The sequence below is a fragment of the Saccostrea echinata genome, unplaced genomic scaffold, assembly GCF_033153115.1.
Source record: "Saccostrea echinata isolate AGI-Se365-2 ecotype Australia unplaced genomic scaffold, CSIRO_AGI_Sech_v1 ptg000054l, whole genome shotgun sequence".
Taxonomy (NCBI): domain Eukaryota; kingdom Metazoa; phylum Mollusca; class Bivalvia; order Ostreida; family Ostreidae; genus Saccostrea; species Saccostrea echinata.
Genome location: NW_026889803.1, coordinates 8,689,811 through 8,761,899, shown reverse-complemented (window position 1 = coordinate 8,761,899; position 72,089 = coordinate 8,689,811). Strand labels below are relative to the sequence as shown.

Here is a 72,089-nt window from a genome sequence, read left to right as displayed (position 1 = left end):
CCCCCCCAGAATAACAGATACTCGCACTGGATATTAACAAGTATTCCATGAATTTATTTTTGTCAATTCAATTTTTCTGTTAGGCTTTGAATTTCAGGTACAGAAAACTGCATCTAGATATTAAGTGGAAGTTTCTTATCAATTGATTTTCATTTTTCAGGTTTCCACAATAAGAAGAACTCCTTCTCCAGCTCACATCCAAGTCGGGAGAATATCCCCAGTACTTTCCTCTGGCCAGCAAAGATCTCCCGGGCCATCGGCAGACAGGACAACACAGCCTGTGAATTTATCTGTGTCTGAGATCAGGGACACGCTGGCCACAGCAAGGGTGACCAAGAGTCAGGCAGGAACATTATACCCAGGGCCTGTACACAGAGTTACCAGCTCAGAGGAGGAAAGTACTTCTGTAAGCTTGTTTCAAATGATGAGTACTACTCATGTTTTACTACCTCATTTAGTTGTATTTTGTACAAAAAAATTCTTGGTTTTGATGGCATAACATTGTTTTTTGAATCTCACAATATCACAGTAGCATATCCACTGTAAACTTCAGCCCACCGAGATTGAAATAAAAATCATCCATTTGTAGGGCAAAGATATGATGATATTTGCTCAAACCCAGGGTGATTTGCTGAAGCATGCACTGATGACAGGTGCCCTGCCTCCTCATGTCCAGGGCAGTAATCTTTTCCAGAAGTCTCCCCACAGAGTAAGATGATAGCTGAATTGTAAAAATATCCTATTAATACTGAAAACTTTAAATATATGCACATTTTTTACTGAAGTCATCTCAATATACATGTATATGCCTATAATGTGTCCACTTTAAGATTTTGAAAACACTGTGCATTCATGGACTGTGATGACAATTGTTTGCCACTTTTGGTTTTATGTGTAGAGTGTGCATCTACCAGCTAAGTTTGAATTTCATGGCATTTTGTTAATAACTGTATGACAGTGGGTACAGTTTTGCAAAGTGAAAAAAAATTGAGATTGCAAGTATCACATATGTATTTTAAGGAGAGACATAATGGTGCATAAAACTGTAGATTGGCAAATAGTCATGATGCTTTTAATTTCACTATGTTCGCGATTCATCATTTTTCGGTGAAATTAAACCCATCATGAATGCTATCATTAGTTTTTGAAAATGTTTAAATGCTTATACAAAATTTAAATTAATTTCTTGCAGCTTGAAATTAAACCAATCGTGATTGGTACTTTTTGAGAAATTGTGAAATTTTAACACATGCAGAGGAATTGAAACAACTTACAGTATTTTACGTCTATTTACCAGTACTTATCTTTCCAAAGTTTTGTATACCTTAATTTATTGTGCAAGCGTTCAAGGTTTGGCTTGATCATATGAAGGCATTTTAGTCACAGTCACTTGACTTTACATATTTTTCTTATTAGAAAAAAAAATATTATTAGGTATGGGGTTTTATATTTTTAAATAAGAAAAATATGTAACGTCAAGTGCCTGTGATTTTAGTCATAGAATGTTTTAATATGTATTGAATGTACTATATGTGTTTGTCACAAAGCATACCCAATATCAGCAAAGCTTTTTATCCGGTACATGTTTATAAATCAAAGGATTCATCCAACCTTTATGAGTCTTGATGTACTCAATTCAATGTTGCAGGAGCAGTCAGTGAGTCCCCATCATAAAGACACAGTTGGGAGTCACATTTCCAGGAGAACCCCCAGTCCAAATCACCCTAGTCGTGTTGATATGGGTCGTGTATCTCCTCATCAACAAAGACATCCATCCCCTCAACAGAGACAGATCCCCCCTCATGACAGGTACACATCCCCCCAGCACACATCCCCCCAGCAAGGCCTGTCCTCACCCCCACAAAGACAAATTTCACCAAACCCCAGACAGATATCCCCCCACCAGAATCCCCAACAAAGATACCCCAGTCCCTCTCATTCACCAGGACAAATCAGAGTGGTAACTGGTGGCCCAGGAGGGAGGGATTCTGTCAGCCCAGGGAGTACTGGTGGGATCAGTATTCCAAGAAGGACACCCTCACCAAAACCTCAACACAGGCACAAAGAATCTATGGCAGCCCTAACAAATCCAAGGCCTCAGGTTCCCCCTTCTACAGTGAACGTTGGAAACACCTCTGTTCCTATTCGTCAGCCTTTTGTAAACTTGGTACGCTTGCAAGAGGTTCCAGGTAGTGGTATCTCTGTGAGTTCACATTCTGTGACACAAGTTTCAGCAAGACCTCCGGATGTATCTGGGACACAAAGACAGAATCCTGTGCTTCAGACTCAGCTGTCTCAAGGATATGAACCACATATATCCCCTGACAACAAGCAGAAAGAACAAGTACCAATACCTACTCAAATGCAACCTCGACAGGTGTGTTTTATTGTGTTTATTTGAAGTAAAAATAATTGACGAGAATAGGTTTAATAAAAAGCTAGGAAATGATCAAAAGAAAATGCTAGGAAATGATCAAAAGAAATTTTGTACATTATAACTGTAATGTATGTATATGACAAATGTGATGTTATCTAGATTTCTTCTTCACCCAAAATTGCAGAGAAACCCCTTTACATTTCCTCCACAAATGCCAACATCATTTTCTCAAGTGAATCCCCATGCCTTCTCCCAGTACAAGGACACTGTAGCCAAACACCTGCCCCAGCTTGATCAGGAACGGAGGAGTTTACCCCCAGTCAGAAGTGAAGTGAAAAGGAGGAGTCCTGATGAAATGCCTAGGTTGACCCCTATTGACCCAATTAATTCTGAATATCAGGACCCCAATGCAGAGATGGTGGAAATGGTTAGTGTTGTCCCTAGTGGTATCCAATGTGGATTTAATGTGAAAAATTCTTGTTTTGTGATTTACCTAAAGAGTTTTAACTAGTACATGTAAATGTACATAGGCATCAATCAGCATAGACCATATTGAAATCACTCCTGTACATGAACTTTGTAGCACTATGATTTTTTAAGTAATTTAATTTATTTTCTCCCATTTCAGGAAGCTCCATTCAGTAAAAGATTACAGAACATAGCTAATCTCCCTACGAGTTCCATCAACAGATCAACATACCGAGCTCACAGTGTAGCTGTTCACAGGGCAAAGTAAGCTGACTAAGGATTGTATACATGTCTGTAGGTAAAAGTAAAATCTGTGAGTACTAAGTACTTATATTTATTGAATATTTTAGGGCTGGGCTCATTACAAGCACTGCAAAATCTCTGGACATCTTAAGACAAAACTTACAGAAATTCATCAACAAAGAAATTGATGTCATCATTCAAGATTACATGGAGGTCAGAGATTATCTGTTAAAAGATCAATGAAAAAATTCCAGTTCCAATCATACATGATACACTGTACATGTATGTATCCTTTTTTAGGTCACCTGAGTCACTCAGGTGGCATATTGTGATTGGTCTTCATCTGTCAATGTGTTTTGTCCTTTGTCCATTAACAATTGAATATGTTTGACTTCTTCTGGAACACTATTTGTCCAATTGTCTTCAGATTTGATGTGAAGCATGTTAGATATAAGATGAACTTAAATTGTGATTTTTGAAATCATTGTACCACTGGGACCCAGGGGCTGGGCAAAAAATGCTAAAAATAGTCAAATATTGAAAAATCTTTTTCTCTACTGCTGCACATTTTGAAGACAAGCATGACAAGAGGAAGAGAATAAGACCCTCTACCAAAATTTTCCCATCCCCCAGGGCAGGAGTTCTGCCTCCAAGACGGGACCAAAATAGCTATATAGTGAAAATGTACTTAATCTTTAAAAAAAATATCTCTACTCCTGCACTTCTTGAAGATAAACTGAATGCATGGTGAGGAAGAGCATGAGCCTTCTACCAAAATTATGTTTTTCATGACCCCCCCCCCCCCCAACCCCCAACCCCCCAGGGCAGAGGTTCTAATTTCAGGTTTGGGCTAAAATGGTCTTATAATAAAAATGTTCTTAGTCTTAGAAAATCCTATACACTACTCCCACGCACTGTGAATATAAACTGACTGTATGTTGAGGAAGAAGTTTAGGCCCTCTACAAAAATTAAGTTTTTCATGACCCCCAAGGCAGAAATTCTACCTCCCTTGTGGAGCCAAAATAGGCATATAGTGAAAATCTTCTTAATCTTTGAAAATCCTTTCTAGTCCTGCACATCTTGAAGATAAACTGAATGCATGGATAGGAAGAGCAAGTGGCCCTCTTCCAAAATTATGTAAGTCATGGCTTGGTTCAGAGTTGAGGCCTTAGGGTGGGAATTAGTTGGAAATACAGTTGAACTTCAGTATATCGAACTCCGATATCTTGAATACCATGGATATGTCAAAATAAATTCAGGGCTGCTGTGTCCAGTGTTCTAGCCCCTGGATGGGTTTAAGTTATAATAATTACATTTTTCGAAGTCTTCTTCTTTACATATGGACATCTATTTTCATGATTATTATAAACACTTACCATTCTACCAAAATTGTGAAATTGGTTTAAGGGAAGGGTTTAGATGGTCATGTATTGAGATAACATTACACATTTGAAAATCCTCATTTACTCACGGACACCCAGTGAGCAAAATGTTTACATGATTGAAGTAAGCAGCTAGTACTCTACAAAAATTAAAATTCATATCCTCATGGTTTAGGAGTCAGATGGGGCCAGAGTGAAACTCATGATACTCAGGTGACCGTCAAGGCCCATGGGCATTTAGTTTTACACATGTCCTATCTTTTTAGAAATTTTTCAACCCAGGGATAAGAAATATAAAGCTTAACAATGGAGAGAATTCTGTCAATGAGGAGCATGTACAGGCTGTTTGTAGACAAATCTTAGAGGAGGTAGGTATATCAAGATGTTTTTGTGTTTGCTCATGCTCATGTTATCAGGTGAACTACGGTAGTTTATTAGGGTTAAATTCTCTAGGAATTTTTTTTAATAAATATAAAATGTGAGAAGTAGTTTGCTTCTAATTTCAGGCCAAGAAAATGTACTGTACAGATCAAAGTTTTACTCCCACCAGACCAGAAATATCGGACACGGTCTCAGAAACAGGCAGCACAGGAAGTAGAAGGGTGTGTCATTCTCTCAATACTACAGCTGTATTTGATTAATGGGAAACCTATTTTTTCACAGATTAAGCATTCACAATCCAGGTCACAGGATCATGAAACATTAAGTCAAAGTCTGTATGTTATATAATATGATGTTGAAGTCAAACAGTCCAAAACATAAATATTATTCAATATTGCATTATCAAAGAACTGTTATTTGAAAATTTAGAGTTTTAAGTTGACAATAAACATCTTTCAGTCATTGAAAATTTGACTTAAGTCTGTTTCATGGTAAACATGGTAAATTATTTCCCACTTTGTTGGTCAATATGGTAAATGATGAATATGATTTTCTTGTTGTTTCAGCTTGTCCCTCGGAAAAGACGAGGATCTGATACGGATTCAGAGAAGAGTGTCCTCCCCGTTCCAAGAAAGGCAAGGGCTGCTTTACATAGTTAAAGATCAAGAAAATATTTGTACAGTGCTTTAGATACAGAGTGCTTAATCAAAGGCAAAGCCAGTCTAAGTAAAAAAAAAATCCAAGAATTTAAGAAAATGTTTTCCACCAATGAATTACTAGTTTTGATAATTTTCTATTACAGAAGAAAGGCCGACCTCCATTATATGTTTCAGGGTAAGTTCTAACAAATAAACAACAATATGGAATATATTGATTCCATTGTTATTAAGTAAAGGAGTGATTTAAGTAATGAAGCCGTGTTTTCAGACCCTGAAAACATTTTATTCAGAAAAATAAAATAAATCCCAGGATTAATCCAATGATCTTAAATTTTAAGTGTAATTGGCACTAACTCTGTGGTTTTATCTTCAACAGAAGGAGTACTCCATCTAAAACTGTGAAGACAAATGATCCTATTAAGCGAGAAGGACCAAAGGTGAACATTCCTCAAATTTACATTGTACATGTAGAGATAAAGGCCACCTGAATATTCAAATCAATTTGTGATAATGAATATGTTTAATGGATCATTTTGAAATCATTACTTACTTGAAATAATTGTTGGAACTAGAAATAAAATATGTTAGGAATTCTTCATTTACAGGTGTAATACTTAGATATATTTTTTTTTCAGTGGGATTGTGACAGGCTAACTACTGAAACTCTCTTTGTAATGGGTGCCAAGGCAAATAAGTGAGAATTTTTAAAAGATATCTTTAATTTAATGTTTAACTACCTGTACAAATGTACCCAGTAATTCCTTAAGAACCAGCCACAGGCGAAATTAAACACCTCAATTAATAACAATGCTGGTTACCAATATCAAAGATTTAAAAAAAATATTTTTGTAACATCCATAGATATTTACAATAAAAACCCTTCAAAATATTACTTTTTAGGGCACTTGGTTTGGGGGCAACAAGAGGAAGAATTTACATCAAACATCCTGAGACCTTCAAGGTACAGATTGATTTTTTTTTCAAGTACACGTTTTTTTTTAGCTTAGTGTCTGTTTTAAAGGTGTTAAAAATGCCAGAAATGGTTTGCATCAATCTTACTAGAAAATTTCTTTTCCATTGCTGAAATCAAAAGTTTAATTGGATTTTTTCCAAAGATAGTGGCTTTTGTACAAAAAGAAAATGTATGATGTTGTTTTTTGAATAATAATAAAAAAATGGATGATGTTGAAGGTTGTTGAATTTTCAGTACTCTGGTGACCAGGATGATAAGGTGTGGTTGTATGAGAATCAACACATGCCTGCCACTGGAGGGAAGACTTACATGTTGATATTGGAGGACATCCGAGACCTGGCTCTAGAAGACGATTATAAGTATGGACTGATCTTGATTACATGTACTTGACATTACCATTTTTGTTGGAATTTTTGGCAATAGAATTTTTGCAGTAGAAAAAAATTACATGCTAAACTAGTAAAAATGTCTAATTTGCACCAATCAAATATATAGACTATTTACCAGTATGTATTATGAATTACTTTACATTTTACCTACAAACACTTAAAACCCAATGTCCTACATTCTGCAGATACTTTTATCCCCAAATTTGTAGAAAGTTGAGTGACAGATGAGGAATTGCTTAGAAACAAAATACTGTACAAGGACTTTTCCCTGCTTCTTTTATTAATAAAAAAATACATTTCGTAGAAATTATACCCATGTATAGAATCCATATGTAGTATTGGAATAGTTTGATGATGAAATTCTGTTCTTTTTTTTTTTTTGAATTTCTCAGGATATGTAAAATTTTGGCAGAAATGGCATACTGTGGAATCATTTATATTCGTGGGGGTCAATGTTCGTGGTGAAGCAAAATTTTGTTGGTTCGTGGGGATGTAATTTCGTGGGTAACTCGTATACAAAGTAGATTCAATGAATAAATATGTTGACAAAATAATTGTTCGTGGGGATGTAAATTCGTTGATAAGGGTGACCCACGAAATCCACGAACAATGGTCCCCCACGAACATTGATGATTCCACAGTATTATGGGCACCTGTGCTTTTTCTAATGGTATTGTGTAAGTTGATGTTGATGGTCTTTTTTAAATGATGGATTTTGTACTACAGAGACAATCCTAGTGTACATGTGAACAGTCTGAAAGGCTTCTCTGTCCCACAGTGGATGATAGACAAAATCAAAATTCAAATGGCTGCTCTAAGAACAGACACAAATAAACCCAAAAGTCGCAGCAGGTCTAACACACCCAGCGACATTAGGACATCAGGACAGGTGGGTGTGGAATGAAATTGTCTTTGTCTGTTTAATTCTAATTACAGTCAAGGTGTGTCACTCCATGTGTTTATCTTTACAAATATTCAAAATCAAATAGTCACATATTTGGGTTTTATACAGAGAAAAGGCACATTTTCTCGTGATATTTTTTTCTGTTTTGCTATTTAGGCTTGTAATTTTAGCAAATTTTGTATCAAACTTTTAAATATGGACAACATAGATTTGAAAGTGTGTTAAATGTTGAAGAAAGTTAAAAATAAGCTGTGTATTTCAGGAGGAAGAAGATGAGGACAATGCACAGAAGATTCCTTTCTCCTCGTTTGTTAGTCCTAAGACTGAGGACCAGGATCCTGATAAAGATGAGGTAGTTTTTCTCTCTGGAAAATAAGATTATGGGCAAGATGAAGGAGCATTGTATGCCCTGTCACAGGCATGCCCAGGGTTTAAAATCTTTCCTTCAGTCTCATGATAGCTTGTGAACACATTTTAATAAGGGTATATTTTACAATTGTATATGTAACAAACTTGAATTAAGGCTATGTGCATGAAAAAGAAATTATTTAAATTCAAGATAACTATACACTGTTATCTTTTAACAGACATATAACACAGCTAAACACAACATGCTCATAAAATTAAGTGAGAAAAACCAACTCCAATTTTACACATATACATAGTTTTCTAGCATTGATGCAGATTGCACCTTAAAGGTCTCAACAAAACACTTTAACAACTTTGCAGAATTGGAAAGTAAATGAAAAAGTCACAAGACTTATAAAAATCTCCCATGTTTTAACTAGTTTGTATAGCACAGTAAACTTATAAAACCACTTGATTTTCTGCTTCAGAAGTCCTCTTCAGCGGACACAGAGACTGAGTTCTTCTCTGGAAATGATAATGACAACACAAGTAACATGTCTCCTTTCAACATGACGGGGGGATTTGATGATGGCCCCTCCCCTAACTCAGAGCTAGAAAACATGGAGGATGAAGATGGAACCCTCAGCTGAGACTTTTAATCTGTTGTTACTGATAGCTAATTAAACTGGTTCCTTTATTGATAGCTGATTAAACTGGTTCCTTCACTGATGGCTGATTAAACTGGTTCCTTTATTGGACAACGATAGTCAGAGCATATTCTGGAATCGTTTAATGTGGATGTCTACATAGAACATGGGCCCTTTGGTTCTAAGCTTATGTTCAGAGATGCTAGGATAAAAGCTGATAAGCAGGAAATATTATTTATGATCTGTTTTTGGGTCAACACTATTCAATCTTGATTTATGAAATATAGTTTTATATTTTATCAAATCAGTGGTATCTTCACTTTAGATCTATTTATGAAAAAGGCACTGTGCTAGCCTAGAAATGGAAGAATCTGAAAAATATTTTTCTGTATTAATGAACAGAAGTCTATTGTATTTTGAAAGATGTTGACACCTATATGTACAGGATATACCTGGCAACCTAGTGGGTATTCTTTCATTGTCTTTATATGCTTACAAGATATCTAAACATTGAGATATATAGTGCAGGATTTTATAGTGCAATTTGTATATCTTAAAGGACAGACAGTACATTCTTCAGTACATGTAATATATAATTTTTTTTTAAGAATTAATGATTCAAGTATTGCTTGTTTAACAAATTTTCTCATAAAAAGTTGAGGTATGTTACCAGGCATTTGTGCAAGATATCAGAGAAGAGTATTAGCTATATAATTATACTGGAAATCTCTTAAGTTGCTGACATAATAATTTTTTGTTTATATACATGTATGTTTTAGGCATTATGAAAACAGTTAAGAAATCAGAAGATAATAATAAATATCAATATTTCTGGTATATTATGAAGTGATACATGAATATTCAATTATTGTATCATCAGACCTTAATTGTTGACAAAGTTTTAGATAGACTGAAATACATCCAGGTTTCATATATACATGTACATTTTCACTGTAATAAGTTGACTGCTTATTTTTAGATCAATTATCAAGTAAATACATGTAACAATTGATGCTTTGAAAAACGTATTATCCATTTTTTGCACTCGACATTTAGTGCATATAGATACTTCTATTTGGTTTGAATATATACTTATTTAATTGTATACAGTTTTATCTTGGAGAAATATTTATTTATCAATTGTAGAAAAACTAGAAGATGTTACGTTTAATGTCACTGTATATAGGTAATTTTTTATGACACGTTTCATTTTCTCTTTTGACAGTATTTGACAAAAATTCAGCAGCACATTTATTATGTATCGAAATAACATGTAAATATTAAAGATATTCTTTGTTAGTTGAAATAAATCCTGTAAATGTGATTGTGATGAATGGCTCATAGTATGTTGTTATTTTTTTCATTTCACAAACATTAATACACCTGCTCATAACAAACAATGGCATATATATGTAAGTCTTGTTTTTGAAATGTCCTTCAATATTAAATTGACTTCAAATATTTTTACGAGAGATTTGAATGTTTTATTATAAAATTGTACTTTTAGTGTATAGATGGGTTCTTGCTCTGGCAAAGACCCACTTGTAAAGAAAAATGTTGTTATGTAATTAAATGTTGTCAGTTTTGCCACTTTGGAATTTGAATGGTATTTTGTAGATAAATATCTTATGAGTCATTTCTAAAGAGATTGTAAAGATTTTACAGCAAGTATATGTTGATGTTAAGTTCTTTTGTTACAGATCATGGCAAAAAAAGAAAAGATTCAAAAATTTGTTTTTGCATTGGGAACATTGCAATGAAAATATTATACAGATAATAAGTATCGTAAACAACATGATGTTTGTGGTATTTATGAATTTGCTGATATGAATAAAACAGAATGTATATCCATCATGTTAAAATGTGTTCCATTCTTCATTATCTTATTTGTCCAGCCGTGGTTATATTTTAGAGGTTTATTTACTAATGTTCTTGAAGACATGTTTAATCTGGATTACAGACACTTGTAGGATATGAATTAAAGCAACAAAGATTTACTGAATTTGTTTTATAAACAAAGTATTGTAAGCTCCCCATGAATGGCCAAGCTTAAATTGGGGACGCTACAAAATAATAACTGGCAGTACTCCTGTACTAAAATCCTTGGTCCCTTGGTAATAGGGAAAACATAAGATTCATCTTGGTTTCAATAACATTTATTAATCATGCATAATATAGTTTTCATCTGAATAGGTACAATTCATATTGGTGGCGTCTACCGTACAGGCCACTATTATAAAAAAAAGGGGGGTGTACAATGGCTTTAGTAGGATGATCTCCAGAGTTAATTACAATAAAATAGGTGTCCAGTGTGTTGGGAGATAATTGTCGAACATTTTCTCACCTGGAATCACAATAGTATGGCTATGGTGAAAATATGGGCGGATCTTGGATCTCCACTTTGAATTTACGCGCCTGACAACTCGGCAAATTATCTGATGACATAATGCGATCGCCCCTTATATATAACCTTCGGAAAAGGGTCACATGACAAGTTTCAACCAATACAAATGCTGTACGGCGACGTTCCACCAATCACGACAATGTACGACATCGTACAAAATAAAAATCGTGTCCTACTGTCAAACAAAGTTGTCGTACAATATGGATTATAAACAAACCCAGGAATTAAGTTGTGAAAAGACAAAATAATCAATAAATATGGATGACAAAAGATGTGTCTATAATAAGTAAGTAAACAATTTATCTCTGAAACTTGTAAATTTCACAGAAGTAAACTTGCTGAGTATGCAGACGATATCGCGGATGGATAAAAATATAGTACAAGCTTTAGACACATGTAATCGGGAATAACAATTACTAAAATGAATATTAGAAATCACAATGATAATTAACATAATTAATAGCAAGTAATTATGCCTGTAATGTAACATGAATAACATGAGGTTAAATACGAAACTAACTGATCTACTTAACATGCACCGATAAAGATGGCAGACAGGATGTAAACAAGTTGCATGGCAGCAGATGATTTAAAGTGTTGCAGCTAATCTACACATGTAGAATTAATAAGATAATGACAGTTGACTCAAGAAATACATGCAGATTTAAGATGAAAGGTAACTAATTCATGGTATGAAAAAATAAATGCAAACTTTAACATTCCTGACCAATTCTGGCACAACGTTTTGACACACATGAAATAATATTACAAGTAAAGTCCACCCGCCCTACTATGATTACACAGTAAACCATAGTAAAATTTTAGACATCTGACAGGTCCTTACATTTCCCCCTCCCTAGTTACTTAATTCTCCTGAATTAATTAAGAGATTTAGAATTCATTACATAGGTTAATAACAATATGTACAGCAATATTTGTATACATCATCAGTTCATAATAATGTCATTTCGCTACATGTATCACTCTGTAAGACGGAGAGGAATCCTGGCTTCATCAATCATGAAGATGACCTTGTCCCACAGGTTGTCCCGTTTAGCACTACCAGCCTCCAGAAAAGAAATCATGGCCTCATCTTGTTGGGTGTGACTCTTACCCATGGCAATAGAACGCACAGCTTGGTAAAGATAGACACGACTCTTAGATGCTGGATAAGAAGTCTTCTTCGGAGAGAGAACAGCTGTTCCTGGCAGGGCAAGGAAGTTAAACTCATCGGTTAGGAAACTCCTATCGACTCCTCCATCACTCCCTGGAATGTTCCTCCTCAGGGACATGGCAGCAAATTCAAGTTCAAGAAGTTTCTGGTCAGGTGTTAGCTGGTTAAAAATCTTTGGTGGCCAGGAAAAAGAGGCATTTCCACAAGGGATTGTCATGGCCCCATCAAGCTCCCATTGACGTCTAGCTGGTGGAAGTAGTGGCATACAGCCAGTGGAAAGTAGCTTCTTGGCCCGTACTGCCAGTTACCCAAGGGAAGGGTCCTCAGGGGATGGAGAGAGAGCAGGTACAGGAACAGCAGCAGGCTCAGGAGGAATGATGACTTGAGTCTCCTTGGGGACAGAGGCTGGCATCTCCAAGAAGGCAGAGGAAGCTGATGTAGGAGAAAGAGAAGAGACAGGGAAGGAACACAAGATGGACTGTGACCTGGTAGCCTGGTATTCTTCTAATCTGATTTTCTTCTTTTCTGGTTCCTTGATTTTATTAGGGCTGGGAGTCTTGGTGACAACAGCGCGGGCTGGGGATGGCAGAGATTCAATATCAGACTCAGCAAATAATTCTATTTCTGGTTGAAGTTTTTGTAATTTTAATACTGACTTAATGTACTTCTGTTCTATACCCAATGATGTTGCGAAATGATTTGTTCGTTCTTTTGGTAGGTTTAATGGTCTGAAGTTTGCCAGAGGTGGAGTAACAGGTTCAGATTTCAGCACTGCCATTTTCCTGGAAAGGCTGGCAATCCCCCTTGGATCTAGGAGCACCCCATCCTCCAGATTAATGCTATAAAAATTCACATCATCCTCCAGCACTGCTGTCAAGGCCTTAGGTACCAGGGAAATAGAAGCAATAGTGAACAAACTAGGAGAGCCAGGGTTATATTCTTGACAAGACACCACAGATGAGAAGTTCACGGCCTGGGACTCCCACCCTTCCAACCACTCCTGCCTGGAACGCCTGGGAATGAAGGACACCTTCCTTGTCCAGTCGAGGAGGAGGGCTCGCAACTTCCCGGAAGCTCTTGCATTTCTTTCTGTCGGCTCGACCAGCGATCTATACAAGGAGGGTTGGCAGGCGATCCAAAAACAGTTATTTTCAGAGAAAAGATCATCCACAGGGACATTAACAGATGGTAGGGACTCTTTGTGGCGCTTCAGGACATGGCTCTTCAGATCGGCGGGCCGACTGAAAGTGTTCTCCTTTGAAATACAAAAAGGGCACACTACTTTCATGGCACAGTGTGGCGCTGGCATTAAATGCTCCTTGAGCTTTCGTCGGCTCTCAAACTGAAGCCTGCACTGTTCCCCATTAACCTCTAGGTTGCACTGGAACATTCTGTGGAAGGAAATATAATTTTTCTAATAAAGGCGTGTTAACCTCTAGGTTATTATGGAATTATAATACAATATCAAAGTAGCACCATGGCAGCTATAGGACTACTTGGGATGGGGCTAAATCTAGGAAATAACAGATGGAAATGGCAATGTAAATTTTCTATTGGTATAGAGGGCATACATGCTACAGCTTGGGCAAGGGGCTAAGATATATAAATTCATCCAGGTGGGAGAAATAATGGGTTATAGGACTTGCTAATACCTCCGACAATGATAGATGGAGTATAACCAAATTATCATTGAAGTAACATCAAATATATGGTACCAAGAGAGACCAACAACAATTACCAAAAAAAAAAAAAAAAATCAATAATAATAATACAGCAGCACCTCTGCCAGCAACAACATACAACTATCTACACACAGGCAATGGTCACACCTTGAGATGCAGGGCCCTTTGCATCCAGATATCAACCCAGTGAGGGCCATAGGCTGCACGCATCCGTCGCCTCCTGTCACCACTTGGGCAAGGGCCATAGAGTGCAGACCTCCGTCCCCTCCCAATACCCAATGGTGCAGGCCATAGACCTCACACGCCCGTCACCTCCCTTCACTGGCCTCAAAGATTATAAAAAAATATAGTACAAAAAAAATGACATGTCATACAGTCTCTAAATTTAATAAGAACTCTGATGTGCTATTCCCTATTCTGTTTTTGGTACCATCTTGGAGGGTTTCTGCCATGGTAGGGAAGTAATCGGTCAACATGGTACACCTTGCCTCGCTGTTTCTCAGATCGCTGAACCAGGAAGGTGACGTCATCTATCTTCTTAGTTATAACATATGGTCCCTTCCATTTGCATGTAAGTTTACTGAACACCCCTACCTTTTTAGATGCATCATAGAGCCACACTGGTTGGCCTTCCTCAAAGAATCTGCAACAGGATTTGGTATCATAGTACTTCTTTTGATAGTCTGCATTCTGTTTTAGGTTTTTCCTGGCAACATCATGTGCTTTTGTTAATCTTTCCTGCAAAGTTTGGACAAAATCTTCTGGTTCTGATATCTCGTCATCGCTCAGTTGTTTTGGCCTTGGAATAACAACTTCAAAGGGCATCATTATGTTTCGTCCCAACATCATCATGTTTGGTGAAATGCCTGTACTAGAGTGGACAGATGACCTATAAGCCATCATTAATTGTGGTAATACTTCATCCCAATGCCTTTGATCTTTGTTACAATACATTGTTAACATATTGACTAAGGTTCTGTTAAATCTTTCAACTGCCCCATTAGCTTGGGGTCTTTGGCTTGTAGTTCTTGTTTTTTCTATTCTAAACATTGATAACATGTCCTTGAAAAGATTTGATTCAAACGATCTCCCCTGATCAGAATTGAGTTGAAGTGGGGTTCCAAATCTACATATAAATTCATTAACTATGACTCTTGCAATTGTACAAGACTCTTGATCCGGGATAGGAAATGCCTCTGTCCACTTAGTAAAACAGTCACATATGACTAATATGTACTTATTGCCTTTTTCTGTTGGGGGAAGTGGACCAAGAATGTCAACAGCTACACGCTCCATGGGCTCACCTACTAAATACTGCTGTAAAGGGGCCCTAAGTGAAGCTTTGGAGGGTTTCCTAGCAGAGCAGAGGTCACACTGAGAGCAATACTTTTCTACATCTCTTTTCATTTTAGGCCAGTATAATGACTTTCTAATCTTATCAAGGGTTTTCTCTGCACCCAAATGACCACCTGTTGGGACATCATGGAAATACTTAAATACTTGGTATTGTAGAGATGACGGAACAATTAGCTGAAGATTAACAAATTCACCATCATCATTTAAGAACTGGTGACACAAGATTCCCTGAGAGACTACAAGTCTGTTCCACATCCTCCAAATAGTTTTCATTCCTCCAGAACCATGTGAGACCTGATTCCAGGCTGGTCTGGACTCATTGGATTCTTTTGTCACAAGCAACAGTGAAATTTCTTTGTTATCAAGTTGAGCTTGTCGAAGGAGTCAAGTTGCCAACCCTCAAGGACAAAACCACTTTCTGGAGTTAAACATTCTTTAACGGTTTTACTACGGGTAATGGCACACACCTGTACCTCGGGATTGCGGGAATTTGACTCATCTTCACCATCGCTGATGGAATTTATGTGTTCTTGGCGTCACAGGACCGAAAAGGCCTTCTTGACAAAGCGTCAGCATTTGAATGCTTCTTCCCTGGTCTATGAGTTACTTCAAGGTTATACGTCTCTATTTGCTGTAACCATCTGGCTGTCTGGCCTGTAGGGTTCTTAAGGTTTTTCATCCAGCTAATGGCAGCATTGTCTGTGCACAAAAGAACTTTTTGGCCATATAGATAGGAATGAAAAGTTTTCAAAGCAACAACAACAGCAAGCAATTCTCTACGGGTTACACAATATTGCTGCTCATGTTTGTTCATGGCTTTGCTCTTATAAGCAATTACTTTTTCAGAACCATCCTGAATTTGTGAGAGTACACTGCCAACTGCTTTATCACTTGCGTCGGTGTCCAGTATGAACCCAATATCTGGCAGGGGATAGGCAAGGATTGGAGATTCTGTTAGTTTTTGTTTTAAAGTATCAAATGAAGATTGGCATTCATCAGTCCAGTGGAAAGGGGTTGACTTCTCACAAAGCTTATTAAGTGGTCTGGCAATCTGAGCAAATCCTTGTACAAAGCGTCTGTAATAGGAACAAAGTTCAATAAAACTTCTTGTTTGTTTTGCAGTTGTGGGTACAGGCCAGTTGGTGATGGCACTTATTTTCTGAGGATCTGTGGCTACAGCATTTTCTGATACAATGTGTCCTAAAAACTGGATTTCTTTTTGAAAAAATATGCATTTGGATGGTTTTAGCTTTAAATTGGCTTCTGAAAGTCTATAGAAAATTCGTTCTAGCCTCTCTAGACCTTCGGAAAAGGTTTTACTAGGTACTATGATGTCGTCCATATAAACCAGACATTCTTGCCATTGCATGCCTCTAAGGATGTTTTCCATCAGGCGCTCAAATGTTGATGGTGAATTGGTTAAGCCAAATGGCATTACGGTGAATTGATACAACCCAAGGCTTGTGTTGAAAGCTGTCTTTTCTTTGTCCTCTTGTGCCATAGCAATTTGCCAAAACCCAGAGTTAAGGTCCATGGAGCTAAACCATGTTGCTCCTGCTAAAGAGTCTAAACACTCATCAACTCGAGGGAGAGGATAGGTATCCTTCATGGTGACATCATTAAGTCGTCTGTAGTCCACACAAAATCTGACTTTACCATCTTTTTTAACAACAAGTACTACATTGGAGGCCCAGGGGCTGCTAGAAGGTTCAACAATACCTCTTTCAATCATTTTCTGTAATTCTTCCCTCTCCATCTCCTTCTTTCCTATTGGTACTCTCCTCTAGGGTTGTCTAATAGGGAAGGCTTTCCCTGTATTTATTCTGTGTTCAGTCAAGTTGGTCCGACCTATGTCATCTGAGGACTTGGAAAAGACGTCTTGGTATTTAACAAGTAGATTTTGTAGGACTTGTGCTTGATCACAATCCAGATGAACAGAACTTCTCTCCAATAAGTCAGCAAGATATTCAGGCACTGTTGTGTCACTACCATTGATAGGATCATCGTGCACTGCTCGGGTACAGGCAGGCATCTCATTGGTTAAATCAGTAAAGGAAGTACAAGTGCCCAATGGTTGATTAACATACAAGGTTATTGGGTCAGTAGTGGTATTATGGACACTTATGGTAACATTGTCTCTATTCAAATTGACAACTCCTGGAAGAATGAATATCCCAGTCATATCAGATGTAGGCTCCACTAGGCCTGACTCAGATAGATGTTCTGCACCTGGTATTCTAACTGGTATAAATGAGCCTGAATTCGGAGGAATTGTAACTGTTTCCTTCATCATGACCCTGCACTTCATGTTTTCCTTTCCTCCTACCCAGCACTGAATTTCCTCTTGCTCATTGGTTAGTAAGACTAGTCGTTGATAGTTCATCTTCTGGACATTATCCAAAAGAAAATCTTGTCCTAATATTCCATCTTGACAAATGTCACAGACAATGAATGATTGCTGGTAAACAGAGCTTCCAAATTTGATTGGCAAACAAAGAGATCCAAATATAAAGAGTTTTCTTCCACTGACATCTGAAATATTTATTGCTAAAGGCTCCAGGGCTTGTTCTGGCATAAATTTATCAAAAATGGCTTTAGAAATAATGGAAACAGTTGACCCACTGTCAATGAGAAAATTTATTTCAAAGTCCAGTAATTCTGCTTTTGTGTAAAAAGCATTATCCCATCTCTCATTTATTTCCCCTATGTGGCCTCCCCTAGTATCCAAATCAGTCTTAGGCCTCTCCACCTCCGCCGGCTCCTGGCCTACTGAGTCATCGGACGGGAGTTTCCCTGGCTTGTTTTAGTTCTGGTGTTGTTAAATGAAGGTCTCTGTGATCTCTGGTGCTGATATCTCTGGGGGCACATGTTCATAAAATGGTCTGGAGAATTACAGATGAAGCAATTTTTGTGTTGAGGGTATCGTTGATAATTCCTCTGTCTGTTATTTTCATTGTTTTCCAAACGGTCAAGTCTGGACATAAGTTCTTGTAGTGTTGAGTTCAACTTGTCAGGCTTTGTTGAGGTTTCAGTCCCTAGTTCGTTAGCAGGACACTTTGGTTTGGAATTAGTGTCTACAACGCGTACCTTAGCTTTCTGTTTGTTTTCATCTGTGCCAAGAATAGATTCATATCTCTCTATCACATCAACGGCCTCAGGAACGGTCTGACAGTCCTTGTCTATACATCTGCATTTCATTTCAAGCGGAATGACCTTGTATAGCTGATTCAGGGCCAGTGCCTCTTGGGCAAGTGCATCAAGATTACGGTACGCTCTTTGTGCCATCTGGCGAATATCATCACCAAGGACAGCAATAGACTCACCTGGTAGCCGCTTCCTCAGCTCTAGCTTGGACAGCCATCTATTTTGATTTCTACTACTTCCGAATCTCTGATTTAATTTACCACTTAGGGACTGGAAAGATTCTTTGTCTTCAGCAGATAGACTCATGTAGTAGGTTCTAGCTTGGTCACGGAGACTAGCAGCTAAGAAAAGAAGTTTTGTTCCATCAGACCACCAACCTAATTCTGCACAATCCTGGAAATGGGAAATATATTCGTCCCAATTCTCCTTACCATTATAAGGTTCAGGTTTCATTACAAGGGACATGCCCTGCTGGGTAAAGTCACCTATAGGGTTACCTAGCTGACGTCTTGGGAAAGGATTTCTACCAAAGTCTGGAGTCATTGGCGTGCGGAACATTTCAGGGGCTATATTTGGAACAGGTGAATGACTGGATCCTCCTAGCCTAACCTGCTTGGGGGAAGGGGGTAGGTCACCTTGACCTGCCTCATTGTGAATATTAAACTGTATTTCTGGGTCAGGGGAGGTATAAGAGGACTCTGCCATGGTCTACTTGTGTAACAATGGCTGGTAAATTAAATTATAAAAATAAATTATTTCGTTTTTTTTTTCTTAGTAAATTTGTATATTTATATACACACAATATATATACACTATGTACAACAAAAAACAACACACTGGACAGCTGAGGAATTAAGGAATGGGCCCATATCACAGGATGCTACAAAAATTTAAGCATCCCACTTCTGACACCAAAAATTGTAAGCTCCCCGGGAATGGCCAAGCTTAAGTTGGGGACGCTACAAAATAATAACTGGCAGTACTCCTGTACTAAACTCCTTGGTCCCTTGGTAATAGGAAAACATAAGATTCATCTTGGTCTCAATAACATTTATTAATCATGCATAATATAGTTTTCCTCTGAACAGGTACAATTCATATTGGTGGCGTCTACCGTACAGGCTACTATTATAAAAAAAAGGGGTGGGTGGGTGTACAATGGCTTTAGTAGGATGATCTCCAGAGTTAGTTACAATAAAATAGGTGTCCAGTGTGTTGGGAGATAATTGTCGAACATTTTCTCACCTGGAATCACAATAGTATGGCTATGGTGAAAATATGGGCGGATCTTGGATCTCTACTTTGAATTTACGCGCCTGACAACTCGGCAAATTATCTGATGACATAATGCGATCGCCCCCTATATATAACCTTCGGAAAAGGGTCACATGACAAGTTTCAACCAATACAAATGCTGTACGGCGACGTTCCACCAATCACGACAATGTACGACATCGTGCAAAATAAAAATCGTGTCCTACTGTCAAACAAAGTTGTCGTACAATATGGATTATAAACAAACCCAGGAATTAAGTTGTGAAAAGACAAAATAATCAATAAATATGGATGACAAAAGATGTGTCTATAATAAGTAAGTAAACAATTTATCTCTGAAACTTGTAAATTTCACAGAAGTAAACTTGCTGAGTATGCAGACGATATCGCGGATGGATAAAAATATAGTACAAGCTTTAGACACATGTAATCGGGTATAACAATTACTAAAATGAATATTAGAAATCACAATGATAATTAACATAATTAATAGCAAGTAATTATGCCTGTAATGTAACATGAATAACATGAGGTTAAATACGAAACTAACTGATCTACTTAAAATGCACCGATAAAGATGGCAGACAGGATGTAAACAAGTTGCATGGCAGCAGATGATTTAAAGTGTTGCAGCTAATCTACACATGTAGAATTAATAAGATAATGACAGTTGACTCAAGAAATACATGCAGATTTAAGATGAAAGGTAACTAATTCATGGTATGTAAAAATAAATGCAAACTTTAACATTCCTGACCAATTCTGGCACAACGTTTTGACACACATGAAATAATATTACAAGTAAAGTCCACCCGCCCTACTATGATTACACAGTAAACCATAGTAAAATTTTAGACATCTGACAGGTCCTTACAGTATTTTACTCGGTATTTGCATTATTGTTTCAAGAATATCAAAGGAATTTTCAGTCACAGGATATCTAGCAGGCAAACCTAGCTGGGCCCATGGTTCAAGCGTCAGGGTGGGCCTAATTGGTCATATACTGAAAACATGTTGCTCTTTGAAAATCTCATTAACATTTTGGGCAGATCAACTATTTCCATAATTTTAATAAACTCTGCCTTCTAACAAAATTGTGAAGTTCATGGGAATAACATGACTCGGGGAAGCATTGAAGGCCACATTCATCGTTTGTAATATCTGTAGATCAACAGATGTCAAATATATGTGTACCTCTCTTATATATTCAAGTAAAGGTATCCTCTCATATTGAGAATTACAGGGATATATAATGGAGGAATTAGATTTGATTATAGACAAAGGTTATCATAGAACTGACCTATACGGCTTATGTCACTACTTTTAAAAAACCTGCTATTATGATTCGTCTTTTCTGAATATTTTGGTATGTTTTTCATTATGTGCAAATTATCACTTTTATTTAGATATTTGTTATAATGAATATATGCTGTATATGAATACATTGCATGTAAATGGCAATTTTCTTGATTATTCATTTGAGTAAAGAACAGAAGATGGCATATCTGCCATGTAATCTGCGGAAATTGTGTATATGAATTATTTGTAGTTTAAATGTCCAGTCAAGCAGATGATTTGGTTGGCTGACTAAGGCTTAATAGTCCAGATTCCTGCCGAATCTAAATCAAATGGGCCCTTATTCTTGTCCTGATGTTGTTTGACATAAACATATACTGCCCAATGTTTTTGTCAATAATTATATTTAGAAAAGTTGTCATTTTGCAGGATATTACTTGCAAGAAAAAATGCATAAATATGGAGGTAACAAATGTACAATATATATGTCTCCCCTTCAATTGCTTTTGTCAGTTTTCTTATTATTCACTTCTTGTCCAGGCCCTAACTTGAGAAACCTTTAACATTAAGACTTCAAACTTGGAACATGGAAAGGTGGTATTGAGGAAGGGTGCATGGCATCAAAATTGATGACCTTGACATATTTACAAAGTCAAGGTCAATCTTTTACATTATATATGAATATCTGACCTTGGCCTTTGACTATTTGATCTCAAAATCAGTAAGAGTCTTCTTCTAAGCCAAATTGACTTGTGGTATAAAATTCCACTGTCAAACCTCAGAGAACTAAAGTTATCTTTAGGAAACCATTTTATACAAGATATGATAAGGAAACTACTTTATGTAAGATGTAAATTTCTGACCTTGACCTTTGACTTCAAAATCAATAGGGGTCTTCTGTAAGTCGTTGAGAGTTATAAAATTTCATTGAAAAAGCTCAAGGAGAACTAAAGCTATCATCTGGAATCCATTTTCTTGTGCAATATTTGAATTTCTGACCTTGACCTTTGACTTCAAAATCAATAGGGGATATCTTTATATCACAGGGAGTTAGGATATAAAACTTCATTCTAAAGGGTTAAAGAGAACTACAGTTATCATCTGGAAACCATTTTTGGTAAGGTATTTATATATTTTTTGACCTTCTAACCTCAAAATTAATAAGGGCCTTCTTTAAGTCACTTTGAGTTATGATATAGAATTTCATTGAAAAATTTTAAAGAGAATTAAAGTTATCATCTGGAAATCATTATTCGTAATATATAAATTCCCGACCTTTCAAAATCAAAAGGGTCTTCTTTAAGCCACATGGAGTTGTATTTCATTGCAAAAGCTCAAGACCCTTTTGAGGTATTGTCAGAAATCGATACTAAGTGTTGCATACAGATATAATGACAGACAGACATATATAATATTCACCACTTTCAGTGAAAGTGGGGGACAAAATATATATATATATATATATACCATAATAAACAATGAATACAGCGATGAGATAGTGGATTGCTCTTTTCTGATAATTAAATCCTAATAATGATATTGGTTTCAGTATATTTAATAACATTCAGCAGCTCATCTTATCTGCTGATTTACACAGAACGAAACGAATATTTCTATAAACAAAAGTATAAAATACCTAGACGATGACTGTGTAATTGGATATATCATCATTTTAATCGATCAATCGATAGAACAAGTTAGCACAGTTTACGAAGTTCAGTATCTCATTAATCAGGTAAATACACATGTACTTCCTTTGTGTTCTCGGGCGATGCAACAATCTTTGGTTTAATATTATATCCATATCATTATCGGTCAAATACCTAATAAAATACCTAGTAATAACAATAATTAGAATAATTAGAATTAAGAAAAAACTTATGAATAAAGTGATTTTGGTGACTGTTTTTCTTATATCTAATGGAAAAAAATGTGGATACAAAAGTGCATGTATATACGAAGTCTCGTCATTTTATGTAGAAATAAAACTAGTATCGAAAGGGAATCTACATGTAATATAACTATCAAATTATGTTTGCAATATGATGAATTTTTAATTGGCAAAGGGACCAACGCATTTTTATAATAAACCTAGGGAATGTGTTGTCCATAAAAATACTAGTTTTAGTTTTAGATAATTTTTAATTGGAAAACTTTTGTTGTTAAGAGAAAAAAGTCCCAAACCAAACCGGTTTAACAGAAAGCAATTTTCCTGGGATCATGATAAATCCGATTGAATGAATAATAAAGTTTGATGTACTCATTGAGGACGTTTGTAACCATCAAGCCTGTCCCCGTTTGTTGCTTGTTGAAAGATAAAAATTAATTTTCTTGTTTTGAATAAATATCAAGAATTAGTGTCAGATTTATCGCTGTTTATGGCAATCATTTTTGTTTTGGCTTGTCCACCTTCAAAAGTCAGAAATAAACAGTTTTGCAAAATTCATCTCATGACGCATAGTTAGAGAGATAGAGGGAAAAGGGGGGGGGGGGTCATTAGAGTGTACAGAATACATCATGTTTTAACGACAAACTTCTCTCTTAAAGTTGCTTAATTCCAGATGAACAAACTAAACGAGTTTACATTTGGAAACTGTGTTTGAACTCATCATATTAAGATGATAAAAAGCACACAGATTTGTAATAAACATCAGGAAAAGGTTATTTAAAAGCAACCGGAATGATCCTGGTTAATCAAAGTCATTAAAATTTCGCAAAATTGGAATACCCATGAAATGATACTTTGATTAAAATTATCTGTTATTGATAAACAAAAAATTATACACAATGCGAACAACAAATTAATTAAACTAATCCAATGTCTTATCCAGTCAATTTTTATTTCCTAGAAAAAGGGAAAAAAATTCAATATAAACCACTATATTGATGCCCTGCATGATTGACGACAGCAGTAATTGATATGGCGTGTTACCTAGCTATCTCTCTTTCTGCTCCAGTTAACTGAAGTTTATGATATAGCTTTAATGATGAGGTCATCATGTGTAGCATTAATACACATCAATTTTACTCCAAAATGAAGAAAAAATACAATAATTTTATTCGTAATGAGTTTTTAATTATTATTTCATTGATTTGCATTGAAAGACAGGAGGACAAATATTCAAAACGTATAAAGGAGGCTGGGTTGTCATTAAATTACCCAAAAGATTTTCCTAAAACTATGAAATAAGATTTTGTTAGTCATATACTTTTGTAAAGTAAAGAAACTCGGAGCTCTTCCTAATTTTCTAGGAGGTTTAAATAGTCTCAAAACTGCCATGAACACCCAGCCTTATTAATTAAGAATATACATCTCTTCAGATTTATGAAATTTTGATGTCACCTCATTAAAAAAAAATGTCACGATGTGTGTCCCCCGTCAGTTAAGAAGTTAAGACTTATATGACGCGATAACTCGATTACTGTATAGGAATGACGTAATATGAAGAAAGAAAGAAAAACGCTAATAGAATTGATAATTATTAGGAACAAGATGTGTTTGTGAAACACTGATGCCCCCGTATGGCAGCATATGGTAAAGGCTAGTTTCTAAAATGCAATTTAAACTCCAAGGTCAAGGTCAGGAGATAAAAACTGTTGTTACCCAAAGAAAGGACATGTGTCAATGTATAAACCTGGTAAATTTATGGTTAAGGTTAATATTTTCTAAAAGTGGGTTAAACTCCTAGGTCAAGGTCAAGGGGTCAAAATTAATGGTATGCAGGTGAAGACCTTGTCAAAAGAAATACACATGCAAAATATATTTGCACTAGCACCAACTGTTCAAAAGTTATGGCGAAGTTAAGATTTTCAATAGTAGGTCAAACGTCAAGGTCAAAAGGTCAAAATTGTTGATATCCAAAGGAAGGTCTTGTCACAAGGAATATACCTGTGAAATTTGAAAGTCCTAGTATTAACTGTTCAAAAGTTACGACCAAGGTTAATATTTTTTTAAAATATGGTAAACTGTAAGATCAAGGCCAAAAGGTCAAAAATATTTACACTCATGGAAAGATCTTGTCACAATGAATACACGTGTGAAATATGAAAGCACTAGCACCAATTGTTCAAAAGTTATGGCCAAGGTTAAAGTTTTGCCGCACTTCTGATATTCCCACACTGTGAATGCCATTTTGATATCCTTCCACACAGTGTCAGAATATCACTTTTATTCAGTAAATAAATAACAGTATTTCATTGCTGAAAATGCAATAAATAGAGCGTAGAGTAGAAAACTGTGTATTACTACCATATCTGCCGGTGTAACGACCTTTTTTTCATTTCAAATGCACCTTCATGTACCTTCATTGCAATATTGTTTTGAATATCAATAGAGAGACAGTTAGTAGAGAATAGAAAAAAATAAATCATAAATAAATAAAAAAAATTCATGAACAGAAAAATCAATGTTTGATATGAAATATATTTCACAAGAGAGTTTTTTTTAAATATTTATAATTTTAGGAGTGCGATATCCAACAACATCGAATATCCATTTAAATAATATAAGTTTTTCAATTATTGTTATAATATTGATTGTTTTTTTGTTTTTGTTTTGTTTTTTTTTTTTTTAAAAAAATAATTCGTGCAACGCAGTAAATTTGTATTTTTATATTACCATGGGAATGGATAATTTATATAATTGCTTTTTGTAAGTCTTTATATTTAAAAAATGCCCTTGAAATTCAACCAAAAACAAGATGTGTTTGTGAAGTATTGATGCCTCCGTATGGCAACTTATAGCTAACTTTCACAAATGCAAATCGAATATGCTGGTACCCAAAATAAGGTCTTGTCTCGAGGAATATACCTGTGAAATACGAAAGCCCTAGCAGTAATCATTGAAAAGATATGGAAAAGGTTAAAGTTGTTCAAAAGTAAATAAAACATCAAGGTCAAATGGTCAAAATCACTTAATGATACCCAAGAAATTGCCTTCTTACAAGAAATGCATATGTGAAATATGAAAGCCGTAGCGCCAATCGTTCAAAAGTTATGGCCAAGGTTAAAGTTTTCAAAAGTAGGTCAAACTGGAAGGTCAAGGTCAAAGGTTCAAAGTTGTTGGTATCCAAAGGAAGGACTTGTCACAAGGATTACATATGTGAAGTGTGAAAGCCCTAGCACCAACCGTTCAAAAGTTATGGCCAAGGTTTAAGTTTTTCAAAAGTAGGTCAAACTCCTAGGTCAAGGGTCCAAGGGTCAAAGTTATTGGTATCCAAAGAAAGGTCTTGTCACAAGAATTACACAAGTGAAGAATGAAAGCCCTAGCACCAACCGTTTAAAAGTTATGGCCAAGGTTAAAGTTCAGTAAAATTTTGCTGTAAAACAAACAGACAGACAGACGGAAGGACAGAGCAAAAACTATATACCCATAATCTTCGATACCTGGGGATAATAAAAATAGAAAACCATGATATTACAGGAACTTCCAGGGGCTTCACCCCGTGAGCCCCCAACCAAGGGCTTGCATGCCCTGGACCCCCTTGGGGTCTCAAGAAGGACCCAGACCCTGCCTTTTTTCGAATACAGTAATTTTATTTCGCTAGCTACCTCACTGTACTAACACCGTCAGTAATATTACTTAAACATAGGACCTCATCCTAGTACTGTCAGTCAAAATGGTTTTTAAAATACCTTAAACTTTAATCTGTCCTTGACAGAACACTTATCGACTGAAATAAAGTAACAGTTCAAGTTGAAATAGAAGTTTTCACTGGTGTCAACAAAAATGTCAAACATGTCAAAAACTTATCAATAACCCAGTTGAAGCATTTAAATCCAAAGAACAGAAAACTGTTGTTTTATATGTTGTGATTGATCATTCGCTCCATCATTCTCTTTAGGTCACAGGAATTGCAAAAAAGAAATTGCTAGAAAGCGAGGGTAAAAATACAAGGCTGGGAGAGGTCAACATCGACATGCATTGTCCCTTGCGACAATATATATGCAAGGTATAACATTGCATGCCTAATATAACTTATCTTGTCACCCTCAATCCATTGTGTTGTAACCCTTAAGGTGAAGGAGCAAGGATTGAATAAGCGTATCTGGACCTTCAGGGGCGATCTAAGGGACTGCAACAACTGGCGTGGAGTGACCTTGTTACCCTACGAAAGCCATGAAAGGACATCTGGATTATCAAAAAAGTGCAAAAGTAAACCGATATCTCGAATTATACAATTCCTTCTTTTGGATTGACATTCTGTTATAACGAATTGCCAATTCGTTCTCTCAGATTATCATTTCGTTCCCTAGAATTAAACAGTCCATTCTTTTGAATTGTAATTCATTCTCTCGATTTGAACAATTCATTCCCTTGGAATGTAAGTCGTTCTCGTTTTTCATCATTATAAACTAAAGCACTGCGCTTACAAATGATACCCCGGCTCTTACATGATATAATGGCAAAGTCCATTTTTTGATATGGAAACCTCAAATATCTGTCTGATCAGAACATAAAATAGGAATTGCACAATCGGACTATATAATAAAGATTTTGTGAAAGTTTCATTAAATTTCTTTCATAGTAAAGGAGGAGTTGCGGATAAGGGATGGGTACCTCCAGTGTTATAGAAAGAATGACAGTGTCCAGGTTTTGTTTAGTATGGGAAACTCCAAATGCCTGCCCAATCGTTACGTAAAACAGAATGTGCATAATGGCACTATTTAAAAAAAGATTCTTTGAAAGTTATGATCATTAAACTTTATTCAGTAGGAGGAGAAGTTGCGGGTAAGAGATGGGTACCCCTAATGCTATTGAAAGAATGGCAGTGTCCATGTTTTCCTATGGGAAACTCCAAAGATCTGTCCGATCGAAATTAACGTGAAAAAGGAGGTGTAAAATGGCACTATGTAATTACGAGAGGACCTTTTGGCCTTAATGGTTACGTGAGTATCATGAGTTTTTCAGGCTATGACCACACTGGACCCACCTGGAACTGGCTTAGACATATTTCATACATTTTACAGTTTTACAGTACTCTTTAATCGTTATCAAAGTTATGCAGCTTGTCCTATAGAAATTCATGAGTAAATGAAATAAACATTGTATAAATATTTGAATATATGACCCACCTACCCCTCTCACAAAAATTAGAAAGATTTATTCCCATTATCCCCTACATAAAACTATCTCCAATTGTGACCCCGTCCTCCCGCACGACTATGATTGGAACAAACTTGAATCTGCATCACTTGAGAATCAATGCTGGCATATCATGACCCTGCTTTCTTGAGAAGAATAATTTTGAGGATTTGTCCTATATATTCCCTTGTAAATATTTTATCTTTTAGTGTTGCCCCAATCCATATGGATCTCGAAAGGAAAAGGAAAGAGAATATAAGGATACTTTTTTTTAAAAGTTTGGTAAAACAGTGCTACTGTATGAGTGAAAACATGGAAAATCAACAAAAATAGCTCAAGAGAAAAATTCGAAAACCACTCTTATGGGTCAGATTAACTCGAAAGACCAGCAAAAGTCAATATCGCAATAAAACATAATTTATTTACAATGAAATATAATAAAGAAATGTACAATCATACAGTTACAGTCCAAACATAGAGTGTTTGTCATTAACTGGTACATTGTCTTTAAATAGAACCGTGATGTTAACATTCTGAAGTCCAGCCCCCCTGTGTACGCGTCTTCTAGCCCCCCCCCCCCTTCCCGCAAAAAACTAACTATATATCCAGCAAATTTTGGAATTGTAAGCACGAGAATTCACTAGATCACCCTGGACGTAACGATCATGATTATACAAATTAAGTTCAACAATATTCTAGAAATGACACTTTAAGACTCACAAGAAACCAGAACGAAGCCATTCATTATAAACACAATGAGACTGTATAATACTACACAACACCACATGGAGAAGTACAATCGAAAAAGAAGGAAAAGCAGCCGGTTGGCAAAGATGGAATATGCCACCAAAGCAGGTGGCCAGGGATAGAAAGAAATGGAAGGAAGGCATAGCATTCTTATGTGCCTTCTGGCGGGAAGCTAGAGTGAGGTATCTTTAGCATTCTGTACCCTTTATATGAATAAAGATTCCAGTTCTTTCCATGGGGTTTCTTTTTTATTTTTCTTAACCTTATATGTGTCTTTCATTTTGTACTTATTTTGAATTTGTGTTTGAATAAAGGTATTTTCACAAAAAAATTTGAGGTCTTTGCTTTGTTGCGACCATGATTAGCCCAACTGCTATAAATATTTGCGTGCTCAAAAGTGCAAGATGTCTGTGTTATAGAGTACAAATATATGGTATTTGAAGTGTAGTATTGCCATTAAAAAGAGTACAAGCAAACGCTATCACATGAACGCCTTCAGGGTCAAACATTACCTCTGTACCAACAATATTATTTTTCTTTTGATCAAAAGATGATTTCTTACGAATCACATGAGATCAGACGACGAGGGGCTTTCGGTACCCTTTGTTCAAAATATGAAATATCATAAAAATTAAATGAAAATGTTTTTCGAATTTCAAAGTATGTGTAAATCATGAATTTTCTCATGTGTCACGATTTTGAGCATATTTTCTTTGAATCATCATTCTTAAACCCTTCGTCGTGATCGGCGTGTCTGAAATTCAAAAATCAATGTAATAATTACACTGTATCACTCGAGTGTCAATAAACATGGTCATAACCTTTAATGATGTTTCTTTGAACCAAGTAGCTGGCACAAAATAGTAGAAAACATGAATATGTTGACATTTTTCTTAATTTTACCAGTGTATTCTTTCGAAGTCAGGGAATTTACTTTTACATATTCCACAGACATGGAGATGCAGCAGAATTCTGACATTTTTTCAGAGTTTGAAATTAATCGGCTCGGAAGTCCTTTGATACAGTGTGCCGCCGTATGTGCACAGTCAGGGATGTGTTATGGTGTGGAACTTTGTAACACAACCCCCAAACGCTGTCGACTTTGGGAGAAGGAATTCACAAACAACGGGTCGGGTCCAGTAGCGACCAAGTGCTCGCGTTATACAAAGGTACATGTATGGCTCACACTTTCTTATTCTTTAGTTTAATATTATTGAAAACTACTTCAAAAGAATTGAATTGCAATTCTTAACATGAATGTTTTTCGAATTTTTTTTTTATCAACTTCGTGTACAAAATTACAAAGTTTTTATGTACAATGAAAACTTTGAAGAAAGCAATATATCCATGTTTTACAAACAATAATATCATTTGAAACCAGATGCTGTCGTAAGTTAAAAATAGTGTTTACCTCTTAATGTACTTTTTCTCCTTTTCACCTTCGTAAAAAAAAAATATATATACAAGTATCAAGTTGAGCATGGAATGCTCATGTAAGCGTGTGGCCCATTAGTACATGTATAAAATTCATAACCAATCTGAGATTAAAGAATTTAATGAAGCATAAATTCTTGTTAAAAAGGAGTCTTGGAAAAACATTGATTTTTTTGTTGAAATTTTGTCCCCAATTGACCTCCTGGATAAAAATGAAAATTCAAACCTTATGGCACATCTTCCACCAAATTAAAAGATGATTTGGCTCTGCGTAGAATGCTAAAAGGCTTCTGAGAAGAACATGTTTAATTTTTAAAAGAAAAATATGTTTTAGCTTAAAATCTCCTTCCCTATGAAAATGAAAATTCCAAAACCCCATTGCATATCTACAGGACAACACAAACCATATTCCAAAAGGTGATTTATATACTGCATAAAATGTAAAAGAAGCTCAAATAATCAGATTTTAGTAGAGAAAAATTTTGCGACCCAAATGCCCCCAGGGTGATTTTGAAAATTCTGTGTAATTGGACTGGACATCACCAATCATATTTCAGATGTTGAACTGGCTATAATACTTGGAATGTAAGAGAGATTTTAAAACGAGGATGCGCAGAAGGACGAACCGGAATAACATTAATCCCGAATGTTCTTAAGGAAATGCTTATATAATTACAGAAATGCATTGCTTTCCCCCTGACAATTGAACTGTTAACAGGAATATCAGAACACATTTAGTCTAGGTAGAAAATAAATTGCAAGTACCAAAATCTTAAAGTCGCATAATTCTGCCACATAGAGTGTATAAAAGTTTGTCGTTCTGTATTAGAAATATGGTGTTAATGTCCCAGGAGGCGAAAAGTAATATTTCATTGTTCAAGTATCAAACCATAATCTGCCAACATTTGAAACTCAACACAATGATTCTCCAAGCACGGAGAGACTTAAACTCCTGAACATACATCTTCATTATGATTATTGATTTTAAAAAAAAGTAAAATATGGCATTAAGCTACCACCGCTCAAAAGTTTTTTTCACAATAGCCTATTACTACAGGTAATGATTTCGTGGCATGATTAATTAAGCTTTCAATATAAACTGCATGGGTCTATGGATTCATGAATGAAACAAGTAAGAAAAAACTCATCAAGAGTCAACTACTATTTCATCAAGTCTACAGATTATGATACCTGCAGTTTCAAAAGAAAGTTGAAGTATATTGTTGCTATCCCGGTCTGTTCGTCCGTCAGTATATCTTCTTTCTAAAACTTTTTTTTTCTTTTATAAAAACCTGGTTTCAACAACTCATTTTTTACACAGAAAACAAAATCATATTTTGAAATATAATTGGTAATGACTTGCATTGTAAATGTGCAATAATGGAATTTTCATAAGGTCGTTTGGAATGGCGCGTAAAACGTTGCAATATTAGATAAATCTTGTGTTATATTTGATAAAACTTGTTATTCATATTCGAAAACTTGTGATTCATATTCTTAAAGTTGAATTATATTCAATGATTGATAGTCACATTCGATAACCTTGTGATTTGTATGCGATTATCCTTTGATTTATATGAATTATGAAGATTACGACCAGTAACCAAGCTCAAAAGTCCATTTGAACATTTGGAGCAGCTAGAGCAAACACGGACCTCAAAAACATCAGAGGTGGGATCAGGTGCCATTGGTAAGTAAGAATAACACTTGCCATGACCTCCTTGTCATGATCAGACAAACGGAAATCCGTAGAAGATTCATTGTGAAAATAAAGGCGTAACAATTTGAATGAAAAACATCGGTCACCATTGCACTCAATGATATACTGTATTTGCCAACAAAGTCATTGTGTCGATCATAGAATTTGTGATATCTTGACTTTAAATGAGACTGTTGATATCCTTGTATCACCAACTTATTTGTTAATAGTTTGCCTCGTTTTAGAAATTGTTCGTACGTAGAACATGCTCTTGCGTATCGAATCAACTGGGAGACATAAACTCCATTTGTAGGTGATAGTGGTATATTCTATATAAATAAGGAAAGTTTAGGATAGAAAAGTTGCCGTCATCACGTTTATCATTATCATTCGTTTTTTTTATCGATCATGACAAGGAGCACACGGCGTGTATGACAGGTCGGCAGGGGATGCTCACTCCTGCATGGCACCTGATCCACCTCTAAATTTTGAGGTCCGTGTTTCTCTGCTTCATAAGAATACAAAATAAGTCTGTTAATAATGGGGCGCAATTATAATCCACGGGAATTCCAACAAATTGCTGGAAGACTTAACTTCTCGCAAAAGTACAGATATTGTCAATTAGAAACCCATGCATCCTCTTAGTATCAACTATGGCGTACTTGTGTGTTAAAGCAGAATTTGTTTAACAAAATAATTTGACAAAGTATGTAAATTTGTGAGTTCCATTTTTATTAAAAAAGCAGGTGTCTATGAGGTCAGAAAGCCTGGATTTTAATTTATCGTTGGGAATGGTTGTATAAAGTGTTGAAAAGTCGTACGTTTTGATGTTATTTCATTTTGGTCAAATTTTGTGATTTCCTTGGAGTTTTTAAGTATCCACATTTGATTAACACCGTTTCTCGAGTATGTCGTTGTACAGTATTCTTGAAGTTTCTCTTTTACTGCTGTTAATATCTTGGTGAGGATTATTTGAGGGAACCCGCTATGTATCTTTTTAGTAGGAATATTTATTTAGTTTAGGAATTCTAATACATGTATAGGTATAGTAATTCCAATTCAATTTGACTGCTGGGTATATTAAAAATATTTAAAACTAGCATATACGATCTTGAAGGATTCCCTCCTTAGAAAAGAAATTATAAGTTGGATTACCACTTATAGAATTAAATCCAAATACAATTAAAATATTGAGACTTACAAAGACAATGTTGTTACCTGCTTTGTCAGCTGGTACAAGTACATATTGATCGTGAAATCTATTTAATTCTTTTTTCACTTCTGAATTAATGAAAACAGAAAGATAGTTGGTTTTCATGTTGTCCCTCAACCGTTTTCAACATTCATGACCAAGTGTCGATGTTTTCTTTTTCATATTTGTCCCGATTAACGCCTGGCGTAATCTTTGACAGAATTCATGATACATGTATTTATGAAATTTTGAATAAGTGATTTAAGGTCCTCATTATTAACTATATTTACCAGTAATGACGTGTCCAGCAGACCTGCAGTTGTAGGGTGAAGAACATGAACACGTAGGAGGATTATATTTCAGATGTTTGATATCTAGCCATTGTAGAACATTTTTTGTAATTAAAAAGTTTGGAAGCAAAAGTCGATGAACATTTTTGAGAAATACAAGGTGTGGACTTCAATTTGAAATATTAAAAATTAATACCGTATGAGTAGTATTTTTTAGCTTTTTGGCATCATGAGCAAGAGTGTTGATGCTAAAATAAACAATTCATTCTGTATCGGACGTAAGACTTGTTTTCCCTGGCATTATACAATCACTAAAAGAAATATACATGTGTACTGATTTTCAAGAACAAATCGCTAAATTTGTGTCTCGCTTAAAATTCAGTTTGTATAGATATTCATACTGCAGAACGTGTTGGTATGCAAAAACTTGTTATTCGACAATCTTGTAATTTGCAGGCGAAAATCTTGTGATTAATATGGGAAAATTTGATACATGTATTAATATTCTAAAACTGTTATTGTATGCAGAAAGTTGTTATTCATATTCGAAAATCTTGTTACATGTATTTATATGCGATAATCTGATAATACGAGATTTCGCATATAATTAACAAGATTACAAATACGAATCACAGATTTTTGCATATATGAATAACAAGTTTTCGAATATGAATATCAACATTTCGAATACAAATCACAAGATTTCGCATATGAATAAAAAGTTTAGGGATATGAATAACAATTTTCGAAGATAAATCACAAGATTTAGAATATGAATCACAAGATTACAAATATGAATAGCAAGTTTTCGAATAAGAATAACATGATTTTTAATATGAACGACAAGTTTTATCAAATATAACACAAGATTTGTGTAGTAATACGACATGTTACAATAGATTGAGCCGAAAAAATGTATTTACGAAAACCTTGTTACCAGAGCTTCTCTTACATTTTATGCAATGTCCAAGTCATCTTTAGGAATTTGATTTGCTATGTCCTGCAGATGTGTAAAAAAGTTGCAGATTTTTCATCCGGGAGGTCAATTGAGGCCGCAAAACAAAATTTTGAGTACTTTTCTCCAAAATTTTACGCATGCCAAAAATCTTTTTGAATATGATGGTGGTGTCCTGTGGATAAACTGAGCGGCCAGTTGAGACCGAAAACTACATTTTACGCAGTATCCAAATCATCTTTTCGAATTCTATGAGTGGGGTCCTGCAGATTGATGAGCAATAAGTTTTCAGACCTCATTTTCATCTAAGAGGACAATTCGAGTGAATTGATTTTAACAATGTTTTTCCCATGTTCCCAGAACTCTACTGCATCTTTCGCAATTCAAATACATACATACATACATACATATCTATCTATCTATCTATCTATCTATCTATCTATCTATCTATATATATATATATATATATATATATATATATATATATATATATATATATATATATATATATATATATATATATATATATATATATATATATATATATATATATAATGTGGTTTGTGTTGTCCTGTATATCTGAAATAAGGCTTCAGAATTTTTATTTGGTATAGGCCAATTTGAGGCCAAAATTTAGAAAACACCTTTTTAAACACAGACATCTTCTTTCCAAAACTCATTTCAAAAAAATAATTCAAGCTTCATGTAAAATAATTCTTCTTTTCCCTTATTTAATTGAAGTCATTCCATATTGAAAGTTCATTCAAATATCAAATATAGAGTTTTTCAATTTATTTTTCATTTTCTTCAATCCACAGAAAATCAAGAAAGCTAATGGTGAGTACAGGCAATTATTAAATTCGTATAATTATTACTCTGTATTTATTTGAACGAATAAATAACTGTATATATATTCACACAGTTAACATTTACAACAGGACCTTTCCTTGTTGCATACAAATTAGAGTCATAAGTACGAATGGATCACTTTATTTGTTGTTTGTTTGTTTATTCTTTGTCACATCGTATATCTTTTGAATCATGATCGAGAGACTAGGCTTTGATGAGAATTTAAGGTCATGCATAGACCCTTTTAAAAATACCAAACCTTCTTACTCAATGACCTCCGTGTTCACCTTTTCATTTTAAGTTTTCATTTTTTTTAGCTTAATATTTCTTTTAAACCATGGGAAGTGGGATGCTTATATTAAATACGCATATATTTATTACTTGACTTTCAGAAGATACTAGGATAAGCTACCCTTTTAATATGACCTTTGACCACCTTTCTATTTTCGATATTTTCCCATCCTTCGACATTATTAACTTGTATATTTTTTTTTTGTCATGTGACCTTTACGTAAGAATACTTCAATAACCTTTTACCTGACTTAGATTTATACTTATAAGAAAATTATACTAGTGTAAAAGTTATACAATCACTTCAAGCTAATGATAGGAATGTTATATTTAGGCCATTATTAAAAATATTTTTGTTTGATGTACTCCGACCCCATATATCTTCAAAAGGTAGTTGGTTTTTTATTTATTTTTTTTATTTTAGGAATTATCAAACACAATGATAAATTTTACGAAAAATCACAGATTTACACATTTATTCTCCATGACTCTTACCTAAACTTCATCAGCATAGTTTGTATGTTTGTAAAATACAGCAAAAACCAAAAAAGACAGATGGATCCTAAAACTTTTTTAAAAAAGCAAGTCAGACAAACTGTATTTTTCTATAAACGGAAAAAAAATATTAAAAACTGAAGTACTGAAAAAAAAAGATCGGGTAGGGGCAAGTTTGATGAGTCTGTCGGAGTACATCAAACAAAGAAAATATATTGTTGGCCTTAGCGCGCGCGTGCGTGTGTGTACAGCTTAGATACAAAACTACTGATTTCACCAACCATCATAATGACCGCTATGAGTCTGTGATATTTTGTCCTGCTAGATTATGGCCAGACTTTTTCCAGATTATCCCTATTTAGTTTTCATGTTGTTTACCGTTTACATTACTATCGCATGCAGCAAGTGTGTTTCTTTGAACAATATTTTAGCAGTGCAAACATCTCTTTAATTAAAACTGTCCAAAATTAATTTCATGTTTGCTGTCACCTTCATTCGCGTGTAGATTTCGAAGAAATTGCTGTTTTGAAAAAAAGAAACAAATTCCCCATTGAAAAAAAAATCTTGTTTGCTTTTACTTTTAGCAAGTAAAGTGTACATTCCGTATAGGAACAGTCAGAATTCACAGGCTCTCCAGGAAGTTTATTTGGGACTTGTATTGATCAATTTTTAACCATCAGGAAAAAAAACCAAATGAACAATATGCTTATAGGTACATGTTGAACAAATACATGCACTTGTATTCGCAGTGTTTTGATTCATGTGAGCCGTGCAATAAAATCTCATGTTTAAGGTTCCTCTCCCTCCCTAGCTAGTAGGTTTTGATTTTTTTTTTTTAGGAAACGTCAAACGTAGAATTAATTTCACACACCGTAAATCTGTAATAAAATTAATATTTATTGATCATTTTCGTAATCTATAATATCAGATTTGTGTAATAAAAGACCCTGAATATTTGTGTATCGTTTAATTTATTAAACATTATATCGTCATTTTGTCTGGAAATGTGTATGCCATAAAACAAACAGATCAATATGTTGTGACTGTACAGCATTTGTTAAGAAATATGGACACTGATGTCATTTGATCACTACTGCATGTGCAATAATAGAATGAGACTTGCATGAGGCTACATGTAGGTGGCATACATTACTTGAAAAAGACAAAGAAAGGTTAATCAGATATTACTACTGAGGGAAGACAACCATAAATTATAATCGGTTTTCTACTGTACAGTAATTGGAAAATATTGTGACCGGTTTTACTTTTGTCTAGTGTTTTATAAAATTATTGCTCTTTTGGGGGTAATACAACGATTTTGCTAAATAGAATAAGTAGAATATCCACCAAGCATGAAAGCCAAGGTCAATATCTATTTCGAATTTGGTTGCTAAATAGTGATAGAGACTGAAAATGCAATAATTGTTTTATTATATGACTCCTTAATTACCAAACCTTGCCATCTTTCTTAAGTTTACATTTGTTGAAGTCGCAGCCCAATGCAAAGAGAGAAGCGGGGTTAAAATAAACATATCCCTTTGCATTAATTTGGAATTTTTTGATTTCTTTTTGATCCGATATAGGAAAACAATGTATGTTCACTTGGAAGTCGGGTTGAGTGAAATAATTTCATAACCGATTGAATTAATTTATAAATCAAAGAAAAAACAATCATTGTAAATGTTATTTTCAAGGTGAGGTGCAGGGGACATAAAATTTCAAAAATAAATTGTATCAATTTTGAAGTTCTCGATGTATTTTACGATCTAATGTAGAAAAATAATAAATGTCATGTTCACCTGGAGGGTCTCGTTTAGGTGAACATTTCGGTATTATTATATGACTGAATAATTCCAACCTGTCTGATTAGGTAAGATCCAACAAAAACAAAATATTTTTTCTACATCGCACCAAAAAAAAATAGATTAAGAAATTCCAAATAAGGACAACTAGTTGTGCTTATTTTAACCCCGCGAATCCCTCTGCTATTGTCCTTGGCTAGGATTTCAGCAAGATGCTCAACGAATTTGCATCATTTAAAGAGGTTCGTTCCTGAGCTTTGGAGCAGATTTTTGTCTTGACGTCTATTTAAAAAAAAATGCATAATGTTTAAGTTTTTAAGTTCTTACAATAAATTTGGACTCTACAATGCTAATTAAACTACATTCAATTAAACCCCCATGATCGGATTCCATTCTGAAAGCATAAAATGAGGAACTATATTTTGTGGGGAAAGGGTTATTTTTAGAAGAAAATAATCAATTTTTCTCTTTAGAAGTAATTTAAGTATTTTTAACTTTGGATTCCTATTTTTACATGCAGCCTACACAAAGAGTTATTTGTGCAGTGAAATGTTTTATGCTGGTCCTAAATACTGTATATATTAAAGTAACTGTCATGAATTCCATCATCATATTTGACAAATATAGCAAAAATGTTGTGAAAGTGCCTTAAAAAAAATAGAACAATTAAGCTCAAAATTAACAATCTTTTAGTAATATCTAAAAATTAACGTCACAGACCCCCATTTTTAATTTTCTTTTCTGAATATATAAGATAATTTTAACCATTCTGCTTAAATTCAGAAAAATGTCATTACTTTCAAATGATTATATTGCTTGTTAAATTTTTAATGCCAAAAATGACATTTTTTGAATGCAGAAACGTCAAATAATTGATTAAGTATTTTGATATTTTTTTGTTGTCACGAATTTTAATGTGACTATTGAAGATGAAAAAAGACTATGATTGTTCCCATAATTTATTTGGATAAAAAATATTAGAGGAAAACCTTTGAAAAATAGATTTGTGTGTTAGACGTAATTACAGTGCTAAAAGGTCATATGGAATGCTCCTTAGTGCCAAAAGAAGCGCATTGATTCTCATTTTTTGTTTTGATTTTTAATTAAGCTATGTGTATAGATTCTAAAAATATACTTGATAAAAAATTCTCAATACTTTTGATAACAGGATCCAACCTCCTTAAAAATTGAATCATATAGTAAAACAATTATTGCTGTTTTTCATTCAATACTATGTTATAGCAACCCTTGAAGTACGTGTTCAACTCGCCTTTCGGGCTCGGTGAATATTGTATACTCCTCAGGTGACTAAATTATGGTACTATCCTCAAAAAGCAATAATTGTTAATTATCTCGACAATCTGCAATCTAAGCTAATCAGAGAGTTTTGAATTATTCAATCATATAATAAACCACATAATTGCCCTCTCTATTTCTAGGACCTGTAAGAGGCAATACAAATTCATATTGTACTTATTTATTAAAAATCTTGTTTTCGGTGTCAATAAGTTTCCTAAAATGTATATGATTTTACCAATTTCACTAAAACCGATTCTATCAGTATATGATTGAATGATTCCTAGCTTTTTGATTGAATGAAATCCAGCACTCTAGAAATCATAAATAAATTATATTCATCTGCATTTCAGAAAAAATGCGACATAAAATTTTTTCAACATTCGACCAAAAATAGTCGGGAACTTCTAAATTACATGTAATAAGATGTGTTCTGTTTATTTTCTTCATTCGATGAAATCTGGCTACCTGCGCTTTGTTCGACTTGGACTTCAGCATATGTAAACGTTACAACCAAGAAATATGTCGAAAGTTGGCAAACAAATTTGTATCCATTTCATCAATGAATCATATGACAATACAATTAGTGCTTTTTTTTTGGTTCAAAACAAGGAATGAGCAGCCTTAAGCTTTGAATTGTGCTTGTTGATCATTGTACTCCTTGGGTAGCTTTCAAAAACAGCAATAATATGTGCACTCAATTTATGCATTGTATTGTTTTAAGATTTTGACAATCTTTCTTTACAATTACAGAATGCTCCGATTCATGTGCTTGCTTTGACTCTACAGGTGTTTATAATCTAACTGTTGATGGAAAGTTTATGGAAGTTAAGTGTTTCCGTGGAAACTACATGTGGACTGTGAGTAATTGACTACATTTTGTAGTTTGTAACTCAATAAAAGTATGCAAAGGAATTAAACTAACCATTTATGATATAAAATCTAAAGATATACCGAAGTTTTAATGACTGTGCTGCACTGCATCCATCAAAGACGAATTTCTAGTTAATCAACCTTTAATCATCCAAGCACATGTAAAGACTATTGATACATCTACTATATAACGTTTATAATTTATCTACACATATTTTATTATATATTTTGAAACACAAATTAGTCCGATGGTGGTAGAAATCATGCAAAAATTAAATCATAAAAAACAATAATTATTAGATTTTAAATCAATCTTATACAACGTTTTACGTTGTATGTTATACAAGGTTTTACGTTCTGTGTTAAACAATGTTTGCGGATGAATTGAAAAGGAGTGCCGAAAAGTAAGGTCACATCGACGTCTTTAACATTATTTCCGTGAAGCGTTAATTAAAACCTAACGCTGTGATTATCTTAATATTTTAGAAAGTATTTTATAAGATGATAAATAATATAATAGATAGGGGTACTAGTATTAAAATTTTCTTGATATCATTTCAATATTATATATTTTATAGAGGTTGTGACATTACTTTTAGATCAACCATCGTAGGCCAGGTTGAATGTTATACAATGTTACGTTGAATTTACATTGTAGGGTATTCAAAGTTTTTTTGTTTCAATTTGTAGGTTATACAAAGAAGAATGGACGGCTCTGTGTTGTTTAACAGGAGTTGGTCCAGTTACAAAAATGGATTTGGTTCCTTACTTTCTGAATTTTGGCTTGGTAAGATTAAATTTAAAACGCAAACATAGTAATGGCGATCACACTTACCTTTCCAATAAAATGTAAGTTACGATACCTGAAATGCTACCTGGATCACTGGCACACAGGTAAAATATATATAAATTAAATTATATATATTGATAAAGTAACAGTTTCCCCTATAGGAAAAATAGCAAAGTATACTTTGATCTGATAAGTTCGATTTCTTCATCATTTGATTCAGGCGAACCAGGGCTCATTTTTCCGTTGGGAAAAACTATATGCGAGGGGATTCTATGATACAACACCAGATTTACGAGGATCCACTATTATATATATATATATATATATATATATATATATATATATATATATATATATATATATACAGTGCCCACTGTCCAATCCGACAACTGTGCAATCCGGCACACTGGACTTTCCGACCTCATATTTTATTCCCCAAAAAATCTTTATAATTTACATAGAATAAAACACTGTATATTCCGACCACTGTACATTCCGAATTCCGGCGCTTTTTTGTCAACAGAACTAGATAATTACTTTATGATTTCACCTGAGTAATCCGACATAATTACACTGGTGTACCGTAATTAGCCGCTGGCCAGGTAACATGAACGTCCCGTTTGGTGATAAGATTGGTCTTCTTAGAGAGTAGTTAATTACACGTGCGAGTTTGAAAGTGTTTATCTAAGCATTAAATGAACAGTTTTTGAAATTCAAAATTAGGCAATCATTTCTCTTTGTAGTTATCAATTTTATTCTCGCATTGACAAAATAGCATCCACGCCACAGAAAAAAAAAATAGTACATGATATTTAGATCGCCTTTACCTTACAGAATAAATAAGATTTTTAATTTCATTAAAATAAAATATGCAGTCAGAGTCCTTCGTAAAGCCATGTAATGAAAATAAAAAACGAGTACGGCGAACTACTGTGTAAAATGTACACAATACACAATTTGAAGGCAGCATCTTGTCTAATGGAAAACGTTTCATTTCCGAGTTAATATACACTGAATAAAGCGAGGCTGTGCACATAAAAGATTAGCTGGAAGCAAAAACTACCGCGTTAACTTGTCCATTAAATTTTAAAATATAACCAATACGTCTGTTTGATTAAAATTCAATCGCAATCACCATGTTTTAGAGTTTTGTCCCGTTCGTATAAAAAGTCGCGTGACGTTATTAATAGCACAGTCAATGTTGAGAAATAAACAATGACGAAAATCTGTTGAAAAAAAAAATAATACCACTGTGTAGAGAAGGTAGACGAAATATTTACTTTCATCTACTGCACTGTCAATTAAAGTAAAAATTAAATTGCAACATCGCGAAGCCATCGGCAGTTCCATCTGTTTTGTCCATGAAAAAAAAAATCATCGTATATTACTACAGAGTTACTAATTCTGTGTCACAAACGCTGTTTCTCAAAGAAATGCTAATCGGGTATATTTTATACAACAAAGAAACACACAATTATGCAAACACTATGCCAATTAAATATACGTGTACTTTAAACCTATTGAGAAATGATTTTTTTTTGTATGAAGTCATCTGACACTAATGATAATGCTTAGAAATATTCAACACTGGATAATCCGACACACTGCCTAATCCGACATTGATTTTATTTCCCGCAGCATGTCGGATAAGACAGGTTTCACTGTATATATATATATATATATATATATATATATATATATATATATATATATATATATATATATATATATATAACCTGTATTAGGCTTTTTATCACGATTAGTTTCAGGTTGTTGTTATGAGAGTAGCAATAAACCTGATGTAACTTATATATGGTGAACTGCCTGAATTAATTTGTATTTAATACAAGTAATCTTGAAGTCTTGGCATAAGTTAGCTTTCATTTTACTTCACCTGAGCTGAGATCTCAGGTGAGGTTTTCTGATAAGATTTTCTACAACGTCCCTCTGTAAACCATTTATTGACTTCTCCGGAGACGCAGTGTCAGCATCAGCTTAAATAGCCCAAAGCATCCTCGGGTAAAGGAATTCAGATTTTTTTTTTTCAAAAGAAGAGCCACGAATCCCGAAGCCCATTTAGAACTATTTTTGATTTCGATATAACGAATTGTCGAATTGTTATAACGAACGATTTCAACAAATATGTTATAACAAATTTAATTCGTTATTACAAATTCAAAAAATTATTATAAGGAGTTAAATTGGTTATAACAAAATCGACAATTTGTTATATATCGAATTCAAAAGTATTTTTTACCTACCTACCAACCTAGTCCTTGTTATACCCGTGGGTACATAGGGCAAGGACTAGATTTCTCCACTTCTCTCTTGAGCATTTTTTCCAGTTCTCCTCAAGTTAGTTTGTGGTCTCTCATTTCATTTTCCACAGTCCTTTGCCAAATGTTCTTTGGCCGACCAGGTTTCCTATTCCCTTCTGGTGTCCATCTAAGAGCTACTTTGGTGATGTTGTTGGCTGGTTTTCTTAACACATGCCCTTTCCATCACCATCTCCGTTTTGTCAATAAAGTTCTGATATCGTCTGTGTTTGCTTTCTCATGGAGTTCCACATTGGTAATTTTATTTGGCCAGAAAATCCTCATGATCTTTCTGAGGCATCCATTGTGGAAACTAGAAAGTATGCATGTGTCTCCTGTCATTCTCCAGCATTCTGCCCCATAGAGTTGGACAGACAGGACGCAGCCGTTATACATTCTTATTTTTGTCCTTCTACTTAGTCTGGCCTTTATATCTTTGTCCGCACTCCCATCTGATGTTACTATACTGCTAAGATAGGTAAATGTTGTTGTGTTGCTCAGGTTATTTCCATCTACCTGTATTCTTGCTGGTTGCTTGGTGTTTAATGACATAACTTCAATTTTCTTGGTATTGCTCTTCAGTCCAATTTTTTTCTGCGTTACTCTGTAATTTTGATGTTTTACTTTGCATATGCTTTTCTAGATGTGACAGTAAGGCCAAGTCATCTGCGTAGTCTATGTCCTCAAGACTGGTAAAAAGAGTCCATCTTATTCCTGTGTTGTCGCCACTAAGGTTTGATTTCAGTACCCAGTCTATTGCTAGTATAAAAAGGAGAGCTGACATCACACAGCCCTGCCTCATGCCAGATTTTACTATGAAGCATGCATCTGTTGAGCTGCCTATAGAGCAATTAAGCTCCAAGTAAAAACCTTTAATCAGTTCTACTATATCTTTGATGATATTCCATAATGCCTTAAGATCTTCCACAAGCTTTCTGTGTATACTGTCAAAGGCTTTTTCAAAATCTATAAAGTTTATTATAAGCTGCCTTTGCCACTCTGTACATTGCTCTATAATGTTTCTTAGGGTAAACACCTGGTCACAACAGCTTTTTCCTTTCCTAAAACCTGCTTTCTCTTGTCTTATTTTGGCATCGACTGCAGTCTTAATTCTGTCGATTATTATTCTGCTGAAAATCTTACTAGGTACTGATAGTAAAGTGATGCCCCTCCAGTTATTGCAGTTAGTTAGATCTCCTTTTTTTTTGGCAGTTTGATGATATTTCCTTTGGACCATGTCGTAGGTATTGTGTTATTATTCCAGATCTTGGTGAATAATGGGTGTACAATGTGAGCTGCTAGGTTTGGATCTTCTTTAAATAACTCTGCTGGCAGTTGGTAATTTCCAGGTGCTTTGTTGTTCTTAAGGGATGTTATTTCTTTGTATATTTCAGCTTTAGATGGTTCCTCTGTTTCAATTTCTAAATCAGTGTCAGATTCCTGTATGTGTGTCAGCTTGTTAGGCTCTGGGCGATTCAACACTTCTTCAAAATGTTCTCTCCATCTTTCATCTTGTTCTCTTTCAGATGTAATAAGCTTGCCTTGCTTGTCTTTCACAGGCAAGTTTGTTTTTCTTTTCCTTCCACTCAACTTTTTTGTTATTTGATAGAGATCTCCCATTCTATGTTCAGAAGCAGCTTTCTCAGCTTCTCTTGTCATACCTTCTGTAAAGCTTTTACGATCTTTCTTTGTTGCTTTCTTTACATCTCTATTAAAATTGGAATATTGTTCTCTTAGTTTCCCTTTTATTCTTTCAGAGTGGGTGATACATAACTTAGTTTTAAGGTCTTTTCTTTTATCAATGATTTTCCAAGTATCTGGTGTAATCCATTCCTTATGTACCTGCCTCTTAAACCCTAGAATCTTCGTTCTTGTTTCACCGAACAAGTTGCAGATTTTACCCCAGTGCTCGTCAACCACTTCCTCATTTTCAACATCACCATATTGCAAGACCTGAAATCTGTTCTTAAGCTATAATCTAAGGTCTTTTCTCACTTTGTTTTCTCTTAGCTTGCCTGTATCTATTCGCCTAATGTTGCTTTTTGGTGCTACTTTCATCAGCTTGAGGGTTATGTTGACAGTAACAAGGTGGTGATCACTTCCAACATCAGCACCACGCTTCACTCTTACATCTAGTAAAGATATTTTCCATTTTCCATTGATAGCAATGTGGTCGATTTGGTTTTTATCTCTCCCTCCAGGTGACACCGATGTGAGTTTGTGTATCCCCTTATGCTGGAACAGTGTTCCAGTGTTCCACCAATGACCATGTTGTTGTTTCCACTGAATTCCGTAAAGTATTTGCCATTCTCATTCATACTTCCACAGTCATGCCTCCCTATAACTCTTTCATAACCGACATTATCGCTTCCAACTTTTGCATTGAGATCTCCCATGATGATCGTCAGATCTTGCTTTGAAATTCGGCCTGTAGAGCCCTATAGAATTCCTCTTTAATCTCATCTTCTGCTTCATTTGTAGGGGCATAGACCTGTATTATAGATGTCTGTACAGGATTTGTTTTCAGTCTTACTCTGATGATTCTTTCGTTTACAGGGTAGTATTCTACTAATGCTTTTGCTGCTGTTTTACTTAGGATGATTGCTACTCCCTCATGATGTTGATTGTCCCCTCTTCCAGAGTACACAATAACTTCACCTGTACTGGCAATATTCTTCCTACAATTTGTCCATCTACACTTACTTATGCCTAGTACATGTAACCTGTTTTCCTTCATCTCTCTCAGAACTTGAGCCTGTTTACCTGTTTCATACATTGTACATACGTTCCAGAAACCGACTCTCAGTTTAGTTTGTGTGTTCAGTATACTTCTCGTGTGGACAGCTTCCTGTCGGGTTTCACTGTTCACAGTCAAACATGCAGTATTCTGCTGGTACGCTGAAAACTCGACGTTAGTAGAAATATTTCTAGTCCTTGTTACCGTAATCGATGGTTTTAAAGGAAGGGGAGATTACCCTCTTGCCCAACCCCCAACCTGGAGGACCAGGGTAATTTGTTTATGGTTTCCTTCCATTAGATCTATGGCTTTCCATGGCTGACGAGTCTAGATCTGCCCGTGATTTTTAAATTAGAGTTTAACTTCTAGGTAACTGCCTTACCCCGCCAACGCCCTTACCCTAGCGGATTTCTGTAGGGTTTACTCCTTAGCCTTTCCTTCTCCCAAAGGCAATCACAAGGCAGCAGTTTGTTGCTATGTACCCATAGCTGGGGACTAGGATTGCAGGCACCAGGGCATATCCACACACCGGTGGGCCATGCATGCCGTGCATTTAGGGGCCTAGTCTCCTCCAAGACCTTGTGGTTCTGCTTAGGGGCGCAAGGTACCCAATTTCTATCTGCTACCTCGAGGAGGATCCCATTTCTGGGCCACATAGGTCTAACTGTGGAGAGGCTGTACCTGGCAGGGAAGACTTACCTTTTTTGCTTCCTTTTCACAGCAAACTGCTAGCCAGGGATGGTGCTGAAAGCGAGAGTGACAAGCACAGACACAGACAACACACACACTCTGCGCATCACACAGCTTTTATAGCAGACAAAAGTATTTTTAATAGGTCCTAAAAGGGCTTCCGTATAGTCTCTCAATGGGATATGATTAGGAAACAGTGATTCGGTTGAGTCATGTTATAATCTTTTTCTCAAGAACCACCGGACCAGAACAGAGGAATATCAATGAAAATAATCTGATAAACATAAGTTCTTATTTTTTCAAATTCCCGAGGTTGGGTATTTCCACAATTGAGTATCAAAGTATTCATGGGAATATACATGAAAAAGTATTTTTAAAGCTTCTAAAGAACAGAATGACAATGATAAGTCAAATGAAATTATAAGCATCCTCAGGTATCGCAGATCTAGAGGTAGGGGATGGTTAGGGTGAATACACAATATGATTTATTCTTATATGAGAATATATAGGAAATTAGTTAAGCATTTTTTCCGAAGAGTTGTAGGGCCACTTTAAGTTGTATAACATTCCCTAGTGTGTGGATTTATTTACCCTCAAATTATGGACCCTATGGTTAAGGTAGGGCTAAAATTGGGGATCAGGCTCTGGGGCCATAAATCTGAGAAAAGCTCATTTTTGATCTCGGTCTCACGTTTACAAAAGGAATTAATAGTGGAAAAGTGAGATGATTGAGATAAAAAGTGAGCTCGTCTAAGGTTTGCGGCCCAGGAGCCAGATGGTATACAAGAACAAAATCATTTTTAAAAATCCTCTTCTCTGAAACAGGAAGAGCATGTAAGTATATACTAGTAATTCTCATAATGAAGCACCCTCTTGATTCAAGTTTGGTAATGTCATGATCCTTTGATTTTCACAATGTGGGGTCAATTTTTTTAATATGTGAATAAAGACTGGAAAATTCTTCTGAAGAACAGCAGGGCCAAGGTGACCCAAATGAGCGTTGTGGCCCTGGGGCCTTTTGTTTTAAGGAGACACGACCTTAGCTCAAATAACGTATCCTTAAACAGGAAATGATAACATCCATCTGTTAACAAAGAATGGTCTAACTTACCTGCGGATCGATCTAAAGAATTCTACTGGAGAATGGAACTACGCAGAGTACAGTAACTTTTCTGTGGACACTGAGGAAAATAAGTATAAACTCACTGTTTCTGGATACTCTGGAGAAGCAGGTAAAACATTTTGGACAATTTAGAAGTATATAAAATACTATATAAGCGATATTTATTCCTTTTCCACCTTAATCATGCTAAATTCATATAATTGATAATCCGTTTATATGACTATACGAGGGAAAAGCTAATGTGAAGAATGAATGCTTGTTGGATTTAAATCTATCCTTAATCCTCTGATTTCTTTCTTTAAATTTTTTGTTAGGAGACGACTTTTCATACCATAATGGCATGTACTTCACCACCTATGATGCTGATAACGATATGAGTGACACGATCACGTGCTCCATGAACAATCACGGGGGATGGTGGTTCAATAATTGCTATAAAGCGAACCTGAACGGAGAATACGACAGCAAACTATATAAAGCTGGTGTTGTCTGGTATTCCTGGCTCGACGAGTCCTTGAAAGAAGCCAGAATGATGATTCGCGAACCTTAGAATGTACTGTATAATAGTGAAGTGAAAAACTGCTAGCGAAAACTTTAAAAATTATACTTTCAGGTCTTTTTTTGGGGGGGGGGGCAGAGTGCCATTTTTTCATGCAACTGTATTTGTATCATATTTGTAATATTTGCATTACATGTGACGTACACTGCAATAAACAATCACTTATTTACTTTTTAATTTATTGTGTTGAACGTAATTTACCAAAAGAAAACAAAAACTAGCATTTGTTGATTCTTTAAACTAAAAGGTACATATTTATGCACTATTTCGTTGTAAAGCGCTTTGGCTAAATACTTCCCTGAATTACAGGTCTGGTATACACATTTCTTTCACACTTTTTAACTAAGTAAATCAATAAAACATACTCGGTCTGTTCATGTTATAGTACCATCTTTTAATATACATTTTCTTCTGTGTAAAATAGATATTTCAAAATAAAATGGAGCTCATCTTTTATGTCATTATGAGCACAAAGCAAACAAACTCTATAGGTATCGAAACGTATTGAAAGGCCACCCTTTTGAAATGTGTGATATGAAAAAAAATACATATAAACATCACAAATCATTCGTTAAACCTTGTATATTAAATTATTATTACTTTGTTCAATATCATGCCAAGAATTCTCGTCCGATTTCGACACTGTTAAACTCAACAGTAGTGGAATTCACACTAATCACCGATAATTTCCCCGAGAGAGGTTAGAGACAAATAATGGCAGCGGCTTTAAGGGAGTAGTCTATTTAGTTCAAGCCTACAGCTTCTAAACGAAGAGTCGAAGAAACGTGAGAGCACCTACGATGGGAATATTGATATTTGATCAAGTTCAAAGGTCTTTGTAAACAAAGAGTGCAAATTTTCCATACAAACTAAATAGTACCGTCTTTGCATTTCTTGAGTATTTCATTTAACTGCACTAAACTTATTATCATAACTCATTCAGGACATCAAACGACTTAGATGAAAGGTTTATAAGAAAATCTACATTCTTATTTAAAACTAATCATGTCTCCAAAAACTATTTTCCTTTCCGCACTACTTTGGTTGTCCAAAATGTCTGCCTCCCTTAAACCCAATTTTTGCTTTCTAATAGAAGAAGAAAAGTAAAGGGGTCGCAATTTCGAAATTTGCATTTGTTTAAATTTATGATTTCATTTATTACTTTGATGTTTTAAAATTATTCTATTATCTATTATTTTTGTTTTTTTAGCGCACGTGATATGACCCCCCCCCCCCCCTCAGTGAAAAGTAGTGTGCAATCAGAAGTTCGAAACTTATTCAAAGTAGTGTTGTCAACGAGTACCCGGCTAACCGGTTAATCGTCGAGCCTAGAATGTCACAAATACTACCGATTTGTTTTGATTACAGTTAGTTTTTACAGTTTATGTAATTGATGGCTTTGATTGCAAAGGGGTATACAAGTTTAGAAGGGCGTTTAAAAGACCTGAGTTTATTACAATTACCTTACTTATACTGTGCTAGTCCGCAGTACAGGATTAAACGAGATGCCGCCACAGCCATCAAAAGCATAGAATCAGAATTTTTTTTTAAAGAATTGAAATACGTAAGGTGTAAAATATGTGAAATGGAATTAATATACGTATAAGATAAGTTAATTCTACGTTCAACGTCACCCCTAAAATTCAAAACCTACGAGGGAGGGAGGAAAAAATAAACAAAAATTTTAAACAAATATTTATTTATTAACATTAACCTTTTCAGTACATAAAACACTACCGAGTAATAAAAGTATTAGATTTGATACATTGTATCTAAGTCTAAGTCAGTTTTGCATTACACAAATAAAAGTTTTTTTTCCTTGGTAAACAATTTAGCTTGCACTGGATGAAGACCAGAAGTGCCAAATGTCCAATGGATTTATATCACTACATACATGGTAAACTGCATGGTTAAATGCTTCCTGTTGTGGAAATAGTTAACTGCTATCTACAATTAAAATCACGATGACAATATTTATTACATTCTTATATTAAAATTGAACATTTATGCTATGTTTTTCTGTTATTTCCATTGCACTAGCATTTGTTTTTTAAAGTGAAGATAAATAAATGTTTTATTATGGCTATAAGTTTATTTTACTTTAACTTCCACATACAAAACAGGGTTGTTAGAAAACCCCCATCCACCCTCATTCCTTAAATCTATCTTTCACTTGAAAGTCATTGTCTTCTGTAAGCTTCTTCCTGCTAAAATGTTGCAGATGTCTAAATTTTCATTCCTTTTAATTATATAGTTACATAAATACTACTACATGTGTATTAATAACAACTTACTTTTTCTTTTAATTTTATAGGAATTCGAATATTTTAAGATGACACTATTAAACAAATTTAAAGTGATATAGCTTACTGTATATTGCAAAATATAGTTTTTTTTCCAACACAATCTGCATTTAAACTAAAAATCTTAGCAATATCTAATACAGTGAATGGTTCAGCAAAAATAATGACGAACTGGGAGTCTGTGATCTGATAACTGATATAAACGCTCACCAAACCAGACGTTTTCCTTACTTAAATATAAAATCACCTTTGACTTATACATGTATCTTATTTTATAATCACATACAATTTACATCACCAGTTTTCTTCTTGTAAGACACCGACTAGGATTTCACAGCACATTTTCTTTCACATATGGATATTTTAAATTTCGAATTGTTTATTTTTCAGAAGACGTACGAAGTATTTCGCGTAAACCTACGCGCGCGGGTGACTTCAAACGTAGAATTAACTTTAGGCAGCCTTAGAAAAAAATAGCTTTGAGACCAGCGATGCATAGAAAGGACACGTCGCAAAAACAGCCAATTATTACGGGATATTCGACAACAAATTTACTTAGAAGCTTTAGTGTTTTTGTAATTATAAATAAATAAATGAAGAAAATGTATATATACAGGGTATTTGTGTTTTATATAGGTTGGCATATACTGTATATTACACATACTACGAGCAAGGATGTTTATAGGTCTAAAGAAAAGCCATCCGAGTAACCGATTACTCGATCGGAAAAGTTTGCGAGTAACTGCTTACTAAAAATCGCCCGATTTGACTACACTAGTGAAAAGGCGTCTGTTTTATGAACTTCTTTCCTAGTTTTACTTTAAAATCTTTAAAATTTAAGATCTATTCCTCAAAGCTGCTGACATTAATTGCATCGTGCTACTCTTATAGGAAATCCAATCATCATTATTTGAGATCATTTCCTCGTAGCAGGTTTTCAAAACACAATTATCAATTATACTTAACTTCGCCCATTACTTAAAAATCCTTATTTATATTTAAACAAAAAGAGGTACTCTTATTCATTCACAATACGAAATAAAGTTGCTACCATTGGTCAAAAAACCTGACACTTTCCTATAAAAATTAACATGATTTTTTTCTACATCTCCAGCTTTTTGCCATCTCCAAATTTCTGATCCATATGAAAGTTTGCTGATTACATGGGCAACAAATACATAACATTATGTTTCTTCATTAAAGATATGATTTTTCTAGACACGCAAAAACTGAAAATAAGGGGTTTCTGTTCTGTTCTGCAACATGTTTTTGTGTCTTTAAAAACTTATCAATATAATTAAATAACATACCAAGATAATCAAATTTAGCGACACTATAATGTAACCCATTGTTACATCGTACTATGGAAGCGTATTACAGTCATTCTACAAAAACATGCCCAATTAAGAATTTTTTATGTCGCTTACAAATTTACCGTTGTAATATCTTAACTATGAATTTAAAGATCGATTTCAACTCTAAGACTTAACATACACACATGGTTTTGTAAATATTTACCAAAGACTTGATCAAGCATTAACTTCCGTAACATTACCTTAAATCAATGGTATATTGAAATTGTTGTAAAAAGTTAACGATACCAGATTTGTGCACAATATTTTTTTTCAAGTTCACTGATAAGCCCTTTAGAGAATTATGATATTCATTTTGCTATCTGAAACAATTATTTTTTCATGGTTTATACGCTGAATTGATTCATTTATCGTAGAATGGCTGATTAGCATTTTGTCATTTTACAAGTGTAAAATGTACACTTAGAACTGTAAATTTTACACTTTAATCTGCAGATTTTACACTTAATTCTGTAAAATTTATATATTAATATGTAGAATTTACACTTTAATCTTTGAAATGTACATCTTACTGTAAATTTTACACTTTAACCTGCAGATTTTACACTTAATTCTGTAAAATTTATATATTAATATGTAGAATTTACACTTTATCTGTGAAATGTACATCTTAATCTGTATACACAATCAACTCATCTACTTCATACATCATAAATACGCTTTATAACCAAACGACCATGAATCCTGCATACTGTAGAGGTATAAATCTTAGTCAAGAAAAATATTTCTTGTCAGATTTCAGAAATATCTAGTGAAATGAATGCAAATATAATAGATTTTAGATAGAGTGTTCGTCGCTCTTTACTTAGAAAATATAAACTTCACTGGAAATAGATTCTCGAGGAGCTGCTAAGGAAAATTACAAGAGGCCCATATAAGCCATTTTCATCACACTCTCATCAGAAGATTCTTACCCTCTTTCTTCCCATGGAAAATTTGACCCCATATTTTTACACACTCTAGATCCGAGAAAAAAAGAAATAAGTTCAGTCGACATACAAGGGGGATGGTTCAAGTATAACTAACATTGTCTTGCTATTTTGGAGAAAATGATATTAAGGGTTTTTTAAAAAAGAAATTTGATCCCCGATTTAAGACCCACCATTATCAATAAATAAACTTTTATGTAACCACTTGATGACATCCCAGTTTTTACGACTTTGACCATGGACCAGTCATCCTTAAATTTTCTTTAACATATGCAGAACATCATGATTTGGTCATTCAATATCTTTCCACATAAAATTCTTTCCTTGCTAATGTCTGGGAAAGACGTGTACTACTATTTATACAGAATGCACAATATTTCAGTGATGTAAAAAATATTTACCTTCTATTTGCTATGATTCATATAAATACATTAATGTCCTAATTAGAAATAATAAATAACAATATCAACATGAGATACCATTTGCTATTGTAAATAACACTTGTCACTAATAATCTTACCTATTTGTTAAAGAGTAGGAGTTTTCAGTGAACAAACACATCTGATAACGATAGAACATCAATTCAAAAGTCACAAGTCACTAGTATAGTATTAGATGGTTCAAACACATCTCACCTATCTTTTTCGAGAGGCATTATATATTTTGTCTCGTTAAAAGTATTTGCTTGAATACATGCACTTCAATGAACAGTATTCATATCGAAATTAATTTTGTTTTGTCTTGCCTTTGTTTTGCACTAAAGCTTGCAAATATTTGCTCGTTCATAAGTACTTGAGGCCTATATCAAAGAGTGCAAATGTTTTTTTTATCTATTGCTCAAACAATAAATAAACACAAACGATATTACAGGAATAGCTCCAGGCAAATCTTCACAATTTTTTTTCTTTTTTCATAAATTTATGAGTTTTTTATGAATAAGATCCGCATGAACTTTTATGTAAGTATCAGAGTTAAAAGCATTTTGTGAATTTTGTGATGTTTCAAGCTTTGTTGCAATTGGAGTGTCTAAAATAAAAAAAAAAAAATCAGTGGAAAGATTTTCAATAGACAAAGATATCATCTTTAATGATAACGTTTCTTTTACTTATAAAGCACATTAACATAAATTTGGAGGAAAAATGATCATTCTGACGTGTATCTTGATTTTACCAGTGTATTCTTTCGATGTCATGGGTGTCAGTTTTTCACTTTCCTCAAAAGTGGCAATGAAGCAAAATTCTGACATTTTCTCTGAGTTTGAAATAAACCGGCCTGGGAGTCCTTTGATACAATGTGCCTCTGTATGTGCCCAGTCAGTGGTCTGTTATGGTGTAGAACTTTGTAACACAAAACCAAAATGCTGTCGACTATGGGGCGCAACATTTACTAACGACGAGACGGAGCAAGTAACGATCAAGTGCGCACGTTATACAAAGGTATGGGGTTTGTTGTATCACATAGTCACACTATCATATATATAATATAATATAATATAATATATATATATATATATATATATATATATATATATATATATATATATATATATATATATATATATATATATATATATATATATATATATAACAAGAAAACACTGAACAAGTAACTTTCATAAATATAACTTAGCACATATATTGTTGAATTGTTTGATAATTAAGTAGCAAGAAATTTAGAATTAACTGACAACAGTTTTGAGTACAAACCCTGAAATCATTATTAATTAATTTTTTTAAGACCGGCGGATTCAGTGTTATTATAATTGACACGTACTACTTCTTGCTCTTTTGGATTCAAGTTCTATTGTTAAGTGTTCTTGCTGATCTTGAGAAGGAAAGAGATCTCAAAAATGAATTTGGTCTTTTTTGCGAAAAAAAATCTCGTAATATTTTTTGAAAGGTTCTGTGTTTATTTGGAAACTCGGCAACAATTTTTGTGCTATCTTAGATTATTAATGTATTTTTTTTTGTGAATTTTAGTTTTTCTGTGGTTTTGGTTGGGGTTTGGTGCGTGGGTTTCGAATGCTGACTTCTTTTATTTCAATAAACAATAAAAACATTTTTCTTGGTTACCAGTAATTGAAGAACAGCATAATATTTTGAGGTGTTTAAAACGTTTGAATTTTATGCAACTTTACAATTTAAAGGTACAGAATTATGTCAAACATGGGCTAAAAATTTACTTGTCAACACTTTTTATAAAAATTGGCAAAGGGAAGAAAAATGCATATATATATATATATATATATATATATATATATATATATATATATATATATATATATATATATATATATATATATATATATATAAAAGCACTAAAAACCAACAACACTGTATATCCTAAGTGTCGGATCTACTAATAGATACAAGGTCACGGATGGAAATTTATATAAAGCACTAAAAATGCTAGTTGTTTTTGCTTCTCTATTTCCTTTGTTTTTATGACTTCTTAACTTTTTTCTTTGTCCTGGGGAAGGGACAGGTTGTCCCGAAAATTTGACAATTATTATTGTTCGTGTCGTTGGTCATTTTTAGTGCTTTATATATATATATATATATATATATATATATATATATATATATATATATATATATATATATATATATATATATATATATATATATATATGATTTTTCTTGTATTTAAATGCAGTTTTACATCTCTTTTTTCCCTTTTTTTGACCAGAGCTTTTTCATATTGTACCCTTGTGTTATTACTGATACTGTTTAATAACCTTTTCCCATTATATCAATGCACTCGTAGAAAATAAGGAGAAAAAATGGTAAGTAATGTTGATATAAATGTTGTTTGTATTTTAGATTTTTTTAAGGGAATAAGTATCTATTCATACAAATTAATTATATCACTCCCATTTAATTAAACTCAAAAAACACAAATTCAGGACTGGTATTTACTTAAATTTTCATTTCAATCTTAATTTAAATATTTCTCATGGCACAATTTACTTAAACATCAACAAAGAAGTAAATGTATGGATTTATAACAAGTTCATAATCATGCGTTCATATGATTAGAATCAGTATATACATGTATGTGTATAAGGAATGGAGAGGGTGGTTGTGCGAGAGAAAGGAGTATAAAGGAAAATAAAATACCAGTTAAATAACCAACTCATGTCAAGCCATGATAAGTTATTTTATATGGAAGCATCATTGTTCAAATCATGACCCCGGGAGTAGAGTGGGCCACAATGGGCGACCAAAGTATAACTTAGGAATACTTCAGAAAAATCTTTCAGAATTTTCTTCTCTAGAACAGCAGAGTCATGATTACTCATATTGATATGGAAGCATTCTCAGGTAGTGTAAATTCATATTTGTTCAATTCATGATCCTAGAGGTAGGATGGATCCACAATTTGTGATCAAAATTTTACATAGGAATAAATAGGGGTAAAATCTGCTGATGGAGAGCAGCAGTGCTATAGTAACTCAAGTGAGCGAAGTGACCCATAGGCCTCTTGTTTTTATTAAAAGTGGTTGACTCATTCATCATATCTCTTTTTTTTCTTTACAACTGAAAGGATGTTCTCATCCCTGTGATAGCTTTGACTCGACCGGTGTTCAAACTCTTATTGTTCATGGAAGGTTAATGGAAGTTTATAAGTGTTTCCGTGGAAACCATATGTGGACTGTGAGTACTGTTTAGTTATCTATATCCCTGAAGTATGATATGAAATGCGCTGTAGTAACCAGTTATGATAAAAATCTCTTTATAGAATGTGGCAAGAATGGATTATTTTATATCCATGACTGAAATATTTTTGTCAATATAATGATTGTATTATCAATAAACTATTAGTGATGCAAGGCTGTATGGACATCGATGCTATCAACTTATGAAATGTTGTATCAACTTAAGTGATGTGACCCTTACTTTTGTAAAGATTGATAGAGAAGAGTGCACACACTCGGCATACAAGTACAGTTTTCTGGTATTTCTGAAAATTGCAAAATTTAAATCTCATATCTCACAACAAAGAGGAAAAATATTTAAATAAAATACATTTTGGCAAAGTCGGAAGCTAAAAAGGTATCTAAAAATGATTTCAAAAATTGGTTTTACACGTAGGATTAAAAACTTGTTTTATACATATATTTAAAGAGTTGGCTTTATCCGTATGATTTAAGACTGGTTATACGCGATACGAAAGTACAGTCATCCAGTAAGTTTCAGCAATTGGTCGAAACTATATCAATATGGATATTTGAGGTTCTCCAGACATAGATATTCACGAAATCTTTATTAGGCCTAACCGAGCCCTCGTTTTACTTGATAGGTTGTACAAAGAAGGCTGGGCGGCTCTGTTTTGTTTAACAGGAATTGGTCAAGTTACAAAAATGGATTTGGTTCCTTATCTTCTGAATTTTGGCTAGGTAAGATTAAACACAAAATCAGTCATGAAATAATTATAAAAGAGAACAATTAATTCAATCATTTCTTTAATCTGATCAACCGGGTTTTTGACAAAACACAAACACGACATCATGTAATGATTCTATAACTTAATTCTCAGTTAATTATTCTTTTATTGTCTTTATGTTTCTGTCAAATGATCCTTAAAATAAATACATTATACTTTAACAGGAAATGAAAACATTCATCTGTTAACAAAAAATGGTCATACTTATCTGCGATTCGACCTAATGGAAAGTAATGGGGAATGTAAGTACGCGGAGTACCGTTATTTCTACGTTGACACCGAGGAAAATATGTATAAACTCACGGTTTCCGGATACTCTGGAAACGCAGGTAAACATAGTTGACAACTCAGATATATTCAGTTTTTTTCGAAGGGTCTCTCTGCGATCCATTTATTTCCTTTTTTACCATCCCTACACTGTATTTAACAAGGTAAGGGTAATCAAACAATAAGAAAACAAATAAAATGTGATTGGCTTTTTCTGGTTTTCTTTAATATACAATAAAAATTTAATAAGAAATGCTCCTTTTCACCTTGTTAAAAGTCTCCTCGTCTACAAAGACGAATAATGATCCTCGTAGAATAATGACGAAAGGAAATATTTCATGTATATATATACTATGAAATATAGATGTTACATGGTGTATAAGCAAGTCTTCTTCATATAAATTTTTCAGTTCTGAAGCATGAGTATTTCTTATTTTTTATTTGGAAACCAAAAATTAATTCAATAATTCTTGGAATCAGTTATTCGTTTTTGGGGTTTTCGACTTTTGTGTACATTATGAGATTAGGTTATCTTGTACAATGTATATGAATATGAGTTGTTACTTCATTGAATGGAATATGTTCTAATTTTTCAGGAGACGACATGGATTACCATAATGGCATGAACTTCACCACTTCTGATGTTACTGAGTGGTACTCCTGTGCCTCTGTCTATGAGGGCGGCTGGTGGTTTCGAAGTTGTTACCATTCATTCCTTAACGGAGAATACGGACGTCGTGTTCATTGGGGTACTTTGACTAGCAACGTATTGTCTTTGAAAGAAGTCGTCATGATGATTCGGAAACCCTAATGTATATGAAAGTGAAAATCTTCTAGGGGAAACTTGTTTGATGTTTCTAGTGATGTTAAAAAATGTCAGATTTTATCCGACTTACTTACGTGTTTCTTCTTCACTTTCCAAAAGTTCGAATACTATCATTTTTTAAAAATACTAAACTAAGAAAGAATTAATAGAATAGGCCCATGACTTTCACTTTTAATGCGGATCGCTTTGCAAAGGAACAGTCACCAAAAACAAGGCTGTATGTACCTTAATTGGTGCTTTTAAGGGAACCGAATGGGGTTTTATTGTGTAAAAAGTACAATAGAGAAACTCTTTATTTTTATATTATATGTAATCTACACTGATCTCAGTGAACATGCAAAGTTTCAAGAAAATCTACAGTCAGGGTATTTTTAGTAACAGTCTCAAAATTTTGATACTACACTATTATAAAGGAAAGTGTTTTTATTTGCATTTTGAAGCAAATAAACATCCTCCTTAAGAGCTTCAATTTATCATAACGGCATAAACACATACAGTGTAATAACGACGTCCACCTACCTATCAATTTAAAAAAATAGCTAATTGATATCATTTTCTTAAATAAAATCATTTTTTATCTGCAATATCTTAATTCTGTTCAAATAAAAAAAAAATGATATTTAAAAAAAAATTTTTAGAGTTGCAAATACACGGTATTTCACTGTAATGCGCGAAATATTGCACAGTGAAAACCCCAGTCGGCCATCCTTAAACGAAATAAAAATGTCTTATTTTTATTAATCAAACTCATCAACTTGATTTTACTTACACATCTTATATGGTTTTCCAACTAATCTTGTAATATTCTGTATTTGAAAATAAATGCACTTTTATAATGAACAATATTAAAATTTTCTGTCTTGTTGTGCCTTGCATCTTTCAAATATTTGAGTAATCGTCAGTTCAGAGGATCTATATCAAAGAGTGCAAATATTGTGAATGTTATTTCCAATAAAACAAATATCACTGGAATAGCTCCAGGACGATCCTTACCTTAGTACCTTGGATTAATCCTCACTTAGCACAATTGTGATGTGGTTTATGTGAATAAGATACAAAGAACCTCTTTGTATGTTAAAAAAAAAAGACAAAGTCAAACGGCAATTAGAAGTCAGAAGGTTATTCCCTATTCTTATTCCCTATTCGAATGGCGAACCGCATTCTGTGGCCGGTTCGCTATTCAAATTATCCATTGTCATCATTTAGATCAGGCTAGCTACATTGGTTTGGGGTCGTCTCTCTTTTTAAGAGTTGTCTTTAATTCGCTATTTTAACATGTGTTATATTGAGTCATTCAGGTTTTTTTTTTGAAAAAAAAAATCATTAGGACACTTACGGTAATTTGAATAGCGAACCGGCCAAAGAATGCGGTTCGCCATTCGAATAGTGAAAAGAGAATAGGGAATAACCTTCTAACTTCTGATTGCCATATTTACCTCTATTTTTTAAACACTACATTCTCTGTTTTGGTTGACCTTTACATTCTATGCGACAGAATATTGCCTGAATGTGTCTAACATATGCTGTAAACCATTCACGATTTCAGAAACAAGAGCCATGCATGCAACAAAATTTCCTGTATGTCTAAACCAGGAAAATCATCTTTTTTTAAACAATTAAAACAGCAGCGTATAGCACAACCTCCCACCCCTTCCTCCCTTGTATTAAACTGATCTCACTTTGAAAGGAGTCACTAAATGTTTCATTACACCTTACACATTTTACTTCGTCACACAGACATTTAATTATTGTAAACATCATTTCTTGTATGTTTTAATTAAGTATTGTTTTTCCCATAGTTTGATGTTATCAACAGAATTAAAAGCATTTTGATCATCCACAGATCAACAATATAAACGTTATTTTACTATTAATGTCTGGGAAAAAACTTCATTTAATTATAAACAGGATGCACAATATTTTAGTAATGAAAAAATATAACATAAAAGACTTAGCTTACACTGAGTATTTATCACGTTTTAGTTAACATGTTTTAATTAAAAATGATAATAACACGTCACAATTAACCATGTCTATGATAAAATCACAAAAAAATCATGTATGTTTTAAAATAGGAAAGGTAGTAGCTGACAAATTTCATAACATGATTTTCCAGGAAAACCTTTCAAATTCAAATATTATAATATTAGTTTTCTGCACAAGGAGAATCAAAAGCATTCTGTCATCTGATCTTTGTGATAAGTAGGAAATGATATTTCGAGCTTTGTTGCAAATGGATTGTCTGAAATTCAAAATTAATGGAAAGATTTTCACCCTACGGTCAATATTAACAGTTATACCTTTAATAATGGAGTTTTCATGACTTCTATAGCACAGTTATACCCTTTTATAATGGCGTTATTTAGCACAGACATTATTTTGGAGAAAAAAATGAACATTCTGACATGTTTCTTGATTTTACCAGTGTATTCTTTTGATGTCATGGATTTCAGTTTTCCATATTCCTCAAAAGTGGCAATGAAGCAAAATTCTGATATTTTCTCTGAATTTGAATTAACCAGACCGGGGAGTCGTTTACTACGGTGTGCCTCTGTGTGTGCAAAATTAGCGGTCTGTTATGGTGTGGAACTTTGTAACACATCCCCAAAACGCTGTCGACTGTGGGGCGCAGTATTCACTAAAGATAGTCCAGATCCATCGTCTACCCAGTGCTCGCGTTATACAAAGGTATGCCGTTTGTTAAAGCATACAATCACATCTGGTTTTAATATTTTGAATTCTTGAACTCGTGCTTTTGAAAAAAAAAGAAATAAAAAGAAATGCATTTCTTAATTTGTTATATTACTTACCAAGGTTTTTTTATTTGCCAATATTTTGACTGAACTCTGTCTTGAAAAAGGATAAAATAAACAATGTTCGTTGGAATGATTATTACACATTCATGCATTTAAAATAATTTGTAAATCAACATTGTTTTAATCCTGGCTGACTAAGTGATATTAAAAAAAATAGTAAACGGTTGACACTTAGTAATATTTCCTTTTATTCGCCTCATTAATGAATCTATTGAATGCAGTTTCTATTATAACAAAAGCCACTGTTGGGTTTTAGCCGAAAGTCTCACATAGGTCACAGAACATTGCAGAAACACTCAATGTTTAACTCTGAATATTTTAATAACAGAAAAACATGGAACGAACCATCCCAACAGGCCCGCAGCAACGATTTCAAAAGAGGGTGGGTGGGCAACTTGACCCCTAAAAACTGACCCAAAAAAAAAAAAAAAAAAAAAAAAAAAGAAAAAAAAAAGAAAAAAAAAAAGGTTGAAACTTTCTAAATTATCTGACAAGCTAAAAAAAACTAACCTGATCGAAAGTGGGGGGACTTCCCAATATTATCTGACAAGCTAAAAAAAAATAATTTACTGTCCATTTCCTCAGAAAAAAGTGGGGGCCTGCCCCCCCCCCCCACCCCCCCCCCGCGTTCTACGAAACACAATTCGGAAAAGATAGCATTTCTGACACGTCCTTTTTTCGTAAATTTGGCAACTATGTTTGTGTCGTGACTTTAGTTTTTTTTTGTTTTTTATTTATTTATATTTTCATCTTTTCGTGGGTTGGGGGGAGGGGGGCTTTGGATGGGGTTTGATTGTTTGGGGTATGATGGCTGGATGTTTTATTGAACAATGAAAACACTTTTCACGAATATTTAAAAAAAGAATATTACAGAGTTTTTGAGAAATCGTTGTCTAAATTTTATGCAGCTTTATAATAAAAAGATACAGAATCATACAACATATGGATTGAAGTTTTCTTGTAATCATTTACTCAAAAATGCCAAAAGTTAGAAAATAAATTTCTTATTTTTTATTTATGTGAACATTAATTTTCGTTTTTCCCTATTTTTGATTATTACTCCTTTAAATTGTGTCTTTGTTTTTTTTATTGATATTTTAAAATATTTCTTTCCATTATATCCATGCACTCATAGAAAATAAGGAATATAAATGGTAAGTAATTGAAATATTTTTACGGAATAATTGTATTCATTCAAATTAATTATATCCACCCATCTAACCTCATAAAGATAAACCCAAGACAAGACAGTTATTTCTTTTATTCACCTAAAGTTAAGTCTAAAGAATATCTTTGCGCCACATTTACTCAAGCGCCATTAAGGAAAAAATGTGTGTTAAAGTACTGATTTGAAACAAGAATATAATAATACGGTCATATGATTAAAATCGGTATATTTAAGAGATTAATTTAAGGGCTAGAATATTGATATATTTTTCGTGACTGCCCAATTTTAATTTATGCATCAAATCACCTTTTTTCTTTACATCTGTTAGGATGTTCCCATTCCTGTGATAGCTTTGACTCGACCGGTGTCCAAATTCTTACTGTTAATGGAAAGTTAATGGAAGTTTACAAGTGTTTCCGTGGAAACCATATGTGGACTGTGAGTACTGTTTACTACTAGAAGTTTGTATCCCTAAAGTATGAAAAAAGCGCTGTGGTACTTTATTAAGATTAAAATTCCCTCATGTATAATTTTGCAAAAGTGGGTGACTAAACACCCATTACTGATATTATTATCATTATAAAGATAAATTTATGTTAATAAATTGTTTTAAATAAAGTTCGTTTAATTGAATCCTGTATTTGATAAGTATTATATATGTTAGTATGTTTTGTTATTTCATTGTCAACCCCCCTTTTTTGTTTATGTAATATGTTTTGTAATGCACCCCACCAGGGGCCTCTTTGTTTTTACCCAATCATTGTACAGTATTTTGTTATGTAAGTATTTACATAACGCACCCTGTCGGGGGCCTCTCGATTTAGTTTTCATCCAATAGCTGATTAGCATCTTTCATTATCATTTTTGTTTTGTCGAGAGTGGCTGTGTTTTTCTATTGCTACCCTCCTCCGCCCCAGCAGTTTACTTACCACCTTTGTATTTCATTTTTATATATATTGTATTGTCTGTTATCTCTTTGCAGCAGAATTTTTGGCCACCTTTTTTGCTTTTGTTTTATCATCTAGTTCTGGGAGGCCATTTCAGTGTATAATGTTTGTTGTAATTATGTAATATGTACTCATTTTGGACTGTTTTACCTATAATGTATAATACAGGAAATATTGGTTTTTTGGCCTCCCAGTAATTTTTTATAATGTGGATTTTTATCGTCATTTTTAATAAATGACATTTTTGGAATCACAAAAACTGTTCTGTTTTCTTTTGGCAAAAAACTAGCTTCACTGAAGGCAGTTTGCTTGGATTGAAAGAAGTTTTACTTAAAAACTTGTATGATTAATTACCTTCTACTAGTATATTCAAACCATTAAGGATACAGCTTCTGTCATATAGGAATTTTATCTTTAACTAGAATTATGAGAATGAAATCTTGTATCAAACTGATATGACATTGGCTTTTGTATATTTTGATATAGAAAAATAAATAAACTTTGGACACAAGTAAAGTTTTCGGTTACAGTAAAGTTTATGATTAAAAACTAGTTTTACGAGTATGATTAAAACCTCGTTTTACCATCATTCATCGAGTTGCATCTATGTGTAGAAATGGTATCAAGTGTGATTTTTTAAGGTCTTTTAGAAATAAATATTCATAAAGTTTCAGTTTTCCAACATTTCTTTCACTTTATAGGTTATACAAAGAAGGCTGGATGGCTCTGTGTCGTTTAATCGGAATTGGTCAAGTTACAAATATGGATTTGGTTCCTTAAATTCTGAATTCTGGCTTGGTAAGGTTAAACACAAAAGCAGTTATATGAAAAAAAAAGAAAAAAAAAAAGAAGAGAAAACATTATATTTATTTAATATTGTTTACCGACTTTCGGGTGCAGATGCAGCAATAATTTCAACATTTTAGGGACAAACCATCTCTTTTCTTTTCCTTTATATAACTTTCAATTCTTTAGTCAACCGAGTGTTTGAGTACGCGTATCAAGGTGGCATGCATGACCTTTAAGATTCGCGCAATTAATCTTAAAAATTATACACTCTTCTTTAAACAGGAAATGAAAATATTCATCTGTTAACAAAAAAGGGTCTTACTTATCTGCGAGTCGACCTAATGGAAAATAACGGGGAATGGAAATACGCAGAGTATAGTAATTTTTCAGTGGACACCGAGGGAAATAAGTATAAACTTACTGTTTTCGGATACTCTGGAGACGCAGGTAAATATATTAGACAGCTGAAACATATTCAGTTTCTTTGAAAAAATAACAATAAAATATTGATAAGTAGTTCTTTTTCTTACCCTTTCATCAACATGATCAATCAGCCATTTCTTCCAACATATGTGACAATATGCATGCAGAGGTGCTTGTTGACTGGACCCCTTCCTCCGATATACAGTGTATACGTATATACACCCCGGGCTTTTTAAAAATTGTTTTCTAACATGGATTTATACTTCTATCAAATGTAAACAATATGCTTGGAATTAAAATAATAATAAAGTAAAATAAATGTTTTAATTAGAAAAAACTTATCTTAATTGTTTTATGTTCTACAAAATGTGATTTTTTTTCATTCGGAAAAAAGTTTAATTCTACGTCATTTTTGAATTTTTCAAACTTGAACACATTGTTAATGTTTGCCAGAAGAATGTTTAAATAATCATTGGTGGGTGGGGTCCTGTCTACAATCACCTATCGATCTGACAGCCTGCCTTGTGTGTAATGCATGATCCTATATATTTTCCATATTATTCAACTTGATGCACGAAAGAAAATTTTAAACACATATTCCTGGATATATACATGTACATGTATGTTACCTGGTGTACAAATACAAGTTTTCTTGACAAGAAAATATTTACTTTTGGAGTCCTTATTCATTGGGGGGGGGGGGGTAATGAGTAAATATTGAGCGATCTTATATTTGTTTTTCCCCTACTTTTATGTACGTTTCCTTGCTTTTTTTCTTGCCTTCAAAAGTGGGAATTAATATATGCTTCGCAGTCGGATCCTCTGTAGGAATACTTGTTTAATTTTCTGCAGGAGATAACTTGGCATACCACCATGGCATGGGCTTCAGCGCCCCTGATGTTGATAACGACGGGGCTGATAATTTTGACTGTGCCGCGTACCTACGGTCTGCTTGGTGGTATAATGATTGCACCATGTCGGACCTAAACGGAGAGTACGGATACAGAGTCCACTGGAGCACCTTAACCAGAGGCATCTTCTCCTTGAAAGAGACCAGAATGATGATTCGGAAACCGTAGAGTGTGCTGTGAGAGAATGAAGTGGATAACTAGTGAATTGTATAATTTAGTTTCAATGAAATTGAAAAGAATTGCTACAGATTAATGTATACCAACATCGATTCACCGTTTTAGCATTTACAAATAACATGTAAATTTGTGAGTTTCTCTCAAATTTTTAAATATAATCATACTTTTGAATTTTTTTTTTACTGAAAGAAATTAGGTTAAAACACCAATTATTAGTTGATTATATATTAATTTATTCAAAGTCAAGTTTTTACATGTACAATACATTTAATTGAAATTCAAATTCGTCAATAAATGTTCTTATTCACTTACTAATTTCTTACACAATTTAGTTTTGCAACTGATATCGGCAAGAAGATTATTTAATATACACAATATCGACTAAAATGAATCAAAAATTCAATTGATTGTCATTAATTATATTACAGTATTCCTGAATTTTGTAGATTGTCCGGAATATTCTATTTACGCACCTCATAGGTACTTGGGATACATATTAGTAATATTTAATAATTCCGGGCCGGTAATTATTTCTTTAAGAAGTTGTATACATCATATTACAATTTCTACCCAAGTAAAAGTTGTGGCATATACAGGTATGCAAACAGAGCTGTCAAATAATAATGCATGTCTTTGACAATAGACGCGATGCTTACAATTATTAACCGGGTTTTCTGAAGGAAAATTGAAAAGATGAAAATTAATGGTGGGAGGGAAGACGGGCGGCTACTAAAAGGCATACATCATTTGTCCAGAATATTCAAGTTCTTAAATGTACACATACCAGAGATGTGCGTATTAACTGGATTTTGATTTTTGATTATTTATGAGAAAAAAATGCTAGCTGTTGAATTAAGTCATTTTTGCAAAATATTGCATGAAATATGGAGATAACGTACAGTATCCAAGCTCAAAGTCCATTTAAACAATACATATAGGGAGTAGAACAATTTACAGGGACTTCTACATGTAAAACATCAGAGGTGGGATCAAGTGCCATGGAGGAGTGAGCATCCCCTGCCGACCTGTCATGCCCGCCGTGTGTTCCTTGTCATAATCGGGAAAAAACGGAAAATCCGTAGACAATTCAGCGTGTAAAAATGACCTAACAATTAGTATAAAAACGTCAGTCAGCATTTCACTTAATGATATATTGTGTTTTGCAAGACCAAAACCATAGCATATCGACACTTCAAAATCCATTGAGATCTAAAATGGTCGTGAAATTTTTATCACAAATCTGTTTAATATTTCAACGCTATATTACAACAAAGATACACCTACCTCTGGTATTTCTTTTCCATTTCTAATCTGTCAAAGACTCCTTAACATAAGGTCAAAGGTTTAGGTATTGCAAAGATGTAGGTCAGCAGCAAATAATTGTTATAACCGCAGTTTTAAAATTAATGTACCAAACTGATCGTTTATTATTTGTTATTTATTAAAGCATCACTTTGTCACTTCATATATATCTTAGGTGCTGAAAAAGTGCCAAAGACTGGAGTCAAATACATCAAAGGATCAGAGCTATGCATGAGGGAGATAATCCTTAATTTCTAAATAAATTTCTAAATTTTACCACACCAATTAAATATATATCCGTATTTTCAAGCTAGTACCGAAGTTCTAGATTACTGGGCTGTAGAGACTTGTTGAGATATGTTGAGATATAATAAGACATATTTTTGATATACACTCTGTAGTTAATTCTATTATATTTTTTTTAAAGAAAAGACGATCATTTATACAGACTGTATAATACCTTAGAGATGAAAATTGTAATATTTGCCATGTTTGTTGTCTCTGTGTGAAAGAGAGAAGAAATCCTTTCAGAGACCAAAACATATATATGTAATACTACAATGTAGTTTCGATAGCACATCATCCACGATACTACAATGTAGTATCGATAGCACATCATCCATGATACTACAATGTAGTATCGATAGCACATCATCCATGATACCACAATGTAGTATCGATAGCTTATCATCAATGATACTATAATGTAGTATCGATAGCACATCATCCACGATACTACAATGTAATATCGATAGCACATCATCCATGATACTATAATGTAGTATCGATAGCTTATCATCAATGATACTACAATGTAGTAATGATAGCACATGAGTCCACCATTCACACGTACATTGTATACAGTTATGAAAGTTCAAACAGAACGTTTCTTTTAGTAGCATAGATTTTTTCTCTAGTAATATGTTTTGAAAATAAATTGCACTTTAATGAGCAATATTAAAGAAATAATTTTCTGTATTGATGTTACCTTTTTTGCATCATATCTTGCAAATATTTGCATGATCATAAGGTCTGCATCAAAAAGTGTAAATATTGTAAATGTTCTACTTCCAGCACAACAGATATCACGGGAATATCTCCAGGCCGATCCTTACCTTAGTAACAAGGTTTACTCATTACTTTTTACAATTGTGATGTGGTTTTTATGAATAAGATACAAAGAAACTCCGTGTATGTTCATAAAAGTGGATTCCGACATATTTCATGATATATATTGATGCGGAAACCTTTTAAATTAAAACAATGTAGTACGTTTGTTGTTGGGTTACCATTACAAAGAGAGTCAAAAGCAATATGTCATCTGATCTTATCTTTGTAGTAAGTAGGAAATCATATTAAATGATGGGTCCAAAATTCATAAACCAATGAAAATGTTTTCACCCAACGTCAATAAATTCAGTTATACCCTTTAACGTAGACGTTTCTTTGACTCATATATCATCTACATTATTTTTTAGAAAACATGGTCATTTTGACATTTTTCTTAATTTTACCGGTGTATTCATTCGAAGTCATGGAAGTTACTTTTACATATTCCACAGAAGTGGAGATGTATCAAAATTCTGACTTTTTTTCTGAGTTTGAAATTAATCGACTCGGTAGTCCTTTGATACAGTGTGCCACAGTTTGTGCACAGTCAGGGATGTGTTACGGTGTGGAACTTTGTAACACAACCCCCAAATACTGCCGATTGTGGGGAGAGGAATTTAGAAACAACGGGTCTCATCCAGTGCACGTGGCGACTAAGTGTTCACGTTATACAAAGGTATGCCAACTCCTGCAATATACTTTCACACTTATCTCCCCCCTCCCTCCCCACCCCCATGTTTTCTGTTTTACAATATTTCAAAATTCTTAAACACATAGTTTGAAATATATATTTGTAAGAAATGTAAATTTGTTAATTACATATCAAGATTTCTTTTTATTTACCAACTACAGTTATTGGGAATATTCTATCGATACTTAAGATGGGTAAAATTTACAACATTAATTTGTATGATTAAAATATAGCATTTAAATCAATTGTAAATGAACGCTTCATAGAATAAGTGATATAATTCTTGTCACCTATTATGAGTTATATGTTCTTTTATAAGTTTAAGATTTGACCATATGTTACCTCGTAATCCTTTTCATTAAAATGGGCATCGGGAAGAATATACATACATGTACATCTTTTTTCTGTATTTCAATGTATATTAACATTTTATATTTTTTCCTTTTTATAATACAACTCTTTCGTATTTCAAGTATTTGTTTTGTTACTGGCAATGTTTAATAATCCCTCTTTCCATTTCATGCATGCCGTATAGAAAATAAGGAGAATAAATGGTAAGTAATATTGATCTCATTGTATAAAAAAATTGTAAAAAAAAAAAAAAAAAAAGTACATGTACTTACATCAAAAATTGTACCGAAAATAATTTTACTTTACTGTTTTAAAACAGATTATCATGTTATGAACTAAACTATATTTATATTTTCTTAATTTGTATTTCGTTGATACCGACTTAGGTAAAAAGGGGGGACCACATAGGGAACACTATACCTGCCATCTGTCTGGTAACATCTTACACCTTCTGGTCAGGATCCTTTTCTTGATCTTGTCACTGGCCCTTTTTGATTAAAAAATAATTACCTCAAATTATCTTATCATTGCCACACACCAATATCGTAATCATTTGAAAAAGATAAAAATTAATCGTGTGATGTATATTCTGTTTTTTTTTTTTTTAAACATCACAATGTTAATGCGTATGAGATCCACATCTGTAATTGAACATAATGCATCGTATTTATAAGGAAATGGCTCTGGCAGTTTTTGGAAAAGCTTTTTTTGCATAAATTACAATGTGCTCTAATGTATAATAATGCAAATTTAAAACTGTGCATCATTGATACACCATTCAACCAAATAGGCCTATAGTTACATGTACTTGGCGATATAGACATGCTCCCAAAACTTTAACCGGGACGCATAATCACATAGCACTTGAATATTTTAACCAATAAACCCATGGGATTTTACTGGGACCATTTTTGGAGTCAGAGTTTTGCGTAGGAATAGATAGGAACACTTCTTTTAAAGTATTTTTCTGAAAAAAGAACATGGCTGTTAATAAAGTAAATGAGGAACATTCAAAGAAAGTGTGATTCAAATGTATGTACCATGGTCTAAGGAATCTGGCGAAACCACGATGTGGACTATGTCAAACTTTGGATGTGAATTGTTAGAACCAAATTTTCTTCTTTTTTAAAAGAATAGTAGAATAAAGAATTTATACACACAAGTACTCCGAAGTTGATATTAAAATGATGCTTGTGTTTCGATTGACGATACCTATGTAGTTTTTGGAGACCAAGGTTTCCAACAACCTGTTGGAAATCCCATGCGTACGAATTGTTCCCCTTTATTAGCAGACCTATTTTTGTATTATATTCAATACAAGGTCCCGACAGCTAGGATAGGGTCACAATCAAGATTAAAGTTATAAAGTAAATATAATGAAATTCTTTACGAAAAAAATGGCTAACATTTGTAACTTACCCTCAATATACTCCCATTATAAGGTATAATAAAATTATTTCAGTCATATACATTAAGTTAGAATATCCATACCTATTTGCGTCTTTGTAAGCGTTATGACCCGATTCCGTCTTTTTTCTATACAACAGGATGTTCCCATTCCTGTGATTGCTTTGAGTCGACTGGTGTTCATAATGTAACTGTCAATGGGAAATTTATGGAGGTGAATTGTTTCCGTGAAACCTACATGTGGACTGTAAGTAATTTACTGGTTTGTTACCTTAACGTAGGCACAGAACTGTGTTGTACATCCAATAGTGATACAAATCCAGTTATAATTTAGCATATGTGTATGATTTTATACCTAATACTGACACGTTTAAAATTATAAAATTACATATTACTACTTTCCCACTTTTTGAGCCGCTATTAATACAAGTCCCAGTTTTATAGATATCGTTTTCATCACAGGGAACTTAAAATTTGTCAAAAGGTTGCAAATAAAATATACAATTGAGCCTCGGTAATACAGACACCTGACTTCATCTTCCGGGGGCAACTATTTACTTTTATAGCTACCAGGCATAAAATATATGTTTCGGTAATGCGTGGGCATCATTTATTTGGACGATTTGCTCGGGAAATCTTTTTAATCTTCAATGATATAACATCCATTAATGATACAATTATGTCAATTATGAATATAGCAGCGTCATTGTATAATTATACAAATACCTGTATACCATTAGCGAATGCAGGGTCATCCACAATATATCCTTATATCATTAGTGGAATTTAAAATGGTAGAGATTATTACAAACAAGAAACCAAGCTTATGGTTAGTGATCGAGGTGGAACATGGTGGTCTGTTTACATATAAAGAACCTTCTGTGCACAGCACACTAAAGAGTTCCAAGTTACTTTAACACAGTTAGAGTAATCTGCATTTTGATTACTATTGAATAAATTAAATTCTACGATGATATAAACAATTTGTTATCTATTTACGTTTTATTTACATGTGGTGTTGTTTAAAAAAAAAAAACAACAAAGCATATATATATATATATATATATATATATATATATATATATATATATATATATATATATATATATATATATATATATATATATATATATATATATATGATCATAGGATAACCCATGGTTTGTGGCTGGATATTATTATTTATTCAACGAGTTGTGTTTTTTTTTTATCCCAAAACCTTGGATAAAAAATAATATCTAACCACAAACCATGTGAAATTCTTTTGATCACATGTTTAACAAACATATAGATATTTCATGTTTTACTTTATTTTTTATATGTACTTGGTTGATTGATTGATTGCTTGTATGCTGTTTAACGTCCCATTCGTGAATTTTTCACTCACATAGAAACGTCACCATATACCGGTGAAGGGCTTCAAATTAAGACCTATACTCGGCACTCAGGGCCATTGAGTAGTGAGGATTCTTTATCGTGCCAAAGCCTGCCATGACACGGAATCTCGCTTTTAAAGGCATCAGCCGAAA

General features: G+C 33.8%; 4 protein-coding genes across 4 annotated transcripts in view; all 4 read left to right on the top strand.

Moving 5' to 3' along the window:
- Positions 1 to 10,431, top strand: part of LOC133204586 (uncharacterized) — a 38,942-nt gene extending 28,511 nt beyond the window's left edge. Inside the window, exons 22-37 of the mRNA XM_061340340.1 lie at positions 161 to 406; positions 590 to 709; positions 1,649 to 2,377; positions 2,562 to 2,804; positions 3,006 to 3,109; positions 3,196 to 3,301; positions 4,738 to 4,839; positions 4,978 to 5,073; positions 5,655 to 5,686; positions 5,888 to 5,948; positions 6,147 to 6,205; positions 6,412 to 6,472; positions 6,719 to 6,843; positions 7,600 to 7,762; positions 8,040 to 8,129; positions 8,614 to 10,431. Coding sequence (XP_061196324.1) covers positions 161 to 406; positions 590 to 709; positions 1,649 to 2,377; positions 2,562 to 2,804; positions 3,006 to 3,109; positions 3,196 to 3,301; positions 4,738 to 4,839; positions 4,978 to 5,073; positions 5,655 to 5,686; positions 5,888 to 5,948; positions 6,147 to 6,205; positions 6,412 to 6,472; positions 6,719 to 6,843; positions 7,600 to 7,762; positions 8,040 to 8,129; positions 8,614 to 8,775 — 2,499 coding nt within the window. The 3' untranslated portion in view covers positions 8,776 to 10,431. The remainder of the gene's footprint in view (positions 1 to 160; positions 407 to 589; positions 710 to 1,648; positions 2,378 to 2,561; positions 2,805 to 3,005; positions 3,110 to 3,195; positions 3,302 to 4,737; positions 4,840 to 4,977; positions 5,074 to 5,654; positions 5,687 to 5,887; positions 5,949 to 6,146; positions 6,206 to 6,411; positions 6,473 to 6,718; positions 6,844 to 7,599; positions 7,763 to 8,039; positions 8,130 to 8,613) is intronic.
- Positions 10,432 to 29,808: 19,377 nt separating this feature from the next.
- Positions 29,809 to 48,474, top strand: LOC133205863 (ficolin-1-like). The gene is made up of 6 exons (XM_061341748.1): positions 29,809 to 30,103; positions 35,323 to 35,341; positions 39,991 to 40,097; positions 40,801 to 40,897; positions 47,710 to 47,874; positions 48,080 to 48,474. Exons 1-6 carry the CDS (start codon positions 29,813 to 29,815, stop codon positions 48,313 to 48,315), a joined length of 915 nt encoding a protein of 304 aa, XP_061197732.1. The 5' UTR covers positions 29,809 to 29,812; the 3' UTR covers positions 48,316 to 48,474.
- A 5,645-nt stretch (positions 48,475 to 54,119) lies between these two features.
- On the top strand, positions 54,120 to 58,471 carry LOC133204585 (ficolin-1-like). Its single transcript, XM_061340339.1, has 5 exons — positions 54,120 to 54,372; positions 56,476 to 56,585; positions 57,232 to 57,328; positions 57,540 to 57,704; positions 58,239 to 58,471. Exons 1-5 carry the CDS (start codon positions 54,120 to 54,122, stop codon positions 58,451 to 58,453), a joined length of 840 nt encoding a protein of 279 aa, XP_061196323.1. The 3' UTR covers positions 58,454 to 58,471.
- A 2,575-nt stretch (positions 58,472 to 61,046) lies between these two features.
- Positions 61,047 to 65,816, top strand: LOC133204584 (ficolin-1-like). Its single transcript, XM_061340337.1, has 6 exons — positions 61,047 to 61,156; positions 61,613 to 61,666; positions 62,803 to 62,890; positions 64,101 to 64,197; positions 64,471 to 64,635; positions 65,464 to 65,816. Exons 1-6 carry the CDS (start codon positions 61,047 to 61,049, stop codon positions 65,688 to 65,690), a joined length of 741 nt encoding a protein of 246 aa, XP_061196321.1. The 3' UTR covers positions 65,691 to 65,816.
- The last annotated feature ends 6,273 nt before the right edge of the window (positions 65,817 to 72,089 follow it).

Bases quoted from the DNA above. Each gene is read 5' to 3' on its own strand.
- LOC133205863 (XM_061341748.1), top strand. From the start codon at position 29,813: ATGTTGACATTTTTCTTAATTTTACCAGTGTATTCTTTCGAAGTCAGG. The intron at 40,898-47,709 runs GTAAGATTAAAT...ATCCTTAAACAG, and splicing joins ACTTTCTGAATTTTGGCTTG to GAAATGATAACATCCATCTG. The intron at 47,875-48,079 runs GTAAAACATTTT...ATTTTTTGTTAG, and splicing joins TGGATACTCTGGAGAAGCAG to GAGACGACTTTTCATACCAT.
- LOC133204585 (XM_061340339.1), top strand. From the start codon at position 54,120: ATGGGTGTCAGTTTTTCACTTTCCTCAAAAGTGGCAATGAAGCAAAAT. The intron at 56,586-57,231 runs GTGAGTACTGTT...TTTACTTGATAG, and splicing joins GTGGAAACCATATGTGGACT to GTTGTACAAAGAAGGCTGGG. The intron at 57,705-58,238 runs GTAAACATAGTT...CTAATTTTTCAG, and splicing joins CGGATACTCTGGAAACGCAG to GAGACGACATGGATTACCAT.
- LOC133204584 (XM_061340337.1), top strand. From the start codon at position 61,047: ATGGTGTGGAACTTTGTAACACATCCCCAAAACGCTGTCGACTGTGGG. The intron at 61,667-62,802 runs GTGGGTGGGCAA...TTCCTGTGATAG, and splicing joins AGCAACGATTTCAAAAGAGG to CTTTGACTCGACCGGTGTCC. The intron at 64,636-65,463 runs GTAAATATATTA...AATTTTCTGCAG, and splicing joins CGGATACTCTGGAGACGCAG to GAGATAACTTGGCATACCAC.